Raw genomic sequence first — 72,089 nt, 5'->3', positions numbered from 1 at the left:
ACTGATGTGTTGAGATGTTGCTTCAATATATCCACGTAATTTTCCTCCTCAGGATGCCATCTATTTTGTGAAGTGCACCAGTCCCTCCTACAGCTAAGCACCCCCACAACATGATGCTGCCACCCTCGTGCTTCATGGTTGGGATGGTGTTCTTCGGCTTGCAAGCTTCCCTTTTTCCTCCAAACATAACGATGGTCATTATGGCCAAACAGTTCTATTTTTGTTTCATCAGACCAGAGGACATTTCTACAAAAAGTACGATCTTTGTCCCCATGTGCAGTTGCAAACCGTAGTCTGGCTTTTTTATGGCGGTTTTGGAGCAGTGGCTTCTTCCTTGCTGAGCGGCCTTCAGGTTATGTCAATATTCGACTCGTTTTATATTGTGGAAATAGATACTTTGGTACCGGTTTCCTCCAGCATCTTCTGTTTTGGGATTGATTTGCACTTTTCGCACCAAAGTACGTTCATCTCTAGGAGACAGAACGCGTCTCCTTCCTGAGCGGAATGACGGCTGCGTAGTCCCATGGTATTTATACTTGCATACTATTGTTTGTACCGATGAACGTAGTACCTTCAGGCTAGAGGTCGACCGATTAATCGGTAATCTGTATTTTTGGCCATCGATTTGACGATTTTTTTTGGTGATTTTGTTTTACACCTTTATTTAACTAGGCAAGTCAGATTAAGAACACATTCTTATTTTCAATGGCGGCCTAGGAACGGGGGTTAACTGCCTTGTTCAGGGGGGATTCGGGGTTTCGTTTTTGCAACCTTCTGGTTACTAGTCCAATGCTCTAACCACCTGCCTTACATTGCACTCCACAAGGAGCCTGTTACGCGAGGGCAGCAAGAAACCAAGGTAAGTTGCTAGCTAGCATTAAACTTTTCTTATAAAAAACTATCAATCTTAACATAATCACTAGTTAACTACATATTTACATTTACATTTTAGTAGATGCTCTTATCCAGAGCGACTTACAGTAGTGAATGCATACATTTCATGCTGGCGTTGCAAACACCATGCTCTACCAACTGAGCCACAGGGGAGACATGGTTGATGATATTACTAGTTTATCTAACGTGTCCTGCGTTGCATATGATCGATGCGGTGCCTGTTAATTTCTCATCGAATCACAGCCTACTTCGACAAACGGGTGATTTAACAAGCACATTTGCGAAAAAAGCACTGTCGTTGCACCAATGTACCTAACCATGAACATCAATGCCTTTCTTTAAAATCAATACACAAGTATATATTTTTAAACCTGCATATTTAGTTAATATTGCCTGCTAATATGAAATTGTGTCACTGCTCTTGCGTTCATTGCCTGGCTCGTTGCGAACTAATTTGCCAGAATTCTACGTAATTATGACATACCATTGAAGGTTGTGCAATGTAACAGGAATATTTAGACTTAGGGATTCCACCCGTTAGATAAAATATGGACCGGTTCCGTATTTCACTGAAAGAAAAAAAATGTTTTGTTTTCGAGATGATAGTTTCCGGATTCGACCATATTAATGACCTAAGGCTCGTATTTCTGTGTGTTTATCATATTATAATTAAGTCTATGATTTGATAGAGCAGTCTGACTGAGCGGTGGTAGGCACCAGCAGGCTCGTAAGCATTCATTCAAACAGCACTTTTGTGCGTTTTGCCAGCAGCTCTTCGCAATGCATTGTGCTGTTTATGACTTCAAGCCTGTCAACTACCAAGATTAGGCTGGTGTAACCGATGTGAAATGGCTAGCTAGTTAGCTGGGTGCGCGCTAATAGCATTTCAAACGTTACTCGCTCTGAGACTTGGAGTAGTTGTTCCCCTTGCTCTGCATGGGTAACGCTGCTTCGAGGGTGGCTGTTGTCGATGTGTTCCTGGTTTGAGCCCAGGTAGGGGCGAAGAGAGGGACAGAAGCTATACTGTTACACTGGCAATACTAAACGGCCTATAACAGCATCCAATAGTCAAAGGTATATGAAATACAAATAGTATAGAGAGAAATAGTCCTATAATTCCTATAATGACTACAACCTAAAACTTCTTACCTGGAAATATTGAAGACTCATGTTAAAAGGAACCACCAGCTTTCATATGTTCTCATGTTCTGAGCAAGGAACTTAAACGTTATCTTTCTTACATGGCACATATTGCACTTTTACTTTCTTCTCCAACACTTTGTTTTTGCATTATTTAAACCAAATTGAACATGTTTCAATATTTATTTGAGGCTAAATTGATTTTATTTATGTATTAAGTTAAAATAAGTGTTCATTCAGTATTGTTGTAATTGTCATTATTACAAATAAAAATGTTTTTTAAAGTCGTCCGATTAATCGGTATCGTTTTTTTTGGGTCATCCAATAATCGGTATCGGTTACGGCGTTGAAAAATTATAAATCGGTCGACCTCTACTTCAGGCATTTGGAAATTGCTCCAAAGGACGAACCAGACTTGTGGAGGTCTACAATTATTTTTCTGGGGTCTTGGCTGATTTCTTTTGATTTTCCCATGTTGTCAAACAAAGAGGCACTGAGTTTGAAAGTAGGCCTTGAAATACATCCACAGGTACACCTCCAGTTGACTCAAATTATGTCAATTAGCCTATCAGAAGCTTCTAAAGCCATGACATCTTTTCTGGAATTTTCCACGCTGTTTAAAGACACAGTCAACTTAGTGTATGTAAACTGCTGACCCACTGGAATTGGGATACAGTTAATTATAAGTGAAATAATCTGTCTGTAAACAATTGTTGGAAAAATTACTTGTGTCATGCACAAAGTAGATGTCCTAACCGACTTGCCAAAATTATAGTTTGTTAACAAGAAATTTGTGGAGTGGTTGAAAAACGAGTTTTAATGACTCCAACCTAAGTGTATGTAAACTTCCGACTTCAACTGTATTTGCCCCAAACAAAACGCTTTGTATTCAGGACATAAAAGTTAATTTCTTTGCCACATTATTTGCAGTTTTACTTCAGTGACTTGTTGCCAACAGAATGCATGTTTTGGAATATTGTTTATTCTGTACAGGCTTCCTTTTCACTCTGTCATTTAGGTTAGTATTGTGGAGTAACTACAATGTTGTTGAGCCATCCTCAGTTTTCTCCCATCACAGCTTTTAAACTCTGTAACTGTTTTAAAGTCACCATTGACCTCATGGTGAAATCTCTGATTGGTTTCCTTCCTCTCCGGCAACGGAGTTAGAAAGGATGCCTGTATCTTTGTCGTGATTGGATGGTGTATCAATACACCCAAAGTGTAATTAACAACTTCAACATGCTCAAAGGGATATTCAATGTCTGATTCTTCTTTTTTACCCATCTACCTATAGGTGCCCTTCTTTGCGAGGCATTGGAAAACCTCCCTGGTCTTTGTGGTTGAATCTGTGTTTGAAATTCACTGCTCGGCTGAGGGAACTTACATATTATTAATTTTATGTGTGGGGTACAGAGTTGAGGTAGTCATTCAAAATCATAAATCATGTTAAAAACATGAAACTTATGTGACTTGTTAAGAAAATGTGCACTCCTGAGCATATCTAGGCTTGCCATAACAAAGGGGTTAAATACTTATTGACTCAAGACATTTCAGATTTTCATTTTTTATTAATTTGTAAAAAAAAAAAAAAAAACACCTTTGACATTGTGGGGTATTGTGTGCAGGCCAGTGACACAAAATCTCTATTTAATACATTTCAAATTCAGGCAGTAACACAACAAAATGTTTCTGAAGGCACTGTATACCATTAATTGATTTCTGTTTTATTTAACTGGGCAAGTCAGTTAATTTAAGAACAAGTTCTTATTTACAATGACGGCCTACACCAGCCAAACCCAGACGACGCCAGGCCAATTGTGCACCGCCCAATGGGACTCCCAATCACGGCTGGTGTGATACAGCCTGGGTTCTAAACATGATGTCTGTAATGACGCCTCAAGCACTGAGATGCAGAGCCTTACACTGCTGAGCCAGGGTCTGTAGTGACGCCTCAAGCACTGAGATGCAGAGCCTTACACTGCTGAGCCACTCGGGAGCCCACAGGAAATTGACCAAGGAACAGCTGTACATATTGAAGATTCTACCTTTAATGAAGCTATTAGTAAAAACGATCCTCAGACAATATTGTCATACTCTATGTGAGAGAAAATATAGTTATTTTCCCTTACCTGTTCCAGAGTGCAGGAGCAAAAATAGGATTTCAAGTAAGCAGTGCAGATACTCACTAACGAAGGGAGGGATGGGGGACGGACGTCAGAGGAAAAGTGACGTATGTGGTCAATGGAGAGGAAGTCGTATTTCTTTGCTCAATGTTATATTCTCTCATTAGCTGCCAACCTTTATTCTCATAATTGAAACACCAGATTTGTCATGTAAACTGCCAAAAGTGTATTTGGTAAATGGAATCGGATAAATATACCTATCAGATGCACTATGTGTGTAGGTTACTATTTACTAACACTACAAACCCTTACTACACTTGACTCGATGTAAGCGTTTTGTGGATTATTAATCTAACAATCATAATATCAAAGTTTAGCGCACAGTTGGGTTGTACTGTACAAAACGATGAGAAATACCTTCTGAAAAGCTGTGAATCTGGTATTTTCTCCTGTAAACACCCAACGGACAAAATGAAAGTTAGAAAATGGTACCGCCCTGTTCCTGACGCAGTACCATAGATATATATTCATATAGAACGGGTTTGGCTTAAAACACATTGCTTTCTATGAAAAATAACCCATCTATAAAAGTATTTATTCTCTGTAATGCTTTGGAGCGTGATGCCCGTGTGGTGAGATACTGTAACTCGATCCGTTGCTACAGTATATGACGACACGAGTACTTATTTCAAGAAGCGCTTGTATTGCAGTTAATTGAGTCTTTGATTTCATAAAATATCTTTAAGGAGTAAACAAGGAAACAACAACGAGTCGCAGACAGTTCACAATAGAATATACCGGAGTATTGTTTACTAGGCTATTGTACCGATGTGAAATGGCTAGTTAGTTAACGGTGGTGCGCACTAATAGCGTTTCAATCAGTGACGTCACTCGCTCTGAGACTTGAAGTAGGGTTTCCCCTTGCGTTGCAAGGGCCGCGGCTTTTGCGGCGCGATGGGTAACGATGCTTCGTGGGGTGTCAGTTGTTGATGTGTGCAAGGGTCCCTGGTTTGAGCCCGGGTTGGGGCGAAGAGAGGGACGGAACCTACACTGTTACACTATCATCTGGTTCTCATGTTGTGTCACCTCTATCAGTCCTATTGGAATCCTATTGTTCTACCTTTTTTTCTATTGAAAATCAAAGTCATCCGATTGGATCCTATATATTTTTTTTTAATCCGTTTTGTATTTGTTTTGTCACCCCAATCAGAATCCTAATACCAGTATTGCTATTTCCTTATTGGAAGGATGAATAAAGGAATATAGTATGGTTTCATTTTCGATTAAGACACAATGAAGATGGAATGTGTGTTTTTAAACGGTCTGTATCTCTGTATTACAGCAAGTCAAAACAATAGGCAGGGTGGGGTTTAACTAGGGGAATGGGATGGAGAAATGGTTTACAATAGGCAGGGTGAGGTTTAACTAGGGGAATGGGATGGAGAAATGGTTTACAATAGGCAGGGTGAGGTTTAACTAGGGGAATGGGATGGAGAAATGGTTTACAATAGGCAGGGTGAGGTTTAACTAGGGGAATGGGATGGAGAAATGGTTTACAATAGGCAGGGTGGGGTTTAACTAGGGGAATGGGATGGAGAAATGGTTTACAATAGGCAGGGTGGGGTTTAACTAGGGGAATGGGATGGAGAAATGGTTTACAATAGGCAGGGTGGGGTTTAACTAGGGGAATGGGATGGAGAAATGGTTTACAATAGGCAGGGTGAGGTTTAACTAGGGGAATGGGATGGAGAAATGGTTTACAATAGGCAGGGTGGGGTTTAACTAGGGGAATGGGTTGGAGAAATGGTTTACAATAGGCAGGGTGAGGTTTAACTAGGGGAATGGGATGGAGAAATGGTTTACAATAGGCAGGGTGGGGTTTAACTAGGGGAATGGGATGGAGAAATGGTTTACAATAGGCAGGGTGGGGTTTAACTAGGGGAATGGGATGGAGAAATGGTTTACAATAGGCAGGGTGGGGTTTAACTAGGGGAATGGGATGGAGAAATGGTTTACAATAGGCAGGGTGGGGTTTAACTAGGGGAATGGGATGGAGAAATGGTTTACAATAGGCAGGGTGGGGTTTAACTAGGGGAATGGGATGGAGAAATGGTTTACAATAGGCAGGGTGGGGTTTAACTAGGGGAATGGGATGGAGAAATGGTTTACAATAGGCAGGGTGAGGTTTAACTAGGGGAATGTGATGGAGAAATGGTTTACAATAGGCAGGGTGGTGTTTAACTAGGGGAATGGGATGGAGAAATGGTTTACAATAGGCAGGGTGAGGTTTAACTAGGGGAATGGGATGGAGAAATGGTTTACAATAGGCAGGGTGGGGTTTAACTAGGGGAATGTGTTGGAGAAATGGTTTACAATAGGCAGGGTGGGGTTTAACTAGGGGAATGGGATGGAGAAATGGTTTACAATAGGCAGGGTGAGGTTTAACTAGGGGAATGGGATGGAGAAATGGTTTACAATAGGCAGGGTGGGGTTTAACTAGGGGAATGGGATGGAGAAATGGTTTACAATAGGCAGGGTGGGGTTTAACTAGGGGAATGGGATGGAGAAATGGTTTACAATAGGCAGGGTGAGGTTTAACTAGGGGAATGGGATGGAGAAATGGTTTACAATAGGCAGGGTGGGGTTTAACTAGGGGAATGGGATGGAGAAATGGTTTACAATAGGCAGGGTGGGGTTTAACTAGGGGAATGGGATGGAGAAATGGTTTACAATAGGCAGGGTGGGGTTTAACTAGGGGAATGGGATGGAGAAATGGTTTACAATAGGTAGGGTGAGGTTTAACTAGGGGAATGGGATGGAGAAATGGTTTACAATAGGCAGGGTGAGGTTTAACTAGGGGAATGGGATGGAGAAATGGTTTACAATAGGCAGGGTGGGGTTTAACTAGGGGAATGGGATGGAGAAATGGTTTACAATAGGCAGGGTGGGGTTTAACTAGGGGAATGGGATGGAGAAATGGTTTACAATAGGCAGGGTGGGGTTTAACTAGGGGAATGGGATGGAGAAATGGTTTACAATAGGCAGGGTGGGGTTTAACTAGGGGAATGGGATGGAGAAATGGTTTACAATAGGCAGGGTGGGGTTTAACTAGGGGAATGGGATGGAGAAATGGTTTACAAAAGGCAGGGTGGGGTTTAACTAGGGGAATGGGATGGAGAAATGGTTTACAAAAGGCAGGGTGGGGTTTAACTAGGGGAATGGGATGGAGAAATGGTTTACAATAGGCAGGGGGAGGCTCGACAGGTGGAATGAGTCCCAAAGGGCACCCTATTTCCCATAACTTTTCCCTGAATAAGTAGCTCTTTTTGGTAACTGACAAAATACCTCGGCCTTAGGAATGGCTAAGATTAGCACACCACACGCATTAGGGGTAGAGAATGGTCAATCGTGTTGGACACAGTATAATCTGACTAACACACCTGTTTGACCTGGCCTTGATACTGTAGGACTATTCCACCTGTTTGACCTGGCTGTGATACTGTAGGACTACTCCACCTGTTTGACCTGGCTGTGATACTGTAGGACTACTCCACCTGTTTGACCTGGCTGTGATACTGTAGGACTAACACACCTGTTTGACCTGGCTGTGATACTGTAGGACTACTCCACCTGTTTGACCTGGCTGTGAAACTGTAGGACTACTCCACCTGTTTGACCTGGCTGTGATACTGTAGGACTACTCCACCTGTTTGACCTGGCTGTGATACTGTAGGACTACTCCACCTGTTTGACCTGGCTGTGATACTGTAGGACTACTTATGTTAATTTACTGAGTCTATTCAGGAACCATTCAATGTCCTGCATGTGTGTTAACCATGGCAACCAGCATTGTAAACAAGGAGATGTGCAGAAAAAGAATCAGCTTCTGTGTGTGTGGATCTTTTCACCTTAATGTATTTTCATTTTAGCCAGGCCCATTTTTTCAAAGAAACACCATTTATTTAAACCTCTAGTTGAGTAATGTAAGGAATCTATTGCTTCAGTCCTTGTTTCCTTTTCACTTTTTGTTACCTGGTAAATAACCAACAACCATGGATAACCACAAGGAGAATAAGGTGAGGAAACTGTCCATCTTTTTAAATAAACACCATTTATTTAAATCTCTAGTTGAGTAAAATAAGTAGATTTGTCCAGGTCACAAAATATTTTAAAAAATTGTGGTAAACAGCGCCACACTCAGGCAGAAAACTGAATGTCCTATTCTCAGCCAGGCTCATCTTTTCATAGAAAATACTATTTAATTATATCTCTATTTGAGTAAAATAAATAGTTTTGTTGTGATCACAAGAAAATCCTAACATTTCAAGGAAAGAGTGCCACAGTCAGGCAGAAAAAAACAGAATGTTCTATCATAAAGTGAGAACAATTAGTTTCCCTGGCTGTTAAATGGTTGCTACTTAGAAATACTATAACAGTAAATTAATAGATGACATTCACTGCTATAAACCGGTCTCCAATATAAGTGCATAGCTTACACAGACCCACCGCAGACCTTAAATAAATGTCCAGGTGAAAAGACTTCCAATGGTCTGTTTTGTCAACAAGCTCAATGTATTCTGAACACTTGTGGTAACCATTCTCTACACACTGCTGCAACATAAACTTGACAACTAAAACACTGTAGTATGTTCAGGAACAAAAGCTCTCACGGGATAACTTGACCTTGTTGGCCAAATACTCTCCTCCGTTTCCCCACGCTCTCCATCGGATCTGTGTCGCACCAAAACGGCGGGCAACACAGACACCGGGAATCTTCAATTTCAACTGATCCTCCTCAACACTTAACATCACTCCTTTCAATGGCGCCCTGCTGTGGAGAACAAAGAAAGTCACATTTTTTGTCCCTATTTCCTTGATCCGGAGCGCCCGCACACTCTGGACTGAAAAAACACAATAAATCATCACTAATCCACTTCGAAGTGCTCTCACCAAGTCAACAGTCCACAACCTCTTCTCCACCCAACCTGACACCACATTTAATTCATCCTCACTCTTGTCACTTTCAATTTCCTTCTCCAACTCTTCCAAAAATTCTGTTTGATCCTTCATTCCATATTCCATCAAAACATTTTCTACTTTTCTAATTTTTTCCTTATTCACCATCTTCTCCTTCACCAGATCTTCCAGAAGGTTTCTGCAACCCCCCACTCCATATTTATTTTTAATATGTTCCACTTTCTTTCTTTTTTCCTTGTCCGCCATTTTCTTTCATGACCCCCCCTGAATTTCCTTGCTAAATCAGATCAGCCTAACTGTTGTTCTTCTTCTTCTTTGGGATTTAACCACGGTTGGCATCCAATATGTTGCATTACCGCTCCCAACTGGACTATATGATAAATCCATTATACTTTATGAAAAAGACACCCTTCCAACTAACCCTACACTCATTAAAAACCCACTACCCCATTCCACTAATTTGACCATATCTGCTCCTGCACCATGCCAACGGCCTGGGAGGACGGGACACCACCACTCAACACACCCTGGAACTCTTCTGCAGTCAAATCTCGTATGCCCAAATATTTCTCTGCAGCTGCCACCAAATTCAAATTCAAATGTATTTATAAAGCCGTTTTTACATCATCAGATGTCACAAAGTGCTTATACAGAAACCCACCCTAAAACCCCAAACAGCAAGCAATGCAGATGTTGAAGCACGGTGGCTAGGAAAAGCTCTCCAGAAAGGCCGGAGCCTAGGAAGAAACCTAGAGAGGAACAAGGATCTAAGGTTTGGCCAGTCCACTTCTGGCTGTTCTAGGTGGAGATTATAAGAGTACATGGCCATTAATACAAACAACTCAATACAGATCCAAAATACAAACACAGAAATAAATAAATGATAAGTAAACCTTAGACAAACTTGCTTGGACTGGATAGCATTATATTGATGACTATAACTATTATGTAATGACTACTGGTAATGCCTACAGGGAAACCTTAAAGAATCTCATCGGAGGGGAGCCTCCGCAAGCCGTTAAAGTATGATATAAATGGTTGCCATTTTCTAACAAATGTATCATTGGAACCCCATAGAGAATACTTCATTTTCTCAAGCTTTAGGAAGGACATTACATCGTTGAGCCATTGAGAAGTAGAGGGGGCTGAGCAGACTTCCACTGGAGAATAATTCTACGTCGAGCTAATAAGGATGTAAAAGCAACAGTATCGGCATGTGTGGGGTCCAAGGAGAGCAAGTCTTCTGGAATACCAAAGACAGCTATCAAGGGACAAGGCTGCAGGTTCATTTAAAGCACCTCAGATAAAGTTTCAAAAGTACAATCCCAGTAATTGTGTAGTTCAGAGCATTGAATGAACATTTGACTAAGGTAACATGGTGAGTCATGACATCTATCACACTAATCATTTACATTTGGATATACAGTTGAAGTGGGAAGTTTACATACACCTTAGCCATTTGACTAAGGTAACATGGTGAGACATGACATCTATCACACTAATCATTTACATTTGGATATACAGTTGAAGTGGGAAGTTTACATACACCTTAGCCAAATACATTTAAACTCAGTTTTTCACAATTCCTGACATTTAATCCTAGTAAAAGTTCCCTGTCTTAGGTCAGTTAGGATCACCACTTTATTTTAAGAATGTGAAATGAAATGTTATTTCAGGTTTTAATTCTTTCATCACATTCCCAGTGGGTCAGAAGTTTACATACACTCAATTCATATTTGGTAGCATTGCCTTTAAATTGTTTAACTTGGGTCAAAAGTTTCAGGTAGCCTTCCACAAGCTTCCCACAATAAGTTGGGTGAATCTCCTGACAGAGCTGGTGTAACTGAGTGAGGTTTGTAGGCCTCCTTGCTCGACACGCTTTTTCAGTTCTGCCAACAAATTGTCGATAGGATTGAGGTCAGGGCTTTGTGATGGCCACTCCAATACCTTGACTTTGTTGTCCTTAAGCCATTTTGCCACAACTTTGGAAGTATGCTTGTGGTCATTGTCCATTTGGAAGACCCATTTGCGACCAAGATTTAATATCCTGACTGATGTCTTGAGATGTTGCTTCAATATATCCACATCATTTTCTTCCCTCATGATGCTATCTATTTTGTGAAGTGCACCAGGCCCTCCTGCAGCAAAGCACCCCCACAACATGATGCTGCCACCCCCGTGCTTCACGGTTGGGAGGGTTTTCTTCGGCTTGCAAACCTCCCCCTTTTTCATCCAAACATAATGATGGTCATTATGGCCAAACGGTTCTATTTTTGCTTCATCAGACCAGAGGACATGTCTCCAAAAAGTACGATCTTTGTCCCCATGTGCAGTTGCAAACCGTAGTCTGGCTTTTTTATGGCGGTTTTAGAGCAGTGGCTTCTTCCTTGCTGAGCGGCCTTTCAGGTTATGTTGATGTGGGACTCGTTTTACTGTGGATATAGATACTTTTGTACCCGTTTCCTCCAGCATCTTCACAAGATCCTTTGGTCCTTTGCACCAAGTACGTTAATCTTTAGGAGACAGAACACGTCTCCTTCCTGAGCGGTATGACGGCTGCGTGGTCCCATGGTATTTATACTTGCGTACTATCGTTTGTACCGATGAACGTGGTACCTTCAGGCGTTTGGTAATTGCTCCCAAGGATGAACCAGACTTGTGGAGGTCACAATTCTTTATCTGAGGTCTTGGCTGATTTCTTTTGATTTTCTCATGATGTCAAGCAAAGAGGCACTGAGTCTGAAGGTAGGCCTTGAAATACATCCACAGGTACACCTCCAGTTGACTCAAATTATGTCAATTAGCCTATCAGAAACTTCTAAAGCCATGACATCTTTTCTGGAATTTTCCAAACTGTTTAAAGGTACAGTCAACTTAGTGTATGTAAACTTCTGACCCACTGGAATTGTGATACAGTGAATTATAAGTGAAATAATCTGTCTGTAAACAATTGTTGGAAAAATTACTTGTGTCATGCACAAAGTAGATGTCCTAACCGACTTGCCAAAACTATAGTTTGTTAACAAGAAATTGGTGGAGTGGTTGAAAAACGAGTTTTAATGACTCCAACCCAAGTATATGTAAACTTCCGACTTCATCTGTATGTATAAAAAAAATGTCATTTCTAAATGGTTCACCAGATATGGATGAAAACAAACCCAAATTAAAGCTGACAATATGCACTTTGACCTCAAAGTCATTGTATAATTGTAATACTTTTGGAACCGCATAGCAAGTATCAATGGGAGTGTTTATAATGTTACCTCATCAGCATAGCAGGTATCTATGGTAGTGTTTATAATAATACCTCATCAGCATAGCAGGGATCTATGGTAGTGTTTATAATAATACCTCATCAGCATAGCAGGTATCTATGGTAGTGTTTATAATGTTACCTCATCAGCATAGCAGGTATCTATGGGAGTGTTTATAATGTTACCTCATCAGTATAGCAGGTATCTATGGTAGTGTTTATAACGTTACCTCATCAGTATAGCAGGTATCTATGGTAGTGTTTATAATGTTACCTCATCAGTATAGCAGGTATCTATGGTAGTTTTTATAATGTTACCTCATCAGTATAGCAGGTATCTATGGTAGTGTTTATAATGTTACCTCATCAGCATAGCAGGTATCTATGGTAGTGTTTATAATAATACCTCATCAGTATAGCAGGTATCTATGGTAGTGTTTATAATGTTACCTCATCAGTATACCAGGTATCTATGGTAGTGTTTACAATGTTACCTCATCAGTATAGCAGGTATCTATGGTAGTGTTTATAATAATACCTCATCAGTATACCAGGTATCTATGGTAGTGTTTATAATAATACTTCATCAGCATAGCAGGTATCTATGGTAGTGTTTATAATAATACCTCATCAGTATAGCAGGTATCTATGGTAGTGTTTATAATAATACCTCATCAGTATTCCAGGTATCTATGTTAGTGTTTATAATAATACCTCATCAGTAAAGCAGGTATCTATGGTAGTGTTTATAATAATACCTCATCAGCATAGCAGGTATCTATGGTAGTGTTTATAATAATACCTCATCAGCATAGCAGGTATCTATGGTAGTGTTTATAATAATACCTCATCAGCATAGCAGATATTTATACGCTACTCCTACCCCAAACGATTCAATAAAATTAAGTATTCTATTCGGTCTCTGTTGTCATTCAGTTAAATCTGTACTTGATTGCTCCCTGTTTCCACGTCATTCCAATGAAATGACGTTGAACCAATGTGGAATAGAGGTCGAATTGACATCTGTTTCCAGTGGGATGTTTTCAAAATCTGTAATGTTTACACGAATTCTGATTATTTCCAGGGATACACAACATCCTGAAATATATGTAGACAATGCTTTTAGATAGAATACTATATTTCCTTTGACAGAGGGACGCTGAATGTAACAAATGGCTCAATTTAGCCCACTCTGAAGGATAGTTGGTTTAGCCTCTTGTACATACCTGTGCTAGAAGGCCAAACTGTGTTTCTAATCTACTGAACACAGATTGTGCACTAGACATTACCAAGGTACAATTCCTCTGAGATTTAAAGTTGAGCTCTATCATGTAAATATAAACACAAATATAAAAATATAATGTAAATATAAACATAAATATTAAAATATCATGTAAATCATGTAAAAGGCCCTGAAGCCAATCTGCTGAATGTAAGCCAGTGGAGGCTGCTCAGGGGAGGACGGCTCAAAATAATAGCTGGAACGGAGCAATCGGAACGGCATCAAACACATGGAAACCATGGAAACCATGTGTTTCATGTATCTGATACCATTCCAATCATTCTAGTCGTTACCACGAGCCCGTCCTCCCCAATTAAGGTGCCACGACCTCCTGTGGTGTAAGCCTATACTGTATGGCTGCGTTTACACAGGCAGCCCAATTCTGATCGTTTGCCTTTTGACCAATCAGATTAGAGTTTTTGCCAACAATTGGGCAAAAGACATGAATTGGGCTGCTTGTATAAATGCAGTCTACACGTAAACCACAGAGCTCAATACACTAATACAATCAGATCATGAAGCCTGCCTAACGAGTATGTGTAGTACTGTGTATAGTACAGTAAGTAGCGTGGCTGGTTCAAACGGTTGCTGTGGGATACTTCAGTTCCTTGTTGTTTCCCCCCTTTAAAACACCACATTCATTAATACAGTATAGTTTCCTGCTTTCCTGCTCAGTCTCTCTCCTTTTGTCTTCATTGATAGAACTATGTGTGGTTAGTTACTGCTTCCAACAACACCTCCGGATGTTTTCGCTCATCCCACTCCTCATGCCGTGGACTGGACTCCCTCTTTGGTAGGATATGCTTGGAATCAAAAAGGCAAATTAAAACGCCCTATTGGTTTCTATGGGATAGGTAAAACAGATTTAAATTGATTGCCATTAATTGTCTTTTGTGAGACCACATTATCTTCCACAATTCGAGGAGGCTTTAACCAAACCAATGAATTTGCTTCGCTCCCCTCCTTTCCTTCCCTCTCTCTCTCACTTTCTTTCGACTCTTGTATTTCTCTCGCTCTCTTTCTGTAACACCACTGTTTCTCAGGCCAGATGTATATACCTCTCTCCTCTCTTTCTGTCATACCACCGTTTCCCACATATGCTGAGCACTTGTTGGCTGCTTTTCCTTCACTTTGCGGTCCATCTCATCCCAAACCATCTCAATTTGGTTGAGGTTGGGTGATTGTGAGGGCCAGGTCATCTGATGCAGCACACCATCACTCTCCTTCTTGCTCAAATAGCCCTTGCACAGCCTGGAGGTGTGTTGGGTCATTGTCCTGTTGAAAAACTAATGATAGTCCCACTAAGTGCAAACCAGGTGGGATGGCGTATCGCTGCAGAATGCTGTGGTAGCCATGCTGGTTAAGCGTGCCTTGAATTCTAAATAAATCACAGACAGTGTCACCAGCAAACCACCCCCACACACCATCACACCTCCTACTCCATGCTTCACGGCGGGAACCACATGTGCAGAGATCATCCATTCACCTACTCTGCAAGGAGGTTGGAACCAAAAATTTCACATTTGGACTCATCAGAGCAAACAAAATATTTCCACCAGTCTATTGTCCATTGCTCATGTTTCTTGGCCCAAGCAAGTCTCTTGTTCTTATTGATATCCGTTAGTAGTGGTTTCTTTGCAGCAATTCGACCATGAAGGCCTGATTTACGCAGTCTCCTTTGAACAGATGATGTTGCGATGTGTCTGTTACTTGAACTCTGTGAAGCATTGATGGACTGTCATTTCTCTTTGCTTATTTGAGCTGTTCTTGCCATAATATGAACTTTGTATTTTACCAAATAGGGCTATCTTCTGTATACCACCCTACCTTGTCACAACTTAATTGATTGGCTCATACGCAGAAAGAAGGAAATAAATTCCAAATTAACTTTTAACAAGGCACACCTGTTAATTAAAACGCATGCTAGGTGACTACCTCATGAAGAGAGAACGCCAAGAGTGTGCAAAGCGGTCATCAAGGCAAAGGGTGGCTACTTTGACCAATCTCAATACTCAAATATATTAAGATTTGTTTAACACTTTTTTTGGTCACTACATGATTCAATGTGTGCTATTTCATAGTTGTGATGTCTTCAATATAATTCTAAAATATAGAAAATAGTAAAAAATAAAGAAAAAGCCTTCAATGAGTAGGTGTGTCCAAACCTTTGACTGGTACTGTAATTCCACTTTGACTTTATGGGGTAGGCCAGTGGAACAAAAATCTCAAATTATTCAATTTTAAATTTAGGCCGAACACAACAAAATGTGGAAAAAGTTGAGGGGTGTGAACACTTTCTGATGTCACTATGCATTTGGAAAGTATTCAGACCCCTTGACCTTTTCCACATTTTGTTACAGTACAACTTGATTGTAAAATGGATTAAAAAAATAATAATCCTCATCAAACTAAACACAATACCCTAAAATGACAAAGCAAAAACAGATTTTTGGTAATGTTTATACAAGGTCTCACAGTTGACAGCGTATGTCAGAGCAAAAACCAAGCCATGAGGTCGAAGGAATTGTCCGTAGAGCTTCTAAACAGGATTGTGTCGAGGCACAGATCTGGGAAAGGGTACCAAAAAAATGTCAGCAGCATTGAAAGTACCCAAGAACAGTGGCCTCCATCCATCCTTAAATGGAAGAAGTTTGGAACCACCAATACTCTGCCTAGAGCTGGCCACCCGGCCAAACTGAGCAATCGGGGGAGAAGGGCCTTAGTCAGGTAGCTGACCAAGAACCTCATGGGCATTCTGACAGAGCTCTAGAGTTCCTCTGTGGAGATGGGAGAACCTTCCAAAAGGACAACCATCTCTGCAGCACTCCACCAATCAGGCCTTTATGGTAGAGTGGCCAGACGGAAGCCACTCCTCAGTATAAGCCACATGACAGCCCACTTGGAGTTGCCAAAAGGCAGCTAAAGGACTCTCAGATCATGAGAAACAAGATTCTCTGGTCTGATGAAATCAAGATTGAACTCTTTGGCCTGAATGCCAAGCGTCACGTCTGGAGGAAACCTGGCACCATCCCTACGGTGAAGCATGGTGGTGAGGGGATGTTTTTCAGCGGCAGAGGCTGGGAGACCAGTCAGGAATAAGGGAAAGATAAACGGAGCAAAGTACAGAGAGATCCTTGATTAAAACCTGCTCCAGAGCACTCAGGACTTCAGACTGGGGTGAAGGTTTACCTTCCAACAGGACAACGACCCAAAGCACACAGCCAAGACAATGCAAGAGTGGCTTCGGGATGTCTCTGAATGTCCTTGAGTGGCCCAGCCAGAGCCCAGACTTGAACCCGATCTAACATCTCTGAAGAGACCTGAAAATAGCTGTGCAACATTGCTCCCCATCCAACCTGACAGAACTTGAGAGGATCTGCAGAGAAGAATGGGATAAACTCCCCAAATACAGGTGTGCCAAGCTTGTTGCATCATACCCAAGAAGACTTGAGGCTGTAATCGCTGCCACCGGTGCTTCAACAAAGTACTGAGTGCAGGGTCTGAATATTTACGTAAATGTGATATTTCCATTTTTTATTTGTAATAGATTTGCAAAATGTTCTAAAAAACGTTTTTTTTGTTTTGTCATTATGGGGTATTGTGTGTAAATTGATGAGAAAAATAACAATTTAGTCCATTTTAGAATAAGGCTGTAATGCAACAAAATGTGGATAAAGTCAAGAGGTCTGAATACATTCTGTATGCACTGTATGTGTACATGACCAGTCCAATTTGATGACTAAGGGTTGAAAGATTCACTCACTTCTCAGAAAGGGAGTTTTGTGATTGTGGAAGATTTCCCCCAATTCAACTTAGTGTACCTTGACTCATCATGACCGAAACTACACGCACGCACGCACGCACACACACACACACACACACGCACGCACGCACACACACACGCACGCACACACGCACGCACAGCCACGCACCCTATGCACATTACATTGTGAAAAAGCATTTCTTACCATAAAGTAACAACAAAATGCCAACAGTAAAGCTGCCTTTCAACTTTATTTACTGTAAATTAAATGTATAAAGTTCAAAGGTTTTGTCAACTATTTCTTTCTTATTTTGTGTATATTTCCTCCATATTACAATGTCCTCTTGTTGTAAAACAAGCATTTGGACCTACTTATTCATCATGCAGCCACAGACCTCGTGTTGTTTCTATGTCAGAAAGACAGAAACTTTGAGACCTAACTATCATTCTTCTCGTCCCGACAGCTCCTCCTGCCACCACAGCAGATCTCATGATGTTCCTGTGAGAAAGTAGAGAGACGCTCATAGACGGCACAAAGCACTTTTTCAGAATACAGCAGCATACTGTATGAAACCCAGGGATGCATTCATGAACACAATGTTTAAAAGTGTTGGGGTACCAATCAAACAAGAATTCAATGAATTCAATCATTAAAACTGACTGGTACCCAGGCTACTCTAACAAATCCTAGTTATGTCAGAAAGAAGAAGAATGACTTGGTGTAAATGGTAACATACCAAGTCAGACATTTGGTTCAAGCCACATTCGAAGGTTGACTCTCCACTGTCATATTTCTTGTTGTGTTCTATGACCCTGGTCCTACACTCTAGCCAGATCTTCTTGCGCTTGGCTTCCTCCTCCTTGGATTTGTACTTCTTCCCTGTAAATACACACATTCTGTAAATGAGAATTATAAGTACTTTGTGCAGTATACAAGATTTTCAGTCTCATCACTGTATTCTTCGTGTTGTATTGAAGTGTTCTGTCTACATGACGAACACAGGCTAGGATTGTTTTTCCGACAGGGCGTATTTGATACAGCCCCGCAAAAAATTCAAAGCCTGGGGAGAAGGAAACATGTATTGTCTGTGTGAATTAATCTTATCATGATCATGTGACAGTGGGGTACATGCTGCAATTATCAATTATGCATAAAACAAATCTAATTTTGTTTTGTGTTTTGTAGCACAAACAATTGACACAAGCACACCCCTGTGTTTTATAAGCCCATATGGGCTGTGTAACCAAATTGTGTGACACTGAAAAAAAAAAAAAGTATTATAAGAAAGCAATCACATTCTATCAGGTACACAGAGAAAAAAAGTGTACTCAAACAAAAGAAAAACTCCAGCACACTGGTAATCTTGATGCTTACAACAATTTAATGGATCTTATTTAACCTATCATTATTACCATGTTCTTCTTTCCACTCTTCAAACTCTTTGTCCACATCTTGACGTTCACTTGCCATATTCACTCACAGCCACAACCAGGCAGAACAGAAGAAGCTTCAAACTGAAAAAACATGACAAATTATGTCCTATGTGATTATGTGCAACTATTTTTATTAAAGCCACAATCCTAAATTGTGAGTTTATGAATAGTAGTTCTAAATTCATGAGGCTTTATATTCTTCATGAATCAATGGGTGCCTTCAGAAAGTATACACACTCCTGGACAACAACAAAAAAAGTTTAAATGGATGTAATTCCCAACAATTTACACAAAATACTCTAATGTCAAAGTGTAAGACACATTCTAACATTTGTATTCTCCTGCTGAAAAGGTAAATTTTTCTCTCAGTGTCTGTTGGAAAGCAGACAACCAGATTCTCCTGTAGGATTTTACCGTTGCTTAGCGCGATTCTGTTTTTTTTTATATCCTAAAAGAAATTCCCCATACCTTGCCAATGACATGCATACCCATAACCACCATGCTTTAAAATATGAAGAGTGGTACTCAGTGATGTGTTGTGTACAGTTAAAGTAGGAAGTTCACATACACCTTAGCCAAATACATTTAAATGCAGTTTTTCACAATTCCTGACATTTAATCCAAGTGGAAATTCCCTGTCTTAGGTCAGTTAGGATCACCACTTTATTTTAAGAATGTGAAATGTCAGAATAATAGTAGAGAGAATGATTTATTTTAGCCTTTGTTTCTGTCATCACATTCCCAGTGGGTCAGAAGTTTACATACACTCAATTAGTATTTGGCAACATTGCCTTTAAATTGTTTAACTTGGGTCAAACGTTTCAGGTAGCCTTCCACAAGCTTCCCACAATAAGTTGGGTGAATTTTGACCCAAGCCATTTTGCCACAACTTTGGAAGTATGCTTGGGGTCACTGTCCATTTGAAAGACCCATTTGCGACCAAGATTTAACTTCCTGACTGATGTCTTGAGATGTTGCTTCAATATATCCACGTAATTTTCCTCCTCAGGTTGCCATCTATTTTGTGAAGTGCACCAGTCCCTCCTGCAGCTAAGCACCCCCACAACATGATGCTGCCACCCTCGTGCTTCATGGTTGGGATGGTGTTCTTCAGCTTGCAAGACTGGATCTAACCAGGGTGTCTGTAGTGACGCCTCAAGCACTGAGATGCAGAGTCTTACACTGCTGTGCCACTCGGGAGCCCACAGGGAATTGACCATGGAACAGCTGTACATACTGAAGATTCTACCTTTAATGAAGCTATTAGTAAAAATGATCCTCAGACAATATTGTCATACTCTATGTGAGAGAAAATATAGTTATTTTCCCTTACCTGTTCCAGAGTGCAGGAGCAAAAATAGGATTTCAAGTAAGCAGTGCAGATACTCACTAACGAAGGGAGGGATGGGGGACGGACGTCAGAGGAAAAGTGACGTATGTGGTCAATGGAGAGGAAGTCGTATTTCTTTGCTCAATGTTATATTCTCTCATTAGCTGCCAACCTTTATTCTCATAATTGAAACACCAGATTTGTCATGTAAACTGCCAAAAGTGTATTTGGTAAATGGAATCGGATAAATATACCTATCAGATGCACTATGTGTGTAGGTTACTATTTACTAACACTACAAACCCTTTCTACACTTGACTCGATGTAAGCGTTTTGTGGATTATTAATCTAACAATCATAATATCAAAGTTTAGCGCACAGTTGGGTTGTACTGTACAAAACGATGAGAAATACCTGAAAAGCTGTGAATCTGGTATTTTCTCCTGTAAACACCCAACGGACAAAATGAAAGTTAGAAAATGGTACCGCCCTGTTCCTGACGCAGTACCATAGATATATATTCATATAGAACGGGTTTGGCTTAAAACACATTGCTTTCTATGAAAAATAACCCATCTATAAAAGTATTTATTCTCTGTAATGCTTTGGAGCGTGATGCCCGTGTGGTGAGATACTGTAACTCGATCCGTTGCTACAGTATATGACGACACGAGTACTTATTTCAAGAAGCGCTTGTATTGCAGTTAATTGAGTCTTTGATTTCATAAAATATCTTTAAGGAGTAAACAAGGAAACAACAACGAGTCGCAGACAGTTCACAATAGAATATACCGGAGTATTGTTTACTAGGCTATTGTACCGATGTGAAATGGCTAGTTAGTTAACGGTGGTGCGCGCTAATAGCGTTTCAATCAGTGACGTCACTCGCTCTGAGACTTGAAGTAGGGTTTCCCCTTGCGTTGCAAGGGCCGCGGCTTTTGTGGCGCGATGGGTAACGATGCTTCGTGGGGTGTCAGTTGTTGATGTGTGCAAGGGTCCCTGGTTTGAGCCCGGGTTGGGGCGAAGAGAGGGACGGAACTTACACTGTTACACTATCATCTGGTTCTCATGTTGTGTCACCTCTATCAGTCCTATTGGAATCCTATTGTTCTACCTTTTTTTCTATTGAAAATCAAAGTCATCCGATTGGATCCTATATATATTTTTTTTAAAATCCGTTTTGTATTTGATTTGTCACCCCAATCAGAATCCTAATACCAGTATTGCTATTTCCTTATTGGAAGGATGAATAAAGGAATATAGTATGGTTTCATTTTCGATTAAGACACAATGAAGATGGAATGTGTGTTTTTAAACGGTCTGTATCTCTGTATTACAGCAAGTCAAAACAATAGGCAGGGTGGGGTTTAACTAGGGGAATGGGATGGGGAAATGGTTTACAATAGGCAGGGTGGGGTTTAACTAGGGGAATTGGATGGGGAAATGGTTTACAATAGGCAGGGTGGGGTTTAACTAGGGGAATGGGATGGAGAAATGGTTTACAATAGGCAGGGTGGGGTTTAACTAGGGGAATGGGATGGAGAAATGGTTTACAATAGGCAGGGTGGGGTTTAACTAGGGGAATGGGATGGAGAAATGGTTTACAATAGGCAGGGTGGGGTTTAACTAGGGGAATGGGATGGAGAAATGGTTTACAATAGGCAGGGTGAGTGTTTAACTAGGGGAATGGGATGGAGAAATGGTTTACAATAGGCAGGGTGGGGTTTAACTAGGGGAATGGGATGGAGAAATGGTTTACAATAGGCAGGGTGGGGTTTAACTAGGGGAATGGGATGGAGAAATGGTTTACAATAGGCAGGGTGGGGTTTAACTAGGGGAATGGGATGGAGAAATGGTTTACAATAGGCAGGGTGGGGTTTAACTAGGGGAATGGGATGGAGAAATGGTTTACAATAGGCAGGGGGAGGTTTAACTAGGGGAATGGGATGGAGAAATGGTTTACAATAGGCAGGGTGAGGTTTAACTAGGGGAATGGGATGGAGAAATGGTTTACAATAGGCAGGGTGGTGTTTAACTAGGGGAATGGGATGGAGAAATGGTTTACAATAGGCAGGGTGGGGTTTAACTAGGGGAATGGGATGGAGAAATGGTTTACAATAGGCAGGGTGGGGTTTAACTAGGGGAATGGGATGGAGAAATGGTTTACAATAGGCAGGGTGGGGTTTAACTAGGGGAATGGGATGGAGAAATGGTTTACAATAGGCAGGGTGAGGTTTAAATAGGGGAATGGGATGGAGAAATGGTTTACAATAGGCAGGGTGGGGTTTAACTAGGGGAATGGGATGGAGAAATGGTTTACAATAGGCAGGGTGGGGTTTAACTAGGGGAATGGGATGGAGAAATGGTTTACAATAGGCAGGGTGAGGTTTAACTAGGGGAATGGGATGGAGAAATGGTTTACAAAAGGCAGGGTGGGGTTTAACTAGGGGAATGGGATGGAGAAATGGTTTACAATAGGCAGGGTGAGGTTTAACTAGGGTAATGGGATGGAGAAATGGTTTACAATAGGCAGGGTGGGGTTTAACTAGGGGAATGGGATGGAGAAATGGTTTACAATAGGCAGGGTGGGGTTTAACTAGGGGAATGGGATGGAGAAATGGTTTACAATAGGCAGGGTGGGGTTTAACTAGGGGAATGGGATGGAGAAATGGTTTACAATAGGCAGGGTGAGGTTTAACTAGGGGAATGGGATGGAGAAATGGTTTACAATAGGCAGGGTGGGGTTTAACTAGGGGAATGGGATGGAGAAATGGTTTACAATAGGCAGGGGGAGGCTCGACAGGTGGAATGAGTCCCAAAGGGCACCCTATTTCCCATAACTTTTCCCTGAATAAGTAGCTCTTTTTGATAACTGACAAAATACCTCCGCCTTAGGAATGGCTAAGATTAGCACACCACACGCATTAGGGGTAGAGAATAGTCAATCGTGTTGGACACTTGTTTGACCTGGCTGTGATACTGTAGGACTATTCCACCTGTTTGACCTGGCTGTGATACTGTAGGACTACTCCACCTGTTTGACCTGGCTGTGATACTGTAGGACTACTCCACCTGTTTGACCTGGCTGTGATACTGTAGGACAAACACACCTGTTTGACCTGGCTGTGATACTGTAGGACTACTCCACCTGTTTGACCTGGCTGTGATACTGTAGGACTACTCCACCTGTTTGACCTGGCTGTGATACTGTTGGACTACTCCACCTGTTTGACCTGGCTGTGATACTGTAGGACTACTCCACCTGTTTGACCTGGCTGTGATACTGTAGGCCTACTCCACCTGTTTGACCTGGCTGTGCTACTGTAGGACTACTCCACCTGTTTGACCTGGCTGTGATACTGTAGGACTACTCCACCTGTTTGACCTGGCTGTGATACTGTAGGACAACTCCACCTGTTTGACCTGGCTGTGATACTGTAGGACAACTCCACCTGTTTGACCTGGCTGTGATACTGTAGGACTAACACACCTGTTTGACCTGGCTGTGATACTGTAGGACAAACACACCTGTTTGACCTGGCTGTGATACTGTAGGACTACTCCACCTGTTTGACCTGGCTGTGATACTGTAGGACTACTCCACCTGTTTGACCTGGCTGTGATACTGTAGGACTACTCCACCTGTTTGACCTGGCTGTGATACTGTAGGACTACTCCACCTGTTTGACCTGGCTGTGATACTGTAGGACTACTCCACCTGTTTGACCTGGCTGTGATACTGTAGGACTACTCCACCTGTTTGACCTGGCTGTGATACTGTAGGACTACTCCACCTGTTTGACCTGGCTGTGAAACTGTAGGACCACTCCACCTGTTTGACCTGGCTGTGATACTGTAGGACTACTCCACCTGTTTGACCTGGCTGTGATACTGTAGGACTACTTATGTCACTTTACTGAGTCAATTCAGGAACCATTCAATGTCCTGCATGTGTGTTAACCATAGCAACCAGCATTGTAAACAAGGAGATGTGCAGAAAAAGAATCAGCCTCTGTGTGTGTGGATCTTTTCACCTTAATGTATTTTCATTTTAGCCAGGCCCATTTTTTCAAAGAAACACCATTTATTTAAACCTCTAGTTGAGTAATGTAAGGAATCTATTGCTTCAGTCCTTGTTTCCTTTTCACTTTTTTTACCTGGTAAATAACCAACAACCATGGATAACCACAAGGAGAATAAGGTGAGGAAACTGTCCATCTTTTTAAATAAACACCATTTATTTAAATCTCTAGTTGAGTAAAATAAGTAGATTTGTCCAGGTCACAAATTAATTACAAAAATTGTGGTAAACAGCACCACACTCAGGCAGAAAACTGAATGTCCTATTCTCAGCCAGGCTCATCTTTTCATAGAAAATACTATTTAATTATATCTCTATTTGAGTAAAATAAATAGTTTTGTTGTGATCACAAGAAAATCCTAACATTTCAAGGAAAGAGTGCCACAGTCAGGCAGAAAAAAACAGAATGTTCTATCATAAAGTGAGAACAATTAGTTTCCCTGGCTGTTAAATGGTTGCTACTTAGAAATACTATAACAGTAAATTAATAGATGACATTCACTGCTATAAACCGGTCTCCAATATAAGTGCATAGCTTACACAGACCCACCGCAGACCTTAAATAAATGTCCATGTGAAAAGACGTCCAATGGTCTGTTTTGTCAACAAGCTCAATGTATTCCAAACACTGGTGCTGACCATTCTCTTGCCCCTGCTCTTTCTTCTTCTTTATGATTTGCTTGGCGGATCGCATCCAACTTTCATGTGCATACACCACCACCTACTGTACTGGTGAGTGTTGCAATTCACGGCCTACCTACATTCAATTCTTGATACGGTAATACAACATTCAAAAAAAGGACAATTCCACTGCCAACTATTAGTCCTCACTAAAAACCCCACCACCCCATTCCACTATTTAACCCTATCTAATCCTACTCCAGGCCAACTTTCTGGGAGGGCAGAACACTACCACTCAACACCCCCTTCAAATATTCTGCAGTAAAACCTCGCATTCCCAAGTACTTCTCTGCAGCTGCCACCACATCCTCTATTTTCTGTGATTTACATTCCATTTCTGCAGTACAGTTGTCAACCATGGCTATGAATGCTATGAAACCCACATTACTGAAGCACATTTTATTCCCATCCCATCTCTATTGGTCTCTGCCTACTCACAGGAATCCTCATAGGATCCTTCACCCTGTACCCATCTTCCTCCACCACTCTCTTCACTGCTTCACCATATGACACTTTCTGTTCAAATCTGACCCTGGCAAACTCAATCTGCCTTTCTCGCACCGAACACCTCAGATCTCCAGCTCCATGATCACACACACAGCTTACATGCAACTTTCTCCACTGTTACTACACATTCCTTCATCTCTACACATTCCCTCCTGCACACTTCTCACATCTAGGAATCTCCCTCCTACACACTGCTGCAACATAAACTTGACACCTAAAAACACTGTAGTATTTTCGGGAACAAAAGCTCTCATGGGATAACTTGACCTTGTTGGCCAAATACTCTCCTCCGTTTCCCCACGCTCTCCATTGGATCTGTGTCGCACCAAACGGCGGGCAACACAGACACCGGGAATCTTCAATTTCAACTGATCCTCCTCAACACTTAATGTCACTCCTTTCAATGAGGCCCTGCTCTGGAGAGTAAAGAAAGCCACATTTATTGTCCCTAAATCCTTGATCCGGAGCGCCCGCTCCCTCTGGACTGAAGAAACATAATGAATCATCACTAATCCACTTTGAAGTGCTCTCACCAAGTCAACAGTCCCCAACCTCTTCTCCACCCAACCTGACACCACATATGGATCAACCAAAATGCAAGGATCCTCTCCACAAACCTCACTCCCACTGGGCCAGAATCATCCTTTTCACGAGGCTCGAACTCGGCAGTCCTCACGGCAGGTACTACATCCATACTCTCGTCAGGTTCCATCTCTGAACTACTGGAGCACGTATCCCTCTTTTTGCACTTGACGCCAACCTTCCTCATCACACCGCTTCCCTTTACACTCAGCTCCTTCTCGGCGGTCATCACTGCACCTGCCACCGCATTTAATTCATCCTCACTCTCGTCACTTTCAATTTCCTTCTCTAGCTCTTTCAAAACTTCTGTTTGATCCTTCATTCCATATTCCATCAAAACATTTTCCACTTTCTCCTTATCCACCATCTTCTCCTTCACCAGATCTTCCAGAAGGTTTCTGCAACCCCCCACTCCATATTTATTTTTAATATGTTCCACTTTCTTTCTTTTTTCCTTGTCCACCATTTTCTTTCATGACCCCCCCTGAATTTCCTTGCTAAATCGGATCAGCCTAACTGTTGTTCTTCTTCTTCTTTGGGATTTAACCACGGTTGGCATCCAATATGTTGCATTACCGCTCCCAACTGGACTATATGATAAATCCATTATACTTTATGAAAAACACACCCTTCCAACTAACCCTACACTCATTAAAAACCCACTACCCCATTCCACTAATTTGACCCTATATGCTCCTGCACCATGCCAACGGCCTGGGAGGACGGGACACCACCACTCAACACACCCTGTAACTCTTCTGAAGTCAAATCTCAAATGCCCCAATATTTGCAGCTGCCACCAAACTTCTTCTCCCAGACTTCTTCTTTAAAAGCCCTGCTGGCGTGAAGGAACTTTTTCTCCCAGCCTTCTTCTTTAAAAGCCCTGCTGGCGTGGAGGAACTTCTTCTCCCAGCCTTCTTCTTTAAAATTCCTGCTGGTGTGAAGGAACTTCTTCTTCTTTAAAATTCCTGCTGGCGTGAAGGACATTCAGTCTAGTACAGCAGGTCTGGGGCAAGGTAGCACGTCCGGTGAACAGGTCAGGGCTCCATAGCTGCACGCAGAACAGTTAAAACTGGAACAGCAGCACGACCAGGTGGACTGGGAACAGCCAGGAGTCATCAGGCCAGGTAGTCCTGTGGCAAAGCTGTCATCAAGGCAAAGGGTGGCTACTTTTTTTTTTGTATATATATTTTTATTCAAGTTTTACAAAATGTACGTCAATGTAAGTACAAAGATTTTGCCATATCCCAACCACCCTCCCTCCATACAAGACATCCACCCAACCCCCCTAGTCCCTTCCCTACCTCTCCACCCTAAGTAAACCTTAGACAAACTTGCTTGGACTGGATAGCATTATATTGACGACTGTACCTATTATGTAATGACTACTGGTAATGCCTACGGGGAAACCTTAAAGAATCTCATCGGAGGGGAGCCTCCGCAAGCCATTAAAGTATGATATAAATGGTTGCCATTTTCTAACAAATGTATCATTGGAACCCCATTTGTATCATTGGAATACTTCATTTTCTCAAGCTTTAGGAAGGACATTACATCGTTGAGCCATTGAGAAGTAGAGGGGGGCTGAGCAGACTTCCACTGGAGAAGAATTCTACGTCGAGCTAATAAGGATGTAAAAGCAACAGTATCGGCATGTTTGGGGTCCAAGGAGAGCAAGTCTTCTGGAACACCAAAGACAGCTATCAAGGGTCAAGGCTGCAGGTTCATTTAAAGCACCTCAGGCAAAGTTTTAAAAGTAGAATCCCAGTAATTTTGTAGTTTAGAGCATTGAATGAACATGTGACTAAGGTAACATGGTGAGACATGACATCTATCACACTCATCATTTACATTTGGATATACAGTATGTCAGACAATCTGGATTTGGAAAGATGCACCCTATGTAAAAGATTAAATTGTATGAGTCCAAGACCAGCACAAGATGTAGTGGAGCGTACTCTATCAATCACCTCATTCCACCACTGTGGTGTAAATTCAACACCCAGGGGGATTGTCACCTCCGCCTGGATGAGGGGGTTGTCACCTCCGCCTGTACGAGGGGGGTTGTCACCTCCGCCTGGACGAGGGGGGTTGTCACCTGCGTCTGGATGAGGGGGTTGTCACCTGCGTCTGGACGAGGGGGGTTGTCACCTGCGTCTGGACGAGGGGGGTTGTCACCTCCGCCTGTACGAGGGGGTTGTCTTCTCCGCCTGTACGAGGGGGTTGTCACCTCCGCCTGTACGAGGGGGTTGTCACCTCCGTCTGGACGAGGGGGGTTGTCACCTCCGTCTGGACGAGGGGGGTTGTCACCTCCGCCTGGACGAGGGGGTTGTCACCTGCGTCTGTACGAGGTGGGTTGTCACCTCCACCTGTACGAGGGGGTTGTCACCTCCGCCTGAACGAGGGGGTTGTCACCTCCGCCTGAACGAGGGGTTGTCACCTCCGCCTGTACGAGGGGGTTGTCACCTCCGCCTGAACGAGGGGATTGTCACCTCCGCCTGTACGAGGGGGTTGTCACCTCCGCCTGTACGAGGGGGTTGTCACCTCCGCCTGTACGAGGGGGTTGTCACCTCCGCCTGTACGAGGGGGTTGTCACCTCCGCCTGTACGAGGGGGGTTGTCACCTCCGTCTGGACGAGGGGGGTTGTCACCTCCGTCTGGACGAGGGGGGTTGTCACCTTCGTCTGGACGAGGGGGGTTGTCACCTTCGTCTGGACGAGGGGGGTTGTCACCTCCATCTGGATGAGGGGGGTTGTCACCTGCGTCTGGACGAGGGGGGTTGTCACCTCCGCCTGAACGAGGGGTTTAGACACCACAAAGGCCACAGTAACAGCCACAAATAGGAGGAGCACAAGAGACTTCATTCTAGACAGGTGGAGGTAGAGAACACACAGACAGATTCAGTGTGCATATGGGCTTACACTCAATATATACAAATTATTCATTCATAAATTCCTAGGAATTTCTATTCAAAAGTACACCTATCTCTCACACCTTATCTGATGCAACACACACACACGCACACACGCACACAAACACACTCAGGAATGGCTTCTCCTTCTCCTGAAAGCACCAGGGATCTGGTGAACCACTGAGCAGAATCAGTTCTCATAGCCACCGGTTAGTCTACAATCAGACACAAGACAAACACAACAGACCATCAGTCAGAAAGCTAACGGAGCATAACCATGTACACCACAGGAGGTTGGTGGCACCTTAATTGGGGAGGACAGGCTCGTGGTAATGACTGGAGTGGAATAAGTGGAATGATATGAAATACACCAAACACATGGTTTCCAGCTCCGTTCCGGCCATTATTATAAGCGGTTCTACCCTCAGCAGCCATTGATACCTGATTCAAGCAGTTTCCTCTGAACAGTTGATGTTGAGATGTGTCTGTTACTTGAACTCTGTGAAGCATTTATTTGGGCTGCAATTTCTGAGGCTGGAAACTCTAATGAACTTATCTTCTGCAGCAGAGGTACAGTAAGTAACTATGGGTCTTCCTTTCCTGTGGCAGTCATCATGAGAGCCAGTTTCATCATAGCGCTTGATGGCTTTTGCGACTGCACCAATTTTCTTGATTGACTGACCTTCATGTCTTAAAGTAATGATGGACTGTCGTTTCTCTTTGCTTATTTGAGCTGTTCTTGCCATAATATGGACTTGGTCTTTTACCAAATAGGGCAATCTTCTGTATACCACCCCTACCTTGTCACAACACAACTGATTGGCTCAAATGCATTAAGAAGGAAAGAAATTCCACCAATTAACTTTTAACAAGGCACACCTGTTAATTGAAATGAATTCCAGGTGACCTCATGAAGCTGGTGGAGAGAATGCCAAGAGTGTGCAAAGCTGTCATTACTACATGATTCCATATGTGTTATTTCATAGTTTTGATGTCTTCACTATTATTCTAAAATGTCAAAAATAGTGAAAATAAAGAAAAACCCTTGAATGAGTGGGTTTGTCCAAACTTTTGACTGGTACTGTATGTCATTATAAAAGCATGGAATTTTTCCATGCGCTATGGGATTTTACCCATAAATAAGATAAAAAGATGTGCACCTTTCTGTCCAATGAGGTCATTTCTGGAGAATATTTCTGCAAGTAAAAATATGCTTAGCCTATACTTTAGAATAGGGAACACATTTTAAGTAGGTACTTTGTCCTTAATGGTCCCACATTGAAACACACATTGAATTTCCACCACAAATAGTTGCACAGGCATAAAACTTTTATTTTGTTAATTTTGTACATTTATTTACATTCGAACATCAGAATGATTTTTAGTGTTTTTTTGCGCATGAATAACATTCTTAGAACAGGACTATTTTCTGGATGTACTGTATAGTGAAATGTGTGACCTTCAACTACCAAAGAAATAATGCACAACATCTAAAAATGCTGGTTATTGCTACAAAAACTAAAATTTGCTTGAATTATTGCTCTGGTTTGTCTGTGTCAAGTCATCTTCACCCTCCATAAGCTTCAGATGTCCTCTCCTGGATCTGTGTAGGGGAAATACAAAAACATTGACCATCAACAGAAACCGACTGACCAACGTACTGAACTATAGTGATAGCTAGTGTGCATTAATCACTGTGAATTACAAAGGTTAAGTTGGTATGATCAGTTTGTGGGAAAATGTGATGAATTGCCAAACGGACTGAACTTTTGGCCTTGTGGACATATTTATAAGAGATCTTAAAACACTTATTTTTTGCGTTGCTTTTCCTTCAGGGGCTTTTTAGTTGTTCAGTTTGTCATTCTTTTGTTTTGTATCTTATGTTTGTTGAGTAGTAAATATTTCAGATTTTATTTTCATTGTTTTTTAATATTTTTTTTTGTGTGTGCGTTGCATTCCATGTCTGAAATGTGCTGTATAAATAACGTTTGATTGGATTTGATTTGGACTAATTTATATAAGTGTATGAGTTGTTTACAAGTAGCTCAGCTTCAATTCAACATGAATCTTTACTCAGTACACAAAGGCCCTTCTGTCTGGGATTATACACAGTAAGGCTGTGGTTCAACATCAACTCATCATGGTTACCATTTCAATGATATGTGTTTGGGATCAACACTGCTATTAGGTGAATGATATGTAGTTAGGATAGGCACTGCTATTAGGTGAATAATATGTAGTTAGGATAGGCACTGCTATTAGGTGAATGATATGTAGTTAGGATAGGCACTGCTATTAGGTGAATGATATGTAGTTAGGATAGGCACTGCTATTAGGTGAATGATATGTAGTTAGGATAGGCACTGCTATTAGGTGAATGATATGTAGTTAGTTAGGATAGGCACTGCTATTAGGTGAATGATATATAGTTAGGATAGGCACTGCTATTAGGTGAATGATATGTAGTTAGGATAGGCACTGCTATTAGGTGAATAATATGTAGTTAGAAACTAATACTATAGTAGCTAATGAAATAATATTTGAGTATAGATATAGTTGTGATAGACACTAATACTATAGTAGCTAATAAGATAGTATGTGAGTATAGATATAGTTGTGATAGACACTAATACTATAGTAGCTAATAAGATAGTATGTGAGTATAGATATAGTTGTGATAGACACTAATACTATAGTAGCTAATGAGATAGTATGTGAGTATAGATATAGTTGCGATAGACACTGATGGCCGTCAGACTCACCCTTAGACCAGGGGGTAGCTGGAAGCGGTGGCGATGCCACACTGGTTGTGCTTGTTCCTGGACATCATGATGTAGCCTTTATCTCCCCATTCAAGGCCCCAGCTGGAACATACACATCGATCAACCAATGACTTAGCATTTAGCAATAGCATAACATCGTTCATCAAGCAACCACTGACTTAGCATTTAGCAAAAGCATAACATGGTTGCTCTTGACCAATCCAATAGGCCTAGCTTCATTTGATACAGTATGCAATATGTTGTTGTTTACCTGTTCTTCACCAGCCAGTAGTCGTGGCCGTCATCACTAGTGCCATAGCCAACAGCCAGCACACCATGATCCAGATCATCACTACTGCACTCTGGCTCATCATAGACACCTGGGAATAAACAAACATTCCATTATTCTCAATATGCACCCAATGTCAGCCTGGTATCACTTTATATTTGTCACATTGTGAGGCTTTTGCAAAAGAAAAGGGTCACAGTTGTTGACGCCTAAGTCAATATATTGCATTCAATGTACAAAACACACAGGGAGCATATACTTAGCAGACGCTCTTATCCAGAGCGACTTACAGGTGCAATTAGGGTTAAGTGCCTTGCTCAAGAGCACATTGACATATTTTCAAGTAGTCAGCTCAGGGATTCTAACCAGCAACCTTTTTACCGCTAAGCTACCTGCTGCCCAGAACCGCAAGTCACAGTTATGAACAACCAGTTATGGAGTCAGTCTCAATGAAGCCTTACTAAGCCCTTTATAAGGCCTACATAAATGCTTCACAAATCATTCATAAGAAAATGTCATGCTATAAACTATATAAGGCTTATGCCACATTTGGTAAAGAACCAGATGTCAGGACCTGTTATCTGCTTATAAAAGATTTGTGAAGCATATACATGGGCCTTATCAAGGGTTTATGAAGGCGTCATTGCCCATTAAAGGTTTGAAGACAGGTGTAGGTTCAGTCTGGAGAGAGCCGTGTCTTAAAAGGCATAACATGATTCCTCTAGAGAGAAGTGCGTCCAAAAAGACCTCACCTGAGTCGTAGAGCTGGAAGGAGGAGTGTGCAGCATCGATAGCCACAGACACCGGTCCCACGGTGGCCACCGCCTGCTGCAGTGCGCTCTCGTCACCACTGGTCACATCAACAAACCCGCTGCAGGTGGCACCCACACTATCGGGCTTGTAGCGGCACTTCTTGTCCTGTCAAAGAAAGACGTTGTTAAATAAACACTACAGAAGCATAGTTGCTAGTTGTTTACGCGTTTCCATAGAAACATTTTATGAGGGCTTAGTTGCTAGTTGTTTATGGGTTTCCATAGAAACATTTTATGAGGGATTCCACAGCATTATTTTGACTGAGCGTAAAAATATGTATTCTTAAAACAGGTGTATCTACATTCAAATTGTAAAAAATAGCATGAACTAGTAGAAGTACAAGCACATACATCATAGCGAATTTAAAGCCTAAAACTCATACCTAAATGCATCGTTGTAAAATAATGCTCCTTTCTGTCAGAATCTATTGCACCGCTAAATATATACCATAGATGGCAGTGTTGTGCTACTTCCTTGAGTCAGAAAGGAGTCATAGCCCAGTGTTTTCAAACCTCTCCTCGGGGACCCCCAGACGTTACCCTTGATTAGCTGATTTACCTAATCAAGGGTTTCATAATTAGTCAACAAGCTCAATAAGGTGTGCTAGCTCTGGAAGTTCAAATACATGGAACGGCTGGAGGTCCATGAGGAGAGGTTTGAAAACCCCTGTCATGGCCTACTACTACGCTTTGTGCCCCACACTGGGAGAAGGATGACATTAAAAATGGACTGAAACATGGAAGGCCTAATGCGTTCATTAAGAAATGCAAATTTTCGTTTTCAATTAGGAAATGTTTTTAAACATTTGGCCCTAATGAACACAACCCTTCCCATTGCTCACTGCTCAGTACTTACCTCAGCCTGATAGGGGTAGGAGTCCTCAGTATCCACACCTCCAGGGGCCAAGGACTTGATGTACTCAAAGGCCTGGTCCATGAGACCGCCCATGCAGCCCATGTTGCCGAAATCACCGGAGCAGTCAACCAGCTGCTGCTCACTGAGGGACACCAGCTTATTGGTCTTCTTATAGTGCTGGCCTTCCAGAGATCCAGTCTGAGGGAGGGAGATGGGGAGTTAGAGAGACATGGCAGGGAGATGTAAATGTAAAATTAAGGACACTCACATTCTAATAGATGTACCTTTGCTAAGTTTTAGGGTCACAACCCACAGTGTTTTGAAAACAGCCGAATACAAAAATGGAAACATTTACAGACTGGGGATATTGTTTCTCTCTCACCACGCACAAGACGAAAGAGAACAAGTATTAGAACAGGCTGACCAATTACTCTACAGTGGAGGCTGGTGGGAGGAGCTGTAGGATGTCTCAATGTAATGGCTGAAATGGAATGAACGGAACAGAGTCAAACATGTGGTTTCCATATGTTTGATGTTCCATTAATTCCATTCCAGCTTTTACAATGAGCCCATCCCCTTATAGCTCCTCCCACCAGCCTCTACTGCTCAACTACATCTGACTAGAGCAGAGTTTAGGTTGTAGTTAACGCACTCTCTTAACCCCTTCCCTCCCACTCCCTCTCTTACCGCACTGAATGCCCAGCAGGAGCCGCACTGCTTCTGGTCCTTGATGGGGGTGACGTAGCCCTTGTCCCTCCAGTCCACGGTGGTGGGCAGGTCGTTGTCCCCAAGCATTGGGAAGAAAGTAGAGCCGCCGCGGGCCTTGGAGGTGTTGAAGGAGCCCAGGCAGCCCTGGGAGATGACGCGTCTGTACTCCTCGTTATCCTGCCATAGAGGGGCACAACAATAGATACACATACTAATTTATACATAATTTATATTAGATACATTGGTGGGGGATGAGGTAAGTTTTCCACTTACTATGTAAAACGCATTGAGAACCTTAGTTGGTAGAAAGGCTCTATATAAATCCAATCCGTTATAATAATTATTTATTATCAATGGACAAAATTATTTCAGAAAGACTATTTGTCTTGTTTTTTTTTGGGGGGGGTCTATCCTTCTATTGTTTTTCATTATTTGGTTCAGATAAAGGATACAGATCACAACATATTAACAAGTCCATAGTTCATCAAAATCATGTCCATTTAATTGTCAATTTAATCGTGTCAGTTTTCTTTATTAATCTATGAATGCTGTAAATCTGAAAATGGGACAGACAAAGAGAGATCCTTCTATTGTTCATTTAATCATTTTATCCTTCATAAATTGACATATACATATGTGATCTGTTCTATGTCTACAGTAACATGTTTCTGGGCCGTACCATGTCAGCGAAGTAGGTCATGCCCAGACGGTAGGACTTGATGCCCTGGTCAGCCAGCATGTTGTGAACCACTACCATCTTCCGGTTAGAGATCCAGGAGCTCATACGCTGAGCCTCCTCCACCTGAGAGCTGTAAGACTTCCCTGTAGGAGTCAAAGTCAGTTCATTCAAGGCCTTATTCAGACTTGAGATAAGTTGACTAAACATTACTATTTTTGACTTACAGTAAGTCCATGTCTTATTGACTTAAATCCATGTTAAATTTACTTATCTCAAGGCCCTCCGTGAGGAAACAATAGAAAACAATAAAGCCAGATGTTCAGGATTAACAGGTGCCTCTATTAAATATCACCAAATATAATAACAAAATATGCAGGCTGTGAGTATTTCGAGACATTTTGTAGTTGTCTGTAAGCAGCTCTTATGAAAGAAGTGGTTGTTGTCCTCCTGATCTACATCACATTAAACAGGATAACGAGAGAGCAGAGGTTCAGATTGATAAGAAACATGAAGAAAAGAGGAGATAGTCAAACACTCCATTGTTGTCAATGATAAGAAGCTAAAGTGAAACAAGCTGACGTGAAAAGAGATGCCTCTCTTACCAAACTTCAGTTTCCAGGCATGGAACTCCAAGTCCTCCAATGAGAGGCTAGCGGCACTCGCCACCGCCAGAGCAGCAGCCACAACTACCAGCAACTTCATTCTGAGGAGAAAGACAGCAGAGATTTACTAAGAACAACAGGAGACAGATCATACAGGGAGCTACAGTAAGCGTCAAATGTTTCTGAAACAGGAAGCATGTGTGTGTCTGTCTGTGTCTGTGGCTGTCTGAGTCTGTGGCTACTCACCTGTGTACGTGTGTGTGTGTGTGTGTAGGATGTCTTGAAGGCACTGGCTGATGATGGATAACTGTCACTCTGTCCTCTGCTTAAGTACTTGCTGTGGTTATTGTTCAGTCAGGTGCCTGTCACAAAGCCATAAACTTCAGCAGGGGAAGACACGGGGGCGAGACAGACCAGAGAATGCTTACCAGTCAATTTACTGGAAGAAAACAGGGTGTGGGAAATAACACTAGAACAGTTGCATGACAAACATGCCTTTGTTTTAGGGAACATCATGTCATTTAGATCTTCTTTATTGTAGACGTAAAAATTACATTAGTCTTTACAGTATTTTGTGACAGAGCAAAAAAGACATACAAATTTCATTTGCAATCAACCAATCCAGTGGCGTGTACTATTGGATGCCAAGGGAGGCCAAGCTTCCGCAAATAAATGACCAATACATTTTTTTAATAATAATACTAATTTATCTTTCGTCACTCTCTGTGTTTTCATAATTTTACACAAATTCCAAGTGGCTGAATTTCACCAGATATATCACCCGAGAGACAGAAACAGCCCCTCTCTGTCTAAGTATGTGTAGCCCATGTATCTGATGCTGTCTGGACCAAAAGAGTAAGACATGTTATTACATACAGCCGGGAAGAACTATTGGATATCAGAGCAATGTCAACTTACCAACATTACAACCAAGAATACAACTTTCCCGAATCGGATCCTTTATTCGCACCACCACCCAGGACATTGGATCTAAACCAAGAGGCCGAACCAAAACAACGTCGCCACAGAAGAGGTAGACGGAGCAGCCTCCTGGTCAGACTTTGAAGGCATGCACACCACCCACCGCTTCCGAGTATATTACTCGCCAATGTCCGGTCTCTAGACAACAAGGTAGACGAAATTAGGACAATTGTTGCTTTCCAGAGAGACATCAGAGATGGTAACATTCTCTGTTTCACGGAAACATGGCTCTGTCGGGATATGTTGTCGAAGTTGGTACAGCCACCGGGATTCTTCATGCGTCGCTCCGACAGAAATAAACATCTCTCTGGGAAGAAGACAACAGCGCCTCTTCAACCTAAGGAGGCTGAAGAAATTTGCACAATTGAGAGCATCCTGTCGGGCTGTATCACCTCCTGGTACTGCAACTGCACCGCCCTCAACCGCAAGGCTCTCCAGAGGGTGGTGCGGTCTGCACAACACCTCACCGGGGGTAAACTACCTGCCCTCCATGACACCTACAGCACCCGATGTCACAGGAGGCCAAAAAGATCATCAAGGACAACAACCACCCGAGCCACTGCCTGTTCACCCCGCTATCATCTAGAAGGCGAGGTCAGTACAGGTGCATCAAAGCTGGGACCGAGAGACTGAAAAACAGCTTCTATCTCAAGGCCATCAGACTGTTAAACAGCAATCACTAACTCAGAGAGGCTGCTGCCTACATATAGACTCAAAATCATTGGCCACTTTAATAAATGGATCACTAGTCACTTTAATAATGTCACTTTAATAATGTTTACATATCTTACATTACACATTTCATATGTACGTATATACTGTATGGTTCTGCCCCTGAACAAGGCAGTTATCCCACTGTTCCTAGGCCATTATTGAAAATAATAATTTGTTCTTAACTGACTTGCCTAGTTAAATAAAGGTAAAATAAAAAATAAAATAAATAAAATAAAATGTTATACCATCTATTGCCTACGCGGCTCGGTCATCGCTGATCCATATCTTTATATGTACATATTCTTATTCCATCCCTTTTGAATTGTGTGTATTAGGTAGTTGTTGGGGAATTGTTAGATTACTTGTTAGATATTACTGCACTGTCGGAACTAGAAGCACAAGCATTTCGCTACACTCGCATTATACCCGGGATCGATTGAGATGAAAGCTGTATGCGTATGTCAACAGTTATTTGATGCAACATGATTACAGTGCAGTAGCATAATAACATACTTGAAATACCACGGAAACAATATTGACTGAATCACTTTGTTTCCAGAGCACATGTCGGCCTGAATTGGGTGAGTTTCATTTTCTATTCAGGGTTTCCATCAATGGTGATGCTTCAACTTCTTTGCAAGAAATGACTAACGTGTCATTTACAGAATATTTTCATTTCCCCATTTCTCATCTTTTACTGGGTGTCACATGGTAGTGGTGTGTGCAGTGCTCTCCACTACCATGTCTTCCTATTGGTCTGTTTCGGGGGTGTCCAGATGTCCTGTGGTAATGGTCATGGTCATTCCTCTTAAATAGGTGACGCTGGGAGGGCATAAGAGGAACACACACACACGTGACATCACAGCTGTTCGAGTATCTACTTCGTGTCCCACACATATGTTTGATGTTTGGGTCATCTCACTGAGAACACGTTGGAACAAAAAATACCTTTACAGAATTTACTCTATTCTAAAATGGATTAAATCGTTTTTGCCTAAATAATCTACACATAATACCCCATAATGACAAAGCAAAAACAGGTTTTCAGACATTTTTGCAAAGGTATATTTAAAAAAAAACTGAAATAGCACATTTACATTAGTATTCAGACCCTTTACTCAGTACTTTGTTGAAGTACCTTTGGCAACGATTACAGCCTCAAGTCTTCTTGGGTATGACGTTACAAGCTTGGCACACCTGTATTTGGGGAGTTTCTCCCATTCTTCTCTGCAGATCCTCTCAAGTTCTGTCACGTTGGATGGGGAGCGTCGCTGCACAGCTATTTTCAGGTCTCTCCAGAGACGTTCAATCGGGTTCAAGTCCGGGCTCTGGCTGGGCCACTCAAGGACATTCAAAGACTTGACCCGAAGCACCTCCTGCGTTGGCTTGGCAGTGTGCTTAGGGTCATTATCCTAACCCTAAATCTTCACCCCAGTCTGAGGTCCTGAGCGCTCCGGAGCAGGTTTTCATCAAGGATCTTTCTGTACTTTGCTCTGTTTATCTTTCCCTTGATCCTGACTAGTCTCCCAGTCCCTGCCGCTGAAAAACATCCCCACAGCATGATGCTGCCACCACCATGTTTCATTGTAGGGATGGTGCCAGGTTTCCTTCAGAGGTTTCCTCCAGACGAGATGCTTGGCATTGTCACGCTCTGACCTAAGACAGCTGTTTTTTCTCTGTTTAGTTAGGTCAGGGTGTGATAAGGGGTGGGCATTCTATGTTGTTTTGTTTCTATGTTTTGGCCAGGTATGGTTTCCAATCAGAGGCAGCTGTCTATCGTTGTCTCTGATTGGAAGCCATACTTAGGCAGCCTTTTTTCCCCTTGGTTTTCGTGGGTAGTTGTTTTCTGTTTCGTTTAGGTAACCTGACAGAACTGTTGGCTGTCGTTTTGTTTCTTTGTCTAAGTGTTTCATTTCATTAAACTTAAATATGAGCACTCAACATGCTGCGCCTTGGTCCCCTCTATACGACGCCCGTTACAGGCATTCAGGCCAAAGAGTTCAATCTTGGTTTCATCAGACCAGAGAATCTTGTTTCCTTATGGTCTGAGAGTCCTTTAGGTGCCTTTTGGCAAACTCCAAGAGGGCTGTCAGGTGCCTTTTACTGAGGAGAGGCTTCCGTCTGGCCACTCTACCATTAAGGCCTGATTGGTGGAGTGCTGCAGAGATGGTTGTCCTTCTGGAAGGTTCTCCCATCTCCAAAGAGGAACTCTGGAGCTCTGTCAGAGTGACCATCGGGTTCTTGGTCACCTACCTGACCAAGGCCCTTCTCCCCCGATTTCTCAGTTTGGCCGGGCGGCCAACTCTAGGAAGAGTCTTGGTGGTTCCAAACTTCTTCCATTTAAGAATGATGGAGGCCACTGTGGTCTTGGGGACCTTCAACGCTGCAGACATTTTTTGGTACCCTTCCCCAGATCTGTGCCTTGACACGATCCTGTCTCGGAGCTCTACGGACAATTCCTTTGACCTCATAGGTTGGTTTTTGTTCTGACATGCAGTGTCAACTGTGGGAACTTATATAGACAGGTGTGTGCCTTTCCAAATCATGTCCAATCAATTGAATTTACCACAGGTGGACTCCAATCAAGTTGGAGAAAAATCTCAAGAATGATGAAAGGAAACAGGATACACCTGAGCTCAATTTCGAAGCTCATAGCAAATGGTCTGAATACTTTTGTAAATGAAGTATTTCTGTTTTTTATTTTTAATACATTTGCAAACATTTCTAAAAACCTGTTTTCGTTTTGTCATTCTGGGCTATTGTGTGTAGATTGATGAGGAATTTGTTTTATTTAATCAATTTTAGAATAAAGCTGTAACGTAACAAAATGTGGAAAAAGTTAAGGGGTCTGTATACTTTCTGAATGCGCTGTATGTCTCCTTGAATTTTCTTTTTACTTTTTTTTGGGCCAAACATACATGTTTTGGCATTAGTATGAAATAGCAACACCGTAGCTAAGACAGAATTTGATGAATTACTACTCAAGATTAAAGAACTCTTTCCTGCAGCAGCAACCTGCTATCATTCTGATCTTGTGTGAATTCAAGCCATAGGTACTGAGTGCCTGCTCTGTTCAAAAGCATAGCTTATTGTTGTATATTTCCATTAACAACAGTGCAGAACATCCTGTCTACCCACAAACTTCCTGTTAGAAGTTCAGCTTGGAAAGTTTCCCTTTCAATGTTTTTCACATAACTTTCCCTCCTAAGTCTCTCTCCCTCATTTTACCTGTCCTTAATCGTAGCCATTCTATGTGAAATATAGCTAATAAGTTATTTTAGTGACATAAGTGATATGCCACCAAAAGTGACACGTAAGGGAAAGTCAACGAGGAGGTGTACACGTTCTATGGAAAATAATGAACGACGTGAAAGGTGTGTTCCACGATCGTATTCAGCAATGCCAATAATGTTTTCAATTCAACTTTCGAAGCAACTTTTACATAGAACATGTAAGAATGAACTAAAGTCATTGATTACTACCATGCTGATATATTGTGCGTTATATAGAGAAATAATGCACTGTCTAGAATGCCCTTCAAGCCAGTCAGGAACAAGTATTCAACAGTACCTAATATGTCAGCTTAAGTGACATATTTACAATGATTAAATGTCACTAAATCTGACAGAACTTTTCCAATGGTGAATTTCAGCATGGTCATTGTAGGACAATAGTCCTCATGAGGGCAGTGGACATGGACGTTTCTCCAAGTCACAAGACTTTCCTGTCAAAACAAAAGCCCCAGACAATATAATACAGTAAAAAGAAAAAATGAAAAGGTAAGCCAAACGTTCTGATAGGAATGGCAATGAACTCAGTAAAACTTCGAAGTCAGCCTTCTTCTGGTCACATGTCTAGGTAGTTTATCTTTCTCAGAGCTATAAGAACACTGTATACAAAAAGTCTGTTCACTTTCTATGTTCTATTTTGGCAGGAAGGTAAGGTATGTAAATATGTACCTATATGTACATATCTACATCAGTTAACTCGACTCGGTACTGTATATAGCCAAGTTATCTTTACTCATTGTGTATTTATTCCTTGTGTTATTATTTTAACATTATTACATTATTTCTTTTTTTCTCTCAGCATTGTTGGGAAGGGCCCATAATTAAGCATTTCACTGTCAGTCTACACCCGTTGTTTTCAAAGCATGTGACAAATAACATTTGATTTGATTGATTTGAAATCCATGAAGCTTTTCTTTGAACTGTGTGGTGGGAAGACAGGAGTTGGTGCTGTCAGGTCATGCAGTCTGTCACACTCCAGCCAGAGAACCCTTCAGGTGTGTAGGAAATTACTAGCCTGGGTACCGGTCTTCAGAGACTAACCTGGGTACCAGTTTGTTAAGCTAACATTCCTCTAGCCTGGGTACCAATCTGTTAAACTAACATTCCTCTAGCCTGGGTACCTGTCTGTTTAGCTAACATTCCACTGCTTGTACTCTGTGTCATGTTAGATTGTTCATATTTGAAGATTGCCAAAAGGCCAGTCTGTTTGGCAATGACACGGATTACAAGGAGTAGAGTGTTAACAGACTACTCTAAACAGACTGGTACAATACACTATTAACACTCATATAGAACTGGTTACATTACTGAGAGAAGATGTTGTTTAGAATGAGTGCAATGGTTTTGTCACCTCACCAATCTTAGTATTAACTCAGTTTTTCTATTAGGGGAAGACTTGCTGGGTGTGTGGTGTGTGGATCCCACGTATTTATAGAGAAATACATCAATTATATACAGGAAAAGAAAAGGCCATGACATTTATCAAATGAATTTGTCTGTTTTCAGAAGTGCAGTAACTGTATGTAAAATATTCTTTGTATGCATCTTATGCATTCATATCATAAAATGTCATAGTAATATCAAACCCCTTCGTTGCATTTTGACTACATTTATATGTATGTGTTATACTGTATTAGAATGTATTTAGCTAACATTTATTTTCAATCTGGGATTTCATGTATACTGTAGCTATCAAAATGAGGCCAGGGCATGTGGGGGAGGTGTGCTGTCACCTAACCACCGAAAGTGACTTTCTGAATGAGACCGTGAGACCACCACAGTTGTACAGTAAAACCACAACACACCTGCAAGCTCACACGCACACACAGACCCTAACAGAAAAATCACATGATTTCACATGTGGATTAACCACTGAACACCTGGTATGGTGCTATGTGAGTTAAAGTGTGGATGCATAAAGTTAACAACCTATAATTCATTTACAGCTGGAGTCAAGTGACAAGTCTACTTGATTTGCAAGAAAGAACATATAACTAACTAGAAAGGAAGGAAAGTTCATAGATCAAGGTTGACAGTGTTTTTTCACGAGGTGTGTAGGTGGCAGTTGGCCAAACGTCTAATTTTGACTTGTGTTTGTGAGATCATGTTGATATTGTCACATGTCAGACTATGTCAAATGTTCATCGATGGGCCAGTGGTTCCATTGAAATGTTGCATGTGTTCATGTCGTTATTAGTCTATAGTACTGTGTGACATTTTGGCTGTGTTTACACATGCAGCCCAATTATGATCTTTTGTCTTTTTACTGGCAAAATATGTGATTTGTCAAAAGACCAATAATTGGGCAAAGATCAGAATTGGGCTGCCTGTATAAACACAGCCAATGTGACAGACACTTTAGGCCAGCAAATGCACAGCCATTCTCTGACATTAAAACCTGGTTGCTGTCCAAGAAATGTCAAGGAACAAAGAAACTGGTCAGCTAACATACCAGAAATGTTGAAATCAATTTAACCAAAAAGGTCAAATCAGCTGAAAGTTAGGCTGCCAAAAAAACAACATTGAACAATGTTATCATCAACACAGCCGTCATATTAAATAAGACATTAAAATAATTGTGTCAAACAGGCCTCAATTAATTAATTGTAATAAATAAGCATATTAAATGTGAAAGTAAGAATTTCTAAAAAAAAAATTTTACATGACATGTCACTCCATCCCATGATCCTTCGCCTCACTTCGCCTGGTAACTGAATCTGGGTCAGTTTTGGTTTCTATTACAGTAACTCAGGTGACCTGCTGTCTGGTGGACAACGTGTCATTCTGGTAACTGACTCTGGGTCAGTTTGGGTTTCTGTTACTATACATGATGTTGAAGATTATCATGTTACATGGCATATTCGTGGTCTAAGAAATAGCATTTATTTTCTTATTTATTATTTTGCCTTTATCTAACCAGCCATACAATGAGAAAACATTTACATTAGCAACCTTTAGGTTCCTCTGATGATCTAGAAAAACTCACGGTATGATCACTGTGAATGGTCCTATGTGGCTCAGTCGGTAGAACACGGCGCTTACAATGCCATGGGTCGTAGATTTAATTCCCGCTGGGGCCATCCATATGAAAAATGCATGGCTGTAGGTTGCTTTTTGATTAAAGCGTCTGCTAAATGGCATATTATCATTATTATGTAACAAATACTGCTATTTTTTTGTTCCCACTGGTGTCATTCATGATCCTGTTCAATCAATGTTGATACAAGAATATACCTAATGGGCATTCTTAACTCAAATTCTTCTCTATTTCAGTTCCCGTATGGATATAAATGAACATGACCTATAGCAGTTATGCTCACTCAGATACTTTACTCTCTGTGCTGGCGGATGGCATTTTGCTTGTCTGGAGTACTAATGAGAACTCTCCACCAGAGGGCAGCACTGTCCATAGCTACTTGCTGCAAGTAAGTGGTTCACATTGACACCTCTGCATCAGCACATCGAAAAACAATGTGCATTCTAAGTTTCCCACGCCATGACCAATTACAATGAAAACATCCTCTGGGTGGACACTGATGATAGTCTACCACAAATATCAACAGAGCAGCAACACTTAACTCAGCTGGGAGACTTAACAGGGAGCCTACCTGGGAGCGTTGGAGGCATCTTCGATTACACGTAACTCAAAATTCACCGCTCGTTCCCACTTTATAGGTGACAAAGTGTCAAATGGGAGTGGAACGGAATGGAATGAAAGGTCTTTGGATTGAGGCTGGAAAAGAACTCCAACCTTGAGAATTTGGAACTGAATTCTGTTTCAATTAATTTACGCCCCACAAAACTATGTTGTTTACAATGATAACTCAAACATGATCATTTCAAGTGTCACATATACATTCAGGCATTTGTTTATCACCAGCTTTCCCAGCAGGCTAAATTGGACATGTAATGTGACTATTACGTAATTTTCTGGTTGTAAATTGATCTTAGGTAAAGACAGTTGTATGCATGACAACGTCAACACGTGATAGGAAACATATTTTGGACAGATAACAAAAATGTCCTTTTACAACCAGACGTCCTGGTGAAATCATTACAACCAGTTAGTTAACAACCAGACGTCCTGGTGATATCATTACAACCAGTTAGTTAACAACCAGACGTCCTGATGATATCATTACAACCAGTTAGTTAACAACCAGACGTCCTGGTGATATCATTACAACCAGTTAGTTAACAACCAGACGTCCTGGTGATATCATTACAACCAGTTAGTTAACAACCAGACGTCCTGGTGATATCATTACAACCAGTTAGTTAACAACCAGACGTCCTGGTGATATCATTACAACCAGTTAGTTAACAACCAGACGTCCTGGTGATATCATTACAACCAGTTAGTTAACAACCAGACGTCCTGATGATATCATTACAACCAGTTAGTTAACAACCAGATACTCTGATGATATCATTACAACCAGTTAGTTAACAACCAGACGTCCTGGTGATATCATTACAACCAGTTAGTTAACAACCAGACGTCCTGATGATATCATTACAACCAGTTAGTTAACAACCAGACGTCCTGATGATATCATTACAAACAGTTAGTTAACAACCAGATACTCTGATGATATCATTACAACCAGTTAGTTAACAACCAGACGTCCTGATGATATCATTACAACCAGTTAGTTAACAACCAGACGTCCTGGTGATATCATTACAACCAGTTAGTTAACAACCAGACGTCCTGATGATATCATTACAACCAGTTAGTTAACAACCAGACGTCCTGGTGATATCATTACAACCAGTTAGTTAACAACCAGACGTCCTGGTGATATCATTACAACCAGTTAGTTAACAACCAGACGTCCTGGTGATATCATTACAACCAGTTAGTTAACAACCAGACGTCCTGGTGATATCATTACAACCAGTTAGTTAACAACCAGATACTCTGATGATATCATTACAACCAGTTAGTTAACAACCAGACGTCCTGGTGATATCATTACAACCAGTTAGTTAACAACCAGACGTCCTGGTGATATCATTACAACCAGTTAGTTAACAACCAGACGTCCTGGTGATATCATTAGAACCAGTTTGTTAACAACCAGACGTCCTGGTGATATCATTACAACCAGTTAGTTAACAACCAGACGTCCTGGTGATATCATTACAACCAGTTAGTTAACAACCAGACGTCCTGGTGATATCATTACAACCAGTTAGTTAACAACCAGATACTCTGATGATATCATTACAACCAGTTAGTTAACAACCAGACGTCCTGGTGATATCATTACAACCAGTTAGTTAACAACCAGACGTCCTGGTGATATCATTACAACCAGTTAGTTAACAACCAGACGTCCTGGTGATATCATTACAAACAGTTAGTTAGCAACCAGATACTCTGATGATATCATTACAACCAGTTAGTTAACAACCAGACGTCCTGGTGATATCATTACAACCAGTTAGTTAACAACCAGATGTCCTGGTGATATCATTACAACCAGTTAGTTAACAACCAGATACTCTGATGATATCATTACAACCAGTTAGTTAACAACCAGACGTCCTGGTGATATCATTACAACCAGTTAGTTAACAACCAGATACTCTGATGATATCATTACAACCAGTTAGTTAACAACCAGACGTCCTGATGATATCATTACAACCAGTTAGTTAACAACCAGACGTCCTGGTGATATCATTACAACCAGTTAGTTAACAACCAGATACTCGGGTGATATCATTACAACCAGTTAGTTAACAACCAGACGTCCTGGTGATATCATTACAACCAGTTAGTTAACAACCAGACGTCCTGGTGATATCATTACAACCAATTAGTTAACAACCAGACGTCCTGGTGATATCATTACAACCAGTTAGTTAACAACCAGACGTCCTGATGATATCATTACAAACAGTTAGTTAACAACCAGATACTCTGATGATATCATTACAACCAGTTAGTTAACAACCAGACGTCCTGGTGATATCATTACAACCAGTTAGTTAACAACCAGACGTCCTGATGATATCGTTACAACCAGTTAGTTAACAACCAGACGTCCTGGTGATATCATTAGAACCAGTTAGTTAACAACCAGACGTCCTGGTGATATCATTAGAAACAGTTAGTTAACAACCAGTACGTCCTGGTGATATCATTACAACCAGTTAGTTAACAACCAGACGTCCTGGTGATATCATTACAACCAGTTAGTTAACAACCAGATACTCTGATGATATCGTTACAACCAGTTAGTTAACAACCAGATACTCTGATGATATCATTACAACCAGTTAGTTAACAACCAGACGTCCTGGTGATATCATTACAACCAGTTAGTTAACAACCAGATACTCTGATGATATCATTACAACCAGTTAGTTAACAACCAGACGTCCTGGTGATATCATTACAACCAGTTAGTTAACAACCAGATACTCTGATGATATCATTACAACCAGTTAGTTAACAACCAGACTTCCTGGTGATATCATTACAACCAGTTAGTTAACAACCAGATACTCTGATGATATCATTACAACCAGTTAGTTAACAACCAGATAGTCTGATGATATCATTACAACCAGTTAGTTAACAACCAGTACGTCCTGGTGATATCATTACAACCAGTTAGTTAACAACCAGACGTCCTGATGATATCATTACAAACAGTTAGTTAACAACCAGATACTCTGATGATATCATTAGAACCAGTTAGTTAACAACCAGACGTCCTGGTGATATCATTACAACCAGTTAGTTAACAACCAGACGTCCTGGTGATATCATTACAAACAGTTAGTTAACAACCAGATACTCTGATGATATCATTACAACCAGTTAGTTAACAACCAGACGTCCTGGTGATATCATTACAACCAGTTAGTTAACAACCAGACGTCCTGGTGATATCATTACAACCAGTTAGTTAACAACCAGATACACTGATGATATCATTACAACCAGTTAGTTAACAACCAGACGTCCTGGTGATATCATTACAACCAGTTAGTTAACAACCAGATACTCTGATGATATCATTACAACCAGTTAGTTAACAACCAGACGTCCTGATGATATCATTACAACCAGTTAGTTAACAACCAGACGTCCTGGTGATATCATTACAACCAGTTAGTTAACAACCAGATACTCGGGTGATATCATTACAACCAGTTAGTTAACAACCAGACGTCCTGGTGATATCATTACAACCAGTTAGTTAACAACCAGACGTCCTGGTGATATCATTACAACCAATTAGTTAACAACCAGACGTCCTGGTGATATCATTACAACCAGTTAGTTAACAACCAGACGTCCTGATGATATCATTACAAACAGTTAGTTAACAACCAGATACTCTGATGATATCATTACAACCAGTTAGTTAACAACCAGACGTCCTGGTGATATCATTACAACCAGTTAGTTAACAACCAGACGTCCTGATGATATCATTACAACCAGTTAGTTAACAACCAGACGTCCTGGTGATATCATTACAACCAGTTAGTTAACAACCAGACGTCCTGGTGATATCATTACAACCAGTTAGTTAACAACCAGACGTCCTGGTGATATCATTACAACCAGTTAGTTAACAACCAGACGTCCTGGTGATATCATTACAAACAGTTAGTTAACAACCAGATACTCTGGTGATATCATTACAACCAGTTAGTTAACAACCAGACGTCCTGGTGATATCATTACAAACAGTTAGTTAACAACCAGACGTCCTGGTGATATCATTACAACCAGTTAGTTAACAACCAGACGTCCTGGTGATATCATTAGAACCAGTTAGTTAACAACCAGACGTCCTGGTGATATCATTACGACCAGTTAGTTAACAACCAGACGTCCTGGTGATATCATTACAACCAGTTAGTTAACAACCAGATACTCTGGTGGTATCGTTACAACCAGTTAGTTAACAACCAGATACTCTGGTGATATCATTACAACCAGTTAGTTAACAACCAGACGTCCTGGTGATATCGTTACAACCAGTTAGTTAACAACCAGATACTCTGATGATATCATTACAACCAGTTAGTTAACAACCAGACGTCCTGGTGATATCATTACAACCAGTTAGTTAACAACCAGATACTCTGATGATATCATTACAACCAGTTAGTTAACAACCAGACGTCCTGGTGATATCATTACAACCAGTTAGTTAACAACCAGACGTCCTGGTGATATCATTACAACCAGTTAGTTAACAACCAGATACTCTGATGATATCATTACAACCAGTTAGTTAACAACCAGACGTCCTGGTGATATCATTACAACCAGTTAGTTAACAACCAGACGGCCTGGTGATATCATTAGAACCAGTTTGTTAACAACCAGACGTCCTGGTGATATCATTACAACCAGTTAGTTAACAACCAGACGTCCTGGTGATATCATTACAACCAGTTAGTTAACAACCAGACGTCCTGGTGATATCATTACAACCAGTTAGTTAACAACCAGATACTCTGGTGATATCATTACAACCAGTTAGTTAACAACCAGACGTCCTGGTGATATCATTACAACCAGTTAGTTAACAACCAGATGCTCTGGTGATATCATTACAAACAGTTAGTTAACAACCAGATACTCTGATGATATCATTACAACCAGTTAGTTAACAACCAGACGTCCTGGTGATATCATTACAACCAGTTAGTTAACAACCAGATGTCCTGGTGATATCATTACAACCAGTTAGTTAACAACCAGATACTCTGATGATATCATTACAACCAGTTAGTTAACAACCAGACGTCCTGGTGATATCATTACAACCAGTTAGTTAACAACCAGATACTCTGATGATATCATTACAACCAGTTAGTTAACAACCAGACGTCCTGATGATATCATTACAACCAGTTAGTTAACAACCAGACGTCCTGGTGATATCATTACAACCAGTTAGTTAACAACCAGATACTCGGGTGATATCATTACAACCAGTTAGTTAACAACCAGACGTCCTGGTGATATCATTACAACCAGTTAGTTAACAACCAGACGTCCTGGTGATATCATTACAACCAATTAGTTAACAACCAGACGTCCTGGTGATATCATTACAACCAGTTAGTTAACAACCAGACGTCCTGATGATATCATTACAAACAGTTAGTTAACAACCAGATACTCTGATGATATCATTACAACCAGTTAGTTAACAACCAGACGTCCTGGTGATATCATTACAACCAGTTAGTTAACAACCAGACGTCCTGATGATATCATTACAACCAGTTAGTTAACAACCAGACGTCCTGGTGATATCATTACAACCAGTTAGTTAACAACCAGACGTCCTGGTGATATCATTAGAACCAGTTAGTTAACAACCAGACGTCCTGGTGATATCATTAGAACCAGTTAGTTAACAACCAGACGTCCTGGTGATATCATTACAACCAGTTAGTTAACAACCAGACGTCCTGGTGATATCATTACAACCAGTTAGTTAACAACCAGATACTCTGATGATATCGTTACAACCAGTTAGTTAACAACCAGATACTCTGATGATATCATTACAACCAGTTAGTTAACAACCAGACGTCCTGGTGATATCATTACAACCAGTTAGTTAACAACCAGATACTCTGATGATATCATTACAACCAGTTAGTTAACAACCAGACGTCCTGGTGATATCATTACAACCAGTTAGTTAACAACCAGATACTCTGATGATATCATTACAACCAGTTAGTTAACAACCAGACTTCCTGGTGATATCATTACAACCAGTTAGTTAACAACCAGATACTCTGATGATATCATTACAACCAGTTAGTTAACAACCAGATACTCTGATGATATCATTACAACCAGTTAGTTAACAACCAGACGTCCTGGTGATATCATTACAACCAGTTAGTTAACAACCAGACGTCCTGGTGATATCATTACAAACAGTTAGTTAACAACCAGATACTCTGATGATATCATTAGAACCAGTTAGTTAACAACCAGACGTCCTGGTGATATCATTACAACCAGTTAGTTAACAACCAGACGTCCTGGTGATATCATTACAAACAGTTAGTTAACAACCAGATACTCTGATGATATCATTACAACCAGTTAGTTAACAACCAGACGTCCTGGTGATATCATTACAACCAGTTAGTTAACAACCAGACGTCCTGGTGATATCATTACAACCAGTTAGTTAACAACCAGATACACTGATGATATCATTACAACCAGTTAGTTAACAACCAGACGTCCTGGTGATATCATTACAACCAGTTAGTTAACAACCAGATACTCTGATGATATCATTACAACCAGTTAGTTAACAACCAGACGTCCTGATGATATCATTACAACCAGTTAGTTAACAACCAGACGTCCTGGTGATATCATTACAACCAGTTAGTTAACAACCAGATACTCTGGTGATATCATTACAACCAGTTAGTTAACAACCAGACGTCCTGGTGATATCATTACAACCAGTTAGTTAACAACCAGACGTCCTGGTGATATCATTACAACCAATTAGTTAACAACCAGACGTCCTGGTGATATCATTACAACCAGTTAGTTAACAACCAGACGTCCTGATGATATCATTACAAACAGTTAGTTAACAACCAGATACTCTGATGATATCATTACAACCAGTTAGTTAACAACCAGACGTCCTGGTGATATCATTACAACCAGTTAGTTAACAACCAGACGTCCTGATGATATCATTACAACCAGTTAGTTAACAACCAGACGTCCTGGTGATATCATTACAACCAGTTAGTTAACAACCAGACGTCCTGGTGATATCATTAGGACCAGTTAGTTAACAACCAGAAGTCCTGGTGATATCATTAGAACCAGTTAGTTAACAACCAGACGTCCTGGTGATATCATTACAACCAGTTAGTTAACAACCAGACGTCCTGGTGATATCATTACAACCAGTTAGTTAACAACCAGATACTCTGATGATATCGTTACAACCAGTTAGTTAACAACCAGATACTCTGATGATATCATTACAACCAGTTAGTTAACAACCAGACGTCCTGGTGATATCATTACAACCAGTTAGTTAACAACCAGATACTCTGATGATATCATTACAACCAGTTAGTTAACAACCAGACGTCCTGGTGATATCATTACAACCAGTTAGTTAACAACCAGATACTCTGATGATATCATTACAACCAGTTAGTTAACAACCAGACGTCCTGATGATATCATTACAACCAGTTAGTTAACAACCAGACGTCCTGGTGATATCATTACAACCAGTTAGTTAACAACGAGATACTCTGATGATATCATTACAACCAGTTAGTTAACAACCAGATACTCTGATGATATCATTACAACCAGTTAGTTAACAACCAGACGTCCTGATGATATCATTAGAACCAGTTAGTTAACAACCAGACGTCCTGGTGATATCATTAGAACCAGTTAGTTAACAACCAGACGTCCTGGTGATATCATTACAAACAGTTAGTTAACAACCAGATACTCTGATGATATCATTACAACCAGTTAGTTAACAACCAGATACTCTGATGATATCATTACAACCAGTTAGTTAACAACCAGACGTCCTGGTGATATCATTACAACCAGTTAGTTAACAACCAGATACTCTGATGATATCATTACAACCAGTTAGTTAACAACCAGACTTCCTGGTGATATCATTACAACCAGTTAGTTAACAACCAGATACTCTGATGATATCATTACAACCAGTTAGTTAACAACCAGATAGTCTGATGATATCATTACAACCAGTTAGTTAACAACCAGACGTCCTGGTGATATCATTACAACCAGTTAGTTAACAACCAGATGTCCTGATGATATCATTACAAACAGTTAGTTAACAACCAGATACTCTGATGATATCATTAGAACCAGTTAGTTAACAACCAGACGTCCTGGTGATATCATTACAACCAGTTAGTTAACAACCAGACGTCCTGGTGATATCATTACAAACAGTTAGTTAACAACCAGATACTCTGGTGATATCATTACAACCAGTTAGTTAACAACCAGACGTCCTGGTGATATCATTACAAACAGTTAGTTAACAACCAGACGTCCTGGTGATATCATTACAACCAGTTAGTTAACAACCAGATACTCTGATGATATCATTACAACCAGTTAGTTAACAACCAGACGTCCTGGTGATATCATTACAACCAGTTAGTTAACAACCAGATACTCTGATGATATCATTACAACCAGTTAGTTAACAACCAGACGTCCTGATGATATCATTACAACCAGTTAGTTAACAACCAGACGTCCTGGTGATATCATTACAACCAGTTAGTTAACAACCAGATACTCTGGTGATATCATTACAACCAGTTAGTTAACAACCAGACGTCCTGGTGATATCATTACAACCAGTTAGTTAACAACCAGACGTCCTGATGATATCATTACAACCAGTTAGTTAACAACCAGACGTCCTGGTGATATCATTACAACCAGTTAGTTAACAACCAGACGTCCTGGTGATATCATTACAAACAGTTAGTTAACAACCAGATACTCTGATGATATCATTACAACCAGTTAGTTAACAACCAGACGTCCTGGTGATATCATTACAACCAGTTAGTTAACAACCAGACGTCCTGGTGATATCATTACAACCAGTTAGTTAACAACCAGACGTCCTGGTGATATCATTACAACCAGTTAGTTAACAACCAGACGTCCTGGTGATATCATTAGGACCAGTTAGTTAACAACCAGATACTCTGGTGATATCATTACAACCAGTTAGTTAACAACCAGACGTCCTGGTGATATCATTACAACCAGTTAGTTAACAACCAGACGTCCTGGTGATATCATTACAACCAGTTAGTTAACAACCAGATACTCTGATGATATCGTTACAACCAGTTAGTTAACAACCAGATACTCTGGTGATATCATTACAACCAGTTAGTTAACAACCAGACGTCCTGGTGATATCATTACAACCAGTTAGTTAACAACCAGATGCTCTGGTGATATCATTACAACCAGTTAGTTAACAACCAGACGTCCTGGTGATATCATTACAACCAGTTAGTTAACAACCAGATGCTCTGGTGATATCATTACAACCAGTTAGTTAACAACCAGACGTCCTGATGATATCATTACAACCAGTTAGTTAACAACCAGACGTCCTGGTGATATCATTACAACCAGTTAGTTAACAACCAGATACTCTGATGATATCATTACAACCAGTTAGTTAACAACCAGATACTCTGATGATATCATTACAACCAGTTAGTTAACAACCAGACGTCCTGATGATATCATTACAACCAGTTAGTTAACAACCAGACGTCCTGGTGATATCATTAGAACCAGTTAGTTAACAACCAGACGTCCTGGTGATATCATTACAACCAGTTAGTTAACAACCAGACGTCCTGGTGATATCATTACAACCAGTTAGTTAACAACCAGACGTCCTGGTGATATCATTACAACCAGTTAGTTAACAACCAGATACTCTGATGATATCATTACAACCAGTTAGTTAACAACCAGACGTCCTGGTGATATCATTACAACCAGTTAGTTAACAACCAGATGCCCTGGTGATATCATTACAACCAGTTAGTTAACAACCAGACGTCCTGGTGATATCATTACAACCAGTTTTGCCTCTGGGTTCATACTTTTTACTTTATGCTGACTGGTCCATATAATAATGAAATAATTGGCCCATTTAATGATTAATAATAAATAAGTGTTATAATCACTCAAAGAAATCCAGACAGATAGTGAATGAAAGTCTGAATTTACCATAAAAATATTTATTGATAATTATATTATTTCTTGACAAAAGCAAGAGAAAGGACACACTAAGATTCGACTTTTAAAACGACAAAAAATGGTATGTATAAACAAACGACAGTAACAACAATGGAACACATTAAAATGATGAAATGCTTGATCAGCCGTTTGATATGCTGGGCTGATTGATATTGTTGACTTACCGTAGTGTTTCCCTTCCTCTAACTAAACTATTAGTTCATATATAAACCAATACTATCAAACACCTTTATGGTCGCCTCCCTCAACCATTCTTCAATCATTTCTCATCCGTACCTCAACCATCTTTTAAGAAAGCACAACTAAAGTATTTCCAGAGCGCTGGCCAAATGAAGATTACATTTCAGAAATGCACATTAAAAAAAAACTTTAAAAAAACTAACAGCATTATGATTACAGTCACAATCCAAATCCATACACAGCCAGTCACATGTCCATTTGTTTACATGCAGATAACTGCCCGGATAATATGGAGGAGGACGAATACAGTGTCAACACAGAGAAGATAATCTGCAGTAGGGGGGTGTAGTGTAACAGTGGGCTACCAGATATCATCCATCTTTATTTGCTCTTCCCTGTGTCCAAAAGAAGTCTCTACCCCCTCTGCCTTTCTGTCAAAACCAGGTCACTGTTGCCAGCACCATGCCAGTGGCCTCCAATGTCTCTATGCTGCCGCAGCCACACAGCTGAGCCCCGAGCAGCGATAGGAGAGGAGAGGCCAGACGCCACAGAACACAGAGCATTGGTCACCAAAGCTGTACCCCTTTTCTCTCTGTCTCTCTCTTTCTCTGCTCTGCTCTCCACGAGTCCAGCCTATGAGTCCTTATCTCCACGGTGCAAACACGCTGACCTGGACCCTCTCGGCTGGCACTATGGGCCCGGGGGGAGGCGAGGGGAGACGAGAAGGTAGTGGGTGAGGGATAAAGAGGGAGGAGGGGACGGGGAGGAGGGGGAAGAAAGGGCGCTTCAATGGTAGAGTTCCAGAGGTCCAAATTGGATCTGGTAATGGCTGGTCGGTGGCGACGGAAGGTCGTTAAAACCAGTACAGCTCCTTCCCTTTCTTGTGATGCTGGAGGCCTGGGGAAGGAAAAAGAGAAAGCAGAAAACAATGAGAACGAGGCCAAACGGTTGTCCTGGCTGCTCCTGCTTTGAATCCAAACAGTTCATTGGTCAAAGCTAATAGTAAGGACATTGATGTGGGGTGTGTGTGTGTGTGTGTGTGTGTGTGTGTGTGTGTGTGTGTGTGTGTGTGTGTGTGTGTGTGTGTGTGTGTGTGTGTGTGTGTGTGTGTGTGTGTGCGTGTATGACACTAATTCCCTGTTTATTCCATACAACTGCAGCAAAGACACATACAGTATAACTGTGCCCTACAGTATACAGCTCAACGACAACTGTGACCTTCAGTATATAGCTCAACCACAACTGTGACCTACAGTATATAGCTCAACGACAACTGTGACCTACAGTATATAGCTCAACCACAACTGTGACCTACAGTATATAGCTCAACGACAACTGTGACCTACAGTATATAGCTCAACGACAACTGTGACCTACAGTATATAGCTCAACCACAACTGTGACCTACAGTATATAGCTCAACCACAACTGTGACCTACAGTATATAGCTCAACCACAACTGTGACCTACAGTATATAGCTCAACCACAACTGTGACCTACAGTTTATAGCTCAACGACAACTGTGACCTACAGTATATAGCTCAACGACAACTGTGACCTTCAGTATATAGCTCAACGACAACTGTGACCTACAGTATATAGCTCAACGACAACTGTGACCTACAGTATATAGCTCAACCACAACTGTGACCTACAGTATATAGCTCAACGACAACTGTGACCTACAGTATATAGCTCAACGACAACTGTGACCTTCAGTATATAGCTCAACCACAACTGTGACCTACAGTATATAGCTCAACGACAACTGTGACCTACAGTATATAGCTCAACCACAACTGTGACCTACAGTATATAGCTCAACGACAACTGTGACCTTCAGTATATAGCTCAACCACAACTGTGACCTACAGTATATAGCTCAACCACAACTGTGACCTACAGTATATAGCTCAACCACAACTGTGACCTACAGTATATAGCTCAACGACAACTGTGACCTACAGTATATAGCTCAACGACAACTGTGACCTACAGTATATAGCTCAACCACAACTGTGACCTACAGTATATAGCTCAACCACAACTGTGACCTACAGTATATAGCTCAACCACAACTGTGACCTACAGTATATAGCTCAACCACAACTGTGACCTACAGTTTATAGCTCAACGACAACTGTGACCTACAGTATATAGCTCAACGACAACTGTGACCTTCAGTATATAGCTCAACGACAACTGTGACCTACAGTATATAGCTCAACGACAACTGTGACCTACAGTATATAGCTCAACGACAACTGTGACCTACAGTATATAGCTCAACCACAACTGTGACCTTCAGTATATAGCTCAACCACAACTGTGACCTACAGTATATAGCTCAACGACAACTGTGACCTACAGTATATAGCTCAACGACAACTGTGACCTACAGTATATAGCTCAACCACAACTGTGACCTTCAGTATATAGCTCAACCACAACTGTGACCTACAGTATATAGCTCAACGACAACTGTGACCTTCAGTATATAGCTCAACCACAACTGTGACCTACAGTATATAGCTCAACCACAACTGAAATGACTAACAATCTCGTTCTAAGCCACGTTGACAAACGATATTGAAAAGTACATTTCATTGGGGTGGCAGGGACACATTTATCAGTATCAATATACTTTCTAGGGGCTCAAAGATCAGCTTACCAATGCTAATGTCAGGTCATAAGGCTGTGGAGTGTTTGAGGTTCATAGTGTTAACAGATCTGTGGGATTATGGACACGCAGCTGGCTGTGGCTGCAGCAGAAAGGACTACTACTGAAACGCTGCAGGAGGTTGTTGTTGTGGTTGTTGTTGTTGTGGTTGTTGTGGTGGTTGTTGTTGTGGTTGTTGTGGTGGTTGTTGTGGTGGTTGTTGTGGTGGTTGTTGTGGTGGTTGTTGTTGTGGTTGTTGTTGTGGTTGTTGTTGTGGTTGTTGTTGTGGTTGTTGTGGTGGTTGTTGTTGTGGTGGTTGTGGTGGTTGTTGTGGTTGTTGTGGTGGTTGTTGTTGTGGTGGTTGTGGTGGTTGTTGTGGTTGTTGTGGTTGTTGTTGTTGTGGTTGTTGTTGTGGTTGTTGTTGTGGTTGTTGTTGTGGTGGTTGTTGTTGTGGTTGTTGTTGTGGTTGTTGTGGTTGTTGTTGTGGTTGTTGTTGTGGTTGTTGTTGTGGTTGTTGTGGTGGTTGTTGTTGTGGTTGTTGTGGTGGTTGTTGTGGTTGTTGTGGTGGTTGTTGTTGTGGTTGTTGTGGTGGTTGTTGTTGTGGTTGTTGTGGTGGTTGTTGTGGTTGTTGTGGTGGTTGTTGTTGTGGTTGTTGTTGTTGTTGTTGTTGTGGTTGTTGTTGTGGTAGTTGTTGTTGTGGTGGTTGTTGTGGTTGTTGTTGTTGTTGTGGTTGTTGTGGTTGTTGTGGTTGTTGTTGTGGTGGTTGTGGTGGTTGTTGTTGTGGTTGTTGTGGTGGTTGTTGTTGTGGTTGTTGTTGTGGTTGTTGTTGTGGTTGTTGTTGTGGTGGTTGTTGTTGTGGTTGTTGTGGTGGTTGTTGTGGTTGTTGTGGTGGTTGTTGTTGTGGTTGTTGTGGTGGTTGTTGTGGTTGTTGTGGTGGTTGTTGTTGTGGTTGTTGTTGTGGTTGTTGTGGTTGTTGTTGTGGTGGTTGTTGTGGTGGTTGTTGTGGTGGTTGTTGTTGTGGTTGTTGTGGTTGTTGTGGTGGTTGTTGTGGTGGTTGTTGTTGTGGTTGTTGTGGTTGTTGTTGTGGTTGTTGTGGTGGTTGTTGTTGTGGTTGTGGTGGTTGTTGTGGTTGTTGTGGTTGTTGTGGTGGTTGTTGTTGTTGTTGTGGTGGTTGTTGTTGTTGTTGTGGTGGTTGTTGTGGTGGTTGTTGTTGTGGTTGTTGTGGTGGTTGTTGTTGTGGTTGTTGTTGTGGTTGTTGTTGTGGTTGTTGTGGTTGTTGTTGTGGTTGTTGTGGTTGTTGTGGTGGTTGTTGTGGTTGTTGTGGTGGTTGTTGTGGTTGTTGTGGTTGTTGTTGTGGTTGTTGTTGTGGTTGTTGTGGTGGTTGTTGTTGTGGTTGTTGTTGTGGTGGTTGTTGTGGTGGTTGTTGTTGTGGTTGTTGTGGTGGTTGTTGTGGTGGTTGTTGTGGTGATTGTTGTTGTGGTTGTTGTGGTGGTTGTTGTGGTGATTGTTGTGGTGGTTGTTGTTGTGGTTGTTGTGGTTGTTGTTGTGGTTGTTGTGGTGGTTGTTGTTGTGGTTGTTGTTGTGGTGGTTGTTGTTGTGGTTGTTGTTGTGGTTGTTGTGGTGGTTGTTGTTGTGGTTGTTGTTGTGGTTGTTGTGGTTGTTGTTGTGGTTGTTGTTGTGGTTGTTGTTGTGGTTGTTGTGGTGATTGTTGTTGTGGTTGTTGTTGTGGTGGTTGTTGTTGTGGTTGTTGTGGTTGTTGTTGTGGTTGTTGTGGTGGTTGTTGTTGTGGTTGTTGTTGTGGTTGTTGTGGTTGTTGTTGTTGTGGTTGTTGTTGTGGTTGTTGTTGTGGTTGTTGTTGTGGTTGTTGTTGTGGTTGTTGTGGTTGTTGTTGTTGTGGTTGTTGTGGTGGTTGTTGTGGTTGTTGTTGTTGTGGTTGTTGTTGTGGTTGTTGTGGTTGTTGTTGTTGTGGTTGTTGTGGTGGTTGTTGTGGTTGTTGTTGTTGTGGTTGTTGTGGTTGTGGTTGTTGTGGTTGTTGTTGTTGTGGTTGTTGTGGTGGTTGTTGTTGTGGTTGTTGTGGTGGTTGTTGTGGTGGTTGTTGTTGTGGTTGTTGTTGTGGTTGTTGTGGTGGTTGTTGTGGTTGTTGTGGTGGTTGTTGTTGTGGTTGTTGTTGTGGTTGTTGTGGTTGTTGTGGTGGTTGTTGTGGTTGTTGTGGTGGTTGTTGTGGTTGTTGTGGTTGTTGTTGTGGTTGTTGTGGTTGTTGTTGTGGTTGTTGTGGTGGTTGTTGTTGTGGTTGTTGTTGTTGTGGTTGTTGTGGTGGTTGTTGTTGTGGTTGTTGTGGTGGTTGTTGTTGTGGTTGTTGTGGTGATTGTTGTTGTGGTTGTTGTGGTGGTTGTTGTGGTGATTGTTGTGGTGGTTGTTGTTGTGGTTGTTGTGGTTGTTGTTGTGGTTGTTGTGGTGGTTGTTGTTGTGGTTGTTGTTGTGGTTGTTGTTGTGGTGGTTGTTGTTGTGGTTGTTGTGGTTGTTGTTGTGGTTGTTGTGGTGGTTGTTGTTGTGGTTGTTGTTGTAGTTGTTGTGGTTGTTGTTGTTGTGGTTGTTGTTGTGGTTGTTGTTGTGGTTGTTGTGGTGATTGTTGTTGTGGTTGTTGTTGTGGTGGTTGTTGTTGTGGTTGTTGTGGTTGTTGTTGTGGTTGTTGTGGTGGTTGTTGTTGTGGTTGTTGTTGTGGTTGTTGTGGTTGTTGTTGTTGTGGTTGTTGTTGTGGTTGTTGTTGTGGTTGTTGTTGTGGTTGTTGTGGTTGTTGTTGTTGTGGTTGTTGTGGTGGTTGTTGTGGTTGTTGTTGTTGTGGTTGTTGTTGTGGTTGTTGTGGTTGTTGTTGTTGTGGTTGTTGTGGTGGTTGTTGTGGTTGTTGTTGTTGTGGTTGTTGTTGTTGTGGTTGTTGTGGTGGTTGTTGTTGTGGTTGTTGTTGTGGTTGTTGTGGTGGTTGTTGTTGTGGTTGTTGTTGTGTTTGTTGTTGTGGTTGTTGTGGTGGTTGTTGTGGTTGTTGTGGTGGTTGTTGTTGTGGTTGTTGTTGTGGTTGTTGTTGTTGTTGTGGTTGTTGTGGTGGTTGTTGTGGTTGTTGTTGTTGTTGTGGTTGTTGTTGTGGTTGTTGTGGTTGTTGTTGTTGTGGTTGTTGTGGTGGTTGTTGTGGTTGTTGTTGTTGTGGTTGTTGTTGTGGTTGTTGTGGTGGTTATTGTTGTGGTTGTTGTGGTGGTTGTTGTTGTGGTTGTTGTTGTGGTTGTTGTTGTGGTTGCGGTAGGCTCAGCTGTTGTAGAGAAAAGACTCCATACCTGCGTCCATGTTGATGGCCATCTCTCCTGGGGGCAGCAGGCCCGGCCAGGGGGCGGTGGCGTCCAGCTTGCTGATATCATAGGGGTGGTGTCCAGGGAGGGTGCCCAGGTGGGAGGGTCGCATGGTGGGCATGAGAAGGGGGCCATATGGGTGGTGGGGCTCCAGGCCACTGGGGGAGTAGAGTTCATGGAAGGGCCTGGGGGCCCCGTAGGCTTGGCCCTGTGCGTAGCCCCACCCCTCTGCTGGGTGCAGGTGCGAGTGGGGGTGAGTGTGTGGGTGAGGAAGGCCTGGGTGGAGTCCGGAAGCGTAGGGGTCCATGGAATAGGTGGGCGCTCTGGGCTCGCAGCGGGAGCGACACTGGGGGGAGGGGTAGTTGCTATCCCAGAAGGATGGGGGGAAGCTGTGGCGACTGCTGGGTGAAGGGGTGTCTGAGGGAGGGAGGGAGGGAGGGAGGGAGGGAGGGAGGGAGGGAGGGAGGGAGGGAGGGAGGGAGGGAGGGAGGGAGGGAGGGAGGGGTAAACAAAGATCAGGTTAAGGCATGGCATGGACAGTTGCTGTGTGTCATGTCATGATTTACAGACACTTATAGGATGGCCTCGGAAAGATGCAGGCAAGTCATGACAACATTATTTAGGTCACATGGTTTTCACACCCCCTGGCCCAGACACAGTATATCGGTCATATGTACATACAGCACACAGTCCTACCAACAGTAGCCTTCTGCTGGCTACAGATATGAGAGAAAGAGACATATTCCGACAGACAGAGAGAGAGACAGAGAGAGACCCATCGCCCTCCCAGCAGCCCCTTCACTCCCCTCAGCCCCCTTACCCCCTCCTTTGGCCCTGTACACACACCCCTCCCTCACCTCTTCACCCCTCCCACCCCACCTGTTGTTTTTTCTCCCTCACCTCTTCAACCCCCCCTCACCTCTTCAACCCCCCCTCACCTCTTCAACCCCCCCTCCCGTTTGCCTAAAGCAGAATGTCAGTGTGCCAGGTTTGGCTTGTGAACGTTGGCCATTGTGGTGCTGGCCGGAGCCGCTAGAAGGCGATACGCTGGCCCGCGGGGTTCTAAGCTTACGCCTGCATATAAACATAGTATCTGTTGTGAGGCAGGAAGACGGATGAAGACGTCCAGAGAGAGAGAGAGAGAGCGAGAGAGGGAGAGAGAGAGGGAGAGACAGAGAGAGAGAGAGAGAGAGAGAGAGAGAGAGGGGGAGGGGGATGGAGAGAGAGAGAGAGAGAGAGAGAGAGAGAGAGAGAGAGAGAGAGAGAGAGAGAGAGAGGGAGAGAGAGAGAGAGGGAGAGAGAGAGAGAGAGAGAGAGAGAGGGAGAGGGGGAGGGAGAGAGAGGACAGGATGTGTGTGTGTGTGTGTGTGTGTGTGTGTGTGTGTGTGTGTGTGTGTGTGTGTGTGTGTGTGTGTGTGTGTGTGTGTGTGTGTGTGTGTGTGTGTGTGTGTGTGTGTGTGTGTGTGTGTGTGTGTGTGTGTGTGTGTGTGTGTGTGTGTGTGTGTGTGTGTGTGTGTGTGTGTGTGTGTGTTTGGGTGAGGTAAATGGTAAATGTAAAAGGGGAGAAATTGATGGGGTGCAGTGAAACAATTTGTACAAACATATTGCTGTTGAATACAGTTAATGTGAAGACATTGGTTGACATGAGAGGAATATAAAGACCTTCCACACCGTCTGCCCTGTTGTTGATTAGAGAGAAAATGTCCACTGATTGATGATAATCCATTCATCAATGTAATTTACATTTACATTTACATTTACATTTAAGTCATTTAGCAGACGCTCTTATCCAGAGCGACTTACAAATTGGTGCATTCACCTTATGATATCCAGTGGAACAACCACTTTACAATAGTGCATCTAAATCTTTTAAGGGGGGGGGGTTAGAAGGATTACTTTATCCTATCCTAGGTATTCCTTAAAGAGGTGGGGTTTCAGGTGTCTCCGGAAGGTGGTGATTGACTCCGCTGTCCTGGCGTCGTGAGGGAGCTTGTTCCACCATTGGGGTGCCAGAGCAGCGAACAGTTTTGACTGGGCTGAGCGGGAACTGTGCTTCCTCAGAGGTAGGGGGGCCAGCAGGCCAGAGGTGGATGAACGCAGTGCCCTTGTTTGGGTGTAGGGCCTGATCAGAGCCTGAAGGTATGGAGGTGCCGTTCCCTTCACAGCTCCGTAGGCAATCACCATGGTCTTGTAGCGGATGCGAGCTTCAACTGGAAGCCAATGGAGAGAGCGGAGGAGCGGGGTGACATGAGAGAACTTGGGAAGGTTGAACACCAGACGGGCTGCGGTGTTCTGGATGAGTTGTAGGGGTTTAATGGCACAGGCAGGGAGCCCAGCCAACAGCGAGTTGCAGTAATCCAGACGGGAGATGACAAGTGCCTGGATTAGGACCTGCGCCGCTTCCTGTGTGAGGCAGGGTCGTACTCTGCGAATGTTGTAGAGCATGAACCTACAGGATCGGGTCACCGCCTTGATGTTAGTGGAGAACGACAGGGTGTTGTCCAGGATCACGCCAAGGTTCTTAGCACTCTGGGAGGAGGACACAAGGGAGTTGTCAACCGTGATGGCGAGATCATGGAACGGGCAGTCCTTCCCCGGGAGGAAGAGCAGCTCCGTCTTGCCGAGGTTCAGCTTGAGGTGGTGATCCGTCATCCACACTGATATGTCTGACAGACATGCAGAGATGCGATTCGCCGCCTGGTTATCAGAAGGGGGGAAAGGAGAAGATTAATTGTGTGTCGTCTGCATAGCAATGATAGGAGAGACCATGTGAGGATATGACAGAGCCAAGTGACTTGGTGTATAGCGAGAATAGGAGAGGGCCTAGAACAGAGCCCTGGGGGACACCAGTGGCGAGAGCGCATGGTGCGGAGACAGATTCTCGCCACGCCACCTGGTAGGAGCGACCTGTCAGGTAGGACGCAATCCAAGCGTGGGCCGCGCCGGAGATGCCCAACTCGGAGAGGGTGGAGAGGAGGATCTGATGGTTCACAGTATCAAAGGTAATGGCAGCCTCTTTGTGGTTCCCTCTACAATGTCACATTAATGTATGACATACTGTCTAGACTTGGCTGTTGACATATTGTCTAGACTTCTAAGGCTGTTCATCTGTATCTGCTTGTGCTTAATATCATCAAAACACACCTAACTACCCAAAACACACCTAACTACCAAAAACACACCTAACTACTCAAAACACACCTAACTACCAAAAACACAACTAACTACCCAAAACACACCTAACTACCCAAAACACACCTAACTACCCAAAACACACCTAACTACCCAAAACACACTTAACTGAGAGCCTGAAGAGTGTCACAATCATGTCTAATAATATGCCTGACCCTTGAACCGCAAACCTTCCTAACCTCTGATCCCATTTTTAGTCCACACACACACACACACACACACACACACACACACACACACACACACACACACACACACACACACACACACACACACACACACACACACACACACACACACACACACACACACACTTGTGTCCTCTGACCTCACCTGTCACACACACAGTGGCAGACACACACAGACCCCCCCCCACCACACACACACCCATACCACACACACACCTAGCAGTGTCTATCCTACCTGTGCCCAGGTCCAACGCCCTCCTCTTGCCCTCTCCTTCCATGTAGGAGCTGAGTGCCCTGGAGAAGTGTTCGTCCACCACACTGCTGATGTCCCCTTGGTAGTACGTGAAGAGGATGCAACGCGACGTCAGGTACTCAGCCTCGGGGACTTCCTGTTTCTCCTTAGGGCCTCCCTCCGGTCGCGTGGAGGAGGGATATGAGGAAGAGGAAGAGCCGGGGCCCACGCTGGTGCCTGCCGACACCCCCCCTGGACCCCTTTGCGCCCCCTTGCTTTCCATCATGAAGTCTCTGCGGCAAGGAGAGGTGCTCCTCAGACCGACTGGTGCCTGGAGGGGGAGGGAGAGGGGCGAGGTGGGGTGGGGGAAATAGACAGTTGTTAGGAGGGAGAGAGATCTGGTAGACATCATGTCTATTGTGACATATGACGTGTGTGTGTTTGTGTATGTGTGTGTGTGCGTGTGTGTGTGTGTGTGTGTCTGTGTGTGTCTCTGTGTGTGTGTGCGTGTGTGCGTGTGTGCGTGTATGCGTGTGTGCGTGTGTGCGTGTGTGTGTGTGTGTGTGTGTGTGTGTGTGTGTGTGTGTGTGTGTGTGTGTGTGTGTGTGTGTGTGTGTGTGTGTGGGGGGGGAATTGACTAATAGTCCTGTGATCATGACACTGTTTTTTCCACAACTATTCAAACAAAATCAGTGTCTTCCAATTGCCAAACAACAAAAATGCTGAGTCATAACAAAAGTGTAATCCTTAACTTTGATAATGGAACATTGAGAAACAGAGCACTGTATGTGGAATACATTTGGCTTCTAATAGACCTCGTTAATAAGCTGTCCATAGAGTCAACATTTTGTGTCGCCAAAACAACCAAATAGGTTGCTTTACAACAACAATAAAAAAAATACTAATCTGTAACGATTTCCTCTGAGTATATACCCATAACGCATTCATTACACAGCTACAAGCATTTCAGGAACGCGTTATAATAGGTCCTAACTTGATTATTAAAGGTTAATGAAATATATCCAGAGCAGATCTATAGAGCATTCATGGCATACTATAGAAGAGCTCATATTTACAAGAGCTCATATATACAAGAGCTCATATTTACAAGAGCTCATATTTACAAGAGCTCATATTTACAAGAGCTCATATATACAAGAGCTCATATATACAAGAGCTCATATTTACAAGAGCTCATATTTACAAGAGCTCATATATACAAGAGCTCATATATACAAGAGCTCATATATACAAGAGCTCATATTTACAAGAGCTCATATATACAAGAGCTCATATTTACAAGAGCTCATATATACAAGAGCTCATATATACAAGAGCTCATATTTACAAGAGCTCATATTTACAAGAGCACATATATACAAGAGCTCATATATACAAGAGCTCATATATACAAGAGCTCATATTTACAAGAGCTCATATTTACAAGAGCTCATATTTACAAGAGCTCATATATACAAGAGCTCATATTTACAAGAGCTCATATATACAAGAGCTCATATATACAAGAGCTCATATATACAAGAGCTCATATTTACAAGAGCTCATATTTACAAGAGCTCATATTTACAAGAGCTCATATATACAAGAGCTCATATTTACAAGAGCTCATATATACAAGAGCTCATATTTACAAGAGCTCATATTTACAAGAGCTCATATTTACGAGCGCTCATATTTCCAAGAGCTCATATTTACAAGAGCTAATATATACAAGAGGTCAAATTTAGTTATCTTAATAGATGCATTATTACAATGACAGCATAGTGTCATCATTATGGATGTTCTCAAAAAGTGTGATTCTGCCATACCAGGGTTAGTGCCAAGACCAAACCATGTTTGGAAAATTATGCTGATACACTATACTTACAAAAGTATGTGGTCACCCCGTCAAATTAGTGGATTCTGCTATTTCAGCCACATCCGTTGCTGACAGTTGTATAAAATGGAGCACACAGCCAGGCAATCTGCATAGACAAACATTGGCAGTAGAATTGGCTTACTGAAAAGTTCAGTGACTTTCAACGTGGCACCGTCCATAGGATGCCACCTTTCCAACAAGTCAGTTTGTCAAATTTATGCCCTGCTAAAGCTGCCCCGGTCAACTGTAAGTGCTGTTATTGTGAAGTGGAAACGTCTAGGAGCAACAACGGCTCAACTACGAGGTAGTAGGCCACACAAGCTCACAGAACGGAACCGCCAAATGTCCTCGGTTGCAACACTCACTACCGAGTTCCAAACTGCCTCTGGAAGCAATGTCAGCACAATAACTGTTTGTCAGGGGCTTCATGAAATGGGTTTCCATGGCCGAGCAGCCGCACCCAAGCTTAAGATCACCATGCGCAATGCCAAGCGTCGGCTGGAGTGGTGTAAAGCTCGCAGCCTTTGGACTCTGGGGCAGTGGAAACGCGTTCTCCGGAGTGAGGAATCACACTTCACCATCTGGCATTCCGACAGACTAATATAGGTTTGGCGGATGCCAGGAGAACGCTACCTGCCCTAATGCATAGTGCCAACTGTAAAGTTTGGTTGATGAGGAATAATTGTCTGGTGCTGTTTTTCATGGTTTGGGCTAGGCCCCTTAGTTCCAGTGAAGGGAAATCTTAACGCTACAGCATACAATGACATTCTAGACCATTTTGTGCTTCCAACTATGTGGCAACAGTTTGGGGAAGGCCCTTTCCTGTTTTAGCATGACAATGCTCCCGTGCACAAAGCGAGGTCCATACAGAAATTGTTTGTCGAGATCGTTGTGGAAGAACTTGACTGGCCTGCGCAGAGCCCTGACAACCCCATCGAATACCTTTGGGATGAATAGGAACACCGATTGCGAGCCAGGCCTAATCACCCAACATCAGTGCCCGACCTCACTAATACTCTTGTGGCTGAATGGAAGCAAGTTCCCGAAGCAATGATCCATCATCTAGTGGAAAGCCTTCCCAGAAGAGTGGAGGCTGTTATAGCAGCAAAGGGGGAACTGTCTACATATTAATGCCCAATGAGCAAGTGTCCACATACTTTTTGTCATGTAGTGTATATAGCCTTTACTAGACCCATTTCCCACCACAGACCGGTACATACTGCAGACCCGTGACTTACCATCTTCTTCTCACTGAGGTTAATGTCGCCTGAAGATTCTCACATGGTTGAATCCTCAGGGTAGATTTGAACGGATCAAATTTTGTAGTTGAGGATCATATCATAACTATTTCATAACTCATTAACAGTCCTTTTCCACATCACAATTAGGCCTAAGTTGGTCATACTGATCTATAACATAAAAGGTTTATGTACGAATTCTATGCAGTCAAAGTAAAGTGAAATATTTGTTCCTAATCATAAAGCATTTATAGCTAAGCACTTCGCGGTAATTAACCATGCATATTGCCACTCTGATCTATAACACCAACATTCAAAGTTTATGTATGAATTCCCATTGTGGGGATCTTCATGCACATTTGACCTCAGTGAGTAGAAGAAGGTAAGTCCCGGGCCTATACTGGTCTGTGGGAGAAATGGGGCTGGTACAGGCTATATATCAGCATAATTCTCCAAATGTGGTTTGGCCTTTGGGCAAATTCACTAACCCTGCTTTGGAAGAAGTACACTTTTGAGAACAGCCATTATGATGACACTACACTGTCATCATTATGATGCATATATATACAGTTCCTTCATTCCTACCTCTTGACTTACTCCATATTGTGTTGTCTTACAGCCTGAATTCAAAATTGATTAAATCTTTTTTTTTATCTCACCCATCTACACACAATACCCCTTATTGACAAAGAGAAAACTTGTTTTCAGACATTTTTGCCAATGTATTGAAAATTAAATATAGAAATATCTCATTGACATAAGTATTATCACCCCTGAGTCAATACTTTGTAGAAGCACCTTTGACAGTTATTACAGCTGTGAGTCTTTCTGGGTAAATCTCTAAGAGCTTTCCACACCTGGATGATGCAACATTTGCCGATTATTATTTTCAAAATTCTTCATTCTCTGTCAAATTGGTTGTTGATTGTTGCTAGACAACCATTTTCAAGTCTTGCCATAGATTCTCAAGTAGATTTAAGACAAAACTCAGGAACATTCACTCTCTTCTTGGTAAGCAACTCCTGTGTAGATTTGGCATTGTGCTTTAGGTTATTGTCCTGCTGAAAGGTGAATTTATCTCCAAGTGACTGAACCAGGTTTTTCTCTAGGATTTTTCCTGTGCTGAGCTCCATTAAGTTTATTTTTTATCCTGAAAAACTCCCAAGTCCTTAACAATGACAAGAATGCCCATAATATAATGCAGCCACCACTATGCTTCAAAAGAGTGGTTCTCAGTAATGTGTTGTATTGGATTTGCCCCAAACATAACACTTTGTATTCAGGGCAAAAAGTGAATTGCTTTGCCACATTTTTTGCAGTATTATTTTAGTGTCTTGTTGCAAACAGGATGCATGTTTTGGAATATTTTATTCTGTACAGGCTTCCTTCTTTTCACTCTGTCATTTAGATTAGTGTTGTGGAGTAACTACAATGTTGTTTATCCATCCTCAGTTTTCTCCTATCACTTATGTAAGTTTGCCATAACAAAGGGGCTGAATACTTATTGACTCAAGACATTTCAGCTTTTCATTTTCAAATAAAAAACGTCATTCCACTTTCACATTATGGGGTATTGTGTGTAGGCCAGTGACAAAAAAAATCTCAATTTAATCAATTTTTTATTCAGGCTGTAACACAACAAAAATGTGGAAAAAGTCAAGGGGTGTGTATACTTTCTGAAGGCACTGTATATATATTATAAAAAAAAAAATCAATTTACTGGTGCACTCACTGACCGTCACTCAACTAGCCCATGTTAGTTAAATATTTGTAGATTGGTAAATTAGTCTAGTTAGTCTAGCCAGCTATCTAAACGTCTAGTAATCATGTAAGAAATACTCAGGGCCGCTGACCTCCAGGGGCCCCATTGATTGTTTTAGTCACTCTCAGTCAGATATCATACTAACATGGCATAGGTCATAGTGAAATGTGTAGAATTGCAAGAAATTAGCTTTCAAACGAAACAAATGTATCCCCACCCTGTGGCAAAACGTTTAGAATTGCAGGAAATGAGCTGTAAAACTGCACACACAAAAAAATAATAATAATGTGTTTACTTTTTGTTAGTAAAATACCTTTTCTGCTAACAGAACCCTCTGTCGGTATTAAATTATAGTTTTTAATCCCGGTTACAACGTGAGTTAACGTTTAGCGGTTAATTATATAGCTAAAAGGCTATGTGTTTGTAGATACTGAGGTAATGAAGCTATAGCAACCAATGTGATAATAATGTCTGGGGTCATTTTTGCTTGTTTTTGCTGTTCTCCAAATAGCGTTTTAGAGTTTTTAAATGTCAGTAAATTAGCTTAAAGTCTCTTAACATTTATTGGGTGTGGATCCCCCCCGTCCAGACGTCACTAAAACTCAGACCCTGATTACCGCCCTGTATGCATCTATACCTAAATATGAGCTCTGGCATAGCATGACAGGATATATTTAATTAACCTTTAATAATGCGGTTGTCGACCTGTTATAATATGTTCATGAAATGCTTATAGATGTGTAATAAATGCTTTATGGATATGTAGTCAAAGTAAATCGTTACCCAAAAGTATTCTCACAATGCAAAGTTTTTCTCGCGCATTTAGTTCATTAACTGGAAACCTTTCCAAAGCGCCTCCTTACCTGGAAGTTGTTGATGAACGCGGGAGTGGCTGGCGCGTACGGTGCGTAATGTCCATGGACTGGGTACATAACATCCAAACAACTAATGGTAATGGCAGGGTGTCCTCTCGGGCCAGGGAAGGGAAGTGTAGCGTTGTCGTATAGAAACCAACGTTGTGACAGAGAGACAACATTCCGCTCGCTAGCAGCAATGTAACTAAGCAAGGCGCTCCAGCTCGGTCAGTGGCAACGCGCAGCAAGCAGCACGAGGCTTGACATCACCCTAGAGCGGGCTCTCCACTACTGCACGCAACAACAGCTGTGCTCTCAGATTGTGCTGAGAGAGGTTTCTAGAAAAAAACAGACACAAGAGTGTCCTGTACATCTCGACCCCACCCACCCAGTAGTGGCTCCGTCCTAAAATAAATGCTTGGATTTGTAATGTGTTAACATATTACATCATTATACTGTATACGGGACAATAGGCTATATTGTGTATACACTGAGTATATCAAACATTAAGAACACCTTCCTAATATTGAGTTGCACCCCTCTTTTGCCATCAGAACAGCCTCAATTCGTCAGTGAATGGATTCTACAAAGTGTCATAAGCGTTCCACAGGGATGCTGGCCCATGTCAACACCAATGCTTCCCACAGTTGTGTCACATTGGCTGGATGTCCTTTGGGTGGTGGACCATTCTTGATACACACAGGAAACTGTTGAGCAGCATTGCAGTTCTTGACACAAACCGGTGTGCCTGAATCTTTTGTCTTCCCCATTCACCCTCTGAATGGCACACAAACACAATCCATGTCTCAATTGTCTCATGGCTTAAAAATCCTTCTTTAACCTGTCACCCCCCCTTCATCTACACTGATAGAAGTGGATTTAACAAGTGACATCAATAAGGGATCATAGCTTTCACCTGGATTCACCTGGTCAGTCTATGTCATGGAAAGAGCAGGTTTTCTCAATGTTGTGTACACTCAGTGTATGCATTGTGAGGTATGCCTATAACAGGCCTATAGCCTAACCTGTTTAGGAACTATAATGTTGATCTCATGGATGGTCAGTCCTTGTTTCCATAGCTCCATCTATACATTTCAGAGTCGTTCCATTTTTCCAGCCCCATTCCAGCTGTTTACTAAAAAAAAGTGTCAGGGTGGCTTTTGTGTTGTTGTTTGAATCCCAGACTGTCCTTTTAAGATCAGAATTGTACTAAGAAGTGTAAACGTGGTATCATTTGTACAGTAATTGTTTAAATATTGTAAAGGTTATCTATTATTATCAAACAATCTACTTTTCCATCAATGCTTTCCATTTTCCATTATGTAATGTGTCTTGTGCCACAGCAGAGTTTAGTTGGTGGGACCCGTGCTCCGCTCGTACCCCTAAATGAACTATCCCAGGGTTACACGTAGGCCAATAGGCCTACAGGAGAATCACATTCATAATGTACTGTACACAGTTACAGTAGTAGAGGTATCAGAGTAATTTAACAAGCAAGTGGCTTCCTGTCAACCTTCCAAAGGTGTATTCCATATGAATTAAGGCGTTATGATGGCCTTACATCCCAACATCCATGGTGTTGTCAAGTAAAGTCTGAGGACATCAGAGCGAGTTGGTGGAATTCTCAGAATGACACATTTGTGTCAACTTAAGGGAACACACACTGGCCATACCAACACCAGGAAAAAAAGACTACACAATTCCATGACAAATTATCACCCATTAGTTAAACAAACAAGGCCCTTTCCTCACATACCATGTCATCTGTCATAGTATGGTTTGAGAATTAATAACAAAAGATAAGCATTAATCAATTTACCCTACCACCTAAACCACTCAGGTTTTATTCTGGCTTGATTCTGTCCAGGTTTGATAGGTTAGATGTCCTGTCTGAAATGTGACCCATTAACAGTTTAAAGGAGCAATGTGGCACTTTAACAGTTTAAAGGAGCCTGATTGGACGGCATGCCAGTATTTTTGACAGACACTCAGGAACGCAAGGGAGAATAGTGTGGAATATTTGTAGAATTCCTTTGACGAGTGTCAGATAAGATGGAA

General features: G+C 41.8%; 4 protein-coding genes across 8 annotated transcripts in view; all 4 read right to left on the bottom strand.

Moving 5' to 3' along the window:
* ctl2b (CTLA-2-beta) overlaps nucleotides 1-4,758 on the bottom strand; it is a 6,911-nt gene extending 2,153 nt beyond the window's left edge. The window contains exon 1 of one of the 3 annotated variants that reach the window (XM_045719375.1): nucleotides 4,575-4,758. The gene's annotated coding sequence lies outside the window, so the exon portion shown is untranslated. 3 annotated transcript variants of the gene reach the window in all.
* Nucleotides 4,759-17,664: 12,906 nt separating this feature from the next.
* Nucleotides 17,665-20,715, bottom strand: LOC123723731 (crustapain). Of its 3 annotated transcripts, none has more exons than XM_045714278.1 (4): nucleotides 20,611-20,715; nucleotides 18,846-18,947; nucleotides 18,170-18,312; nucleotides 17,665-17,931 (listed from the first exon to the last, which is right to left on the bottom strand). In XM_045714278.1, the coding sequence occupies exons 2-4, from the start codon at nucleotides 18,901-18,903 to the stop codon at nucleotides 17,869-17,871; spliced, it is 264 nt and encodes an 87-aa protein (XP_045570234.1). In that variant the 5' UTR covers nucleotides 18,904-18,947; nucleotides 20,611-20,715; the 3' UTR covers nucleotides 17,665-17,868. The 3 variants fall into 3 exon arrangements, with proteins under 3 accessions (XP_045570234.1, XP_045570242.1, XP_045570244.1); XM_045714286.1 differs by having other exon boundaries at nucleotides 20,200-20,659; XM_045714288.1 differs by lacking the exon at nucleotides 20,611-20,715 and adding an exon at nucleotides 20,257-20,544.
* A 9,550-nt stretch (nucleotides 20,716-30,265) lies between these two features.
* Nucleotides 30,266-36,034, bottom strand: LOC106560797 (procathepsin L). The gene is made up of 9 exons (XM_014124116.2): nucleotides 35,912-36,034; nucleotides 35,666-35,766; nucleotides 35,064-35,206; nucleotides 34,364-34,561; nucleotides 33,677-33,874; nucleotides 32,761-32,926; nucleotides 31,991-32,099; nucleotides 31,720-31,821; nucleotides 30,266-30,560 (listed from the first exon to the last, which is right to left on the bottom strand). Exons 2-8 carry the CDS (start codon nucleotides 35,763-35,765, stop codon nucleotides 31,722-31,724), a joined length of 1,014 nt encoding a protein of 337 aa, XP_013979591.1. The 5' UTR covers nucleotide 35,766; nucleotides 35,912-36,034; the 3' UTR covers nucleotides 30,266-30,560; nucleotides 31,720-31,721.
* An 18,430-nt stretch (nucleotides 36,035-54,464) lies between these two features.
* Nucleotides 54,465-70,355, bottom strand: LOC106560842 (transcription cofactor vestigial-like protein 2). Its single transcript, XM_014124244.2, has 4 exons — nucleotides 70,041-70,355; nucleotides 64,302-64,629; nucleotides 60,675-61,103; nucleotides 54,465-55,588 (listed from the first exon to the last, which is right to left on the bottom strand). Exons 1-4 carry the CDS (start codon nucleotides 70,107-70,109, stop codon nucleotides 55,545-55,547), a joined length of 870 nt encoding a protein of 289 aa, XP_013979719.1. The 5' UTR covers nucleotides 70,110-70,355; the 3' UTR covers nucleotides 54,465-55,544.
* Between the last annotated feature and the right edge of the window lie 1,734 nt (nucleotides 70,356-72,089).

Source organism: Salmo salar, chromosome ssa01 (genome assembly GCF_905237065.1).
Source record: "Salmo salar chromosome ssa01, Ssal_v3.1, whole genome shotgun sequence".
In the NCBI taxonomy this organism is placed as follows: Eukaryota; Metazoa; Chordata; class Actinopteri; order Salmoniformes; family Salmonidae; genus Salmo; species Salmo salar.
Note: the sequence above shows the minus strand (reverse complement) of the source record. Positions and strands in the feature narration are given on the sequence as shown.

Coding starts and splice junctions, on each gene's coding strand:
- LOC123723731 (XM_045714278.1), bottom strand. CDS start 18,903: ATGGCAAGTGAACGTCAAGATGTGGACAAAGAGTTTGAAGAGTGGAAA. Junction 18,313..18,845: donor AGAGTGGAAAGAAGAACATG/GTAATAATGATA, acceptor GTGTATTTACAG/GGAAGAAGTACAAATCCAAG. Junction 17,932..18,169: donor TGAACCAAATGTCTGACTTG/GTATGTTACCAT, acceptor ACTTTCTCACAG/GAACATCATGAGATCTGCTG.
- LOC106560797 (XM_014124116.2), bottom strand. CDS start 35,765: ATGAAGTTGCTGGTAGTTGTGGCTGCTGCTCTGGCGGTGGCGAGTGCC. Junction 35,207..35,665: donor TGCCTGGAAACTGAAGTTTG/GTAAGAGAGGCA, acceptor TGACTCCTACAG/GGAAGTCTTACAGCTCTCAG. Junction 32,927..33,676: donor CCTACCCCTATCAGGCTGAG/GTAAGTACTGAG, acceptor TTTCTTTGACAG/GACAAGAAGTGCCGCTACAA.
- LOC106560842 (XM_014124244.2), bottom strand. CDS start 70,109: ATGTACCCAGTCCATGGACATTACGCACCGTACGCGCCAGCCACTCCC. Junction 64,630..70,040: donor CGTTCATCAACAACTTCCAG/GTAAGGAGGCGC, acceptor CTCCCCCTCCAG/GCACCAGTCGGTCTGAGGAG. Junction 61,104..64,301: donor GGCGTTGGACCTGGGCACAG/GTAGGATAGACA, acceptor TCCCTCCCTCAG/ACACCCCTTCACCCAGCAGT.